Source organism: Cornus florida, unplaced genomic scaffold, assembly GCF_030987335.1.
Source record: "Cornus florida cultivar Cherokee Brave unplaced genomic scaffold, ASM3098733v1 CherokeeBrave_3.0.0_Hap2_Chr08, whole genome shotgun sequence".
Classification (NCBI taxonomy): domain Eukaryota; kingdom Viridiplantae; phylum Streptophyta; class Magnoliopsida; order Cornales; family Cornaceae; genus Cornus; species Cornus florida.
The window spans coordinates 7,900,455-7,961,402 of NW_026775578.1; the positions used below are offsets into that span (position 1 = coordinate 7,900,455).

The following is a 60,948-nucleotide window of genomic DNA, read 5'->3' on the forward strand; positions in this document are numbered from 1 at the left end:
GCACCCTTATCGCTTTCATAGCGTTGGGTATGCTTGCCTCCCTTCTCATCAATGTTCCTACTCCTACCCTAAACTAAAGAATAAAATTCTGAGTGGAATCAATAAATGGTTGCTCTTGCTCTGCTCTGTCTGCTCTTGTATGCCGGTGGTATTTATATCTAGTATTAAAGGTATGTGATGAGTTGGTTGCGAGACATAAACAAACAAAGGCGTTCAATTTTCCGATGCTTCTAATGTTGAAGATCTTATTTAATTTTTTTCCCTTTTTTCTTTTTCTTTTTTCTTTTTCTTTCTTTGATACGGAGTAATATTTGCTACCTACTAAATGGTTTGATTCTTGTTGAATAAGTCAAACTTTTAATTGACAGTACGAAGTTATCAATTTTCAAAGGCAATACTTACCAACTACTTTATGGTGTGTTCAAAGTTTTTAGGGTTAATTACATAACCCTTTTTATAGTTTGTCTTACTGATAATTAAATAAAATTTAATCTTTTTTGAACAACAACACTCTTACATGTTACTAAAATGAACAATAACACTAATTAGTGGTCTGACATAATATAAATTGACTTTAATACAATTTTAAATTAATTTAGTATTTAAATTATAAAATTATCGTTTTAACCTTCACTTATTTTAATGAACCAAAATATTATTTATACATGTGTGTGTACACACACGTGTATAGATCTAAAAAACAAACCCAAATTATTCCATGCTCTCTCTCCCCGCCGATCATGGAGACCCAGAAGACCCATATTGTCTTAGTTTAATAAAAACCTAAATCACAGACAGAAAGCCCCTCTCTCTCTGCACCCACCATCGCAGCCACAACCACCATCCCTCTCATATCCCTTCTTCCTCTCTCCTCTCCACCCAACATCGCTGCCACCCCACTGTCGCAGCCACCTCCACCATCTATCTCCTCTCCACCTCATCTTCTCCACTCACTGCTGCCATCGCCATCTAGCTCTTGTGTGGAGGAAGTGTTCATCGCCGCTGTGGATGACGGAGGAGGCGGTGAGTTTCTGGTGGCAGTCACGGTTGTTCTCGGGGTTTAAGATCGGGAAAGTGATTCAGAGTCAGGTGGGTTGGGGTAGAATTGGAGAAGAAGATAAGCCAGTTGGATTGAGTGAGAGCGAGTTGAGTGAGTCTGGGAGCGAGTTGGATTCGGTGGGAGCCAGTTGAGTGAGTCTAGGAACGAGTTGATTGGGTCGGTTGGCCCGTTTTGCTCAGCGCTCGGTGAAGCCATTCACGGCTGGGTGCCACTTAAAGTCGACAATTTTGAAAAGTTGGAGAAGGTATATACATAAAATATATATATGCGCTCGTCAACCTCATCACCGCCACCAGCCACCTGAGGCCGTAGTTGTCCATATTGTCACCCTCCACCACCGATCGCCTCCTCGTACTAGCCTTCTGCACCCCCACATGCTCCTCGCCCTTAGCGGCTTATTAGGCCTCCCACCTGAAAAAATAATTTTATCACGGGCCAATGAAAGATCAGAAAGGGGAATTTGCAGGGAGAATGGGTTGGAAGATGCAAGAGGGGGGGGGGGGGGTTGTTATGGGCATTTAAGTAATTTAATAAATATGATATTTTATATTAAAAATTAATTAAATAATAAGGGGGTAATTTAGACATTTCACAATCATTTTAAAATGTTAAAACTAACAAAGGTGTGATTATTCAAAAATCGATTAAGTTTTATCACCCTATCAATAAGACAAACTAGAGAGTGTCAGAGTAATAATTCAAGTTTTTATGTAAAAATAAAGTGACAAGTATTCTTATAATATAAATAAATTAAAATGCCCCATTTTTATGTATATTCCTGCTTTCATTTTTTTACACATGTAAACTAAAAATTACAAGATATATAGTTGCTTAGCGCAGAGCAAATATGCTCCTACCTTTAGTTATATTATAAAAATAATTCAAAAATATTTATTTAAGATATTTATAAGCAATTAGACAAATTTTTACAGTAGGACATTTTGAAAATTTAAGTTTTTATTTTTATTTTTTATCATTTTACAATTTCATATTTATATAATCATATTTTAAAATAAATATTTTATTTATTATTTTCATAAAAATAAAACAATAATATTATTTTCATTCCAAATCCCATCCTACATCCAAACTAATATATATATATATATATATATATATATATATATGCGTTCCTTTCAAATTCAATTGGTTCCAAATTCAAATCCAAAAAATTTTGTTTTCAATGTGTCTTCTTCTCTTGGATCCAACCCATTTCTTATTTGGGAACCTATAAAATGAGCTCAAACTAAAAGACCTACTATACCACTCTCTCATGGACATGGCGTCCCAAACCCTAAACCTCCGAATCCCCATTACCTGTCCTCCGATCCACCCCTCTCGAAAGCACCTCCTGTACCGAAACCCTAGCGCTCTCTCTCTTCCCTCACCCCCTGCTGCAAGATCAAAACCCTTTAATCTATCCCTCAAAAAGTCTAGGGCTAGCGTTTTTACCTCCTCATATTCCCCCTCCTCTAAGTTAATCCCCAAAACCCCATATTATTCTTCAAACAGCCCAACTCATGATCACGACTCGATGTTGACAAAGGCTGTACCAGTTTCAGGATCGTTCTTCACTAGTCACGCAGAGTCGGCCATGATTGGCAGCCTCCAGAAGAGATTAGTGTGGCGCTTGGAACCGCTGCTTCCCGCGCTTGCGGCGGGGGCGGCGAAATTTCTGAGCCTTTACAGTGAGATTTTGATGGTTAGGTGTTGGCTCGGTTGGTTCCCAAACATTCCCTGGGAACGCCAGCCGTTTTCGGCAATCCGGGACTTGTGCGACCCCTTTATGAGTCTTTTCAGGATTATGATTCCACCCATCTTTGGTTTGGATATCAGCACCCTTTTCGCTTTCATGGCGTTGGGTATGCTTGCCTCCCTTCTCAATGTTCCTACTCCTACCTTAAACTAAACAACAAAATTCCCAGTGGAATCAATAAATGGCTGCTCTTGCTCGTGTATGCCGGTGCTCTTGCTCTGCTCTTGTATGCCGGTATTTATATCAAGAATTATAGATTTGTTTGTTTGGTTTTTTTTTCCTAGGAGGAATTTAGATGGATGTGATAGTCTCGTAATAAAGTTTGTTTCAATCATATGAAATTGTAATTTTTTTTTTTTTTTTCCTAGAAGGAATTTAGATGGATGTGATAATCATATGAAGTTTGTTTCAATCACTTCTCAATTTTGAATTTTTCTTTTGAGAAAACTTCTGCTAGTACTTTATTTTAGTATTTTTTTTCGTTTGATGTGACATTTACACAACAATTGATTGCAGCACTTAACCTTAAAACATGTAGGAGGATACAAATGACCAAAGAGATGAAACAAACATTGTGCATTTTAAAATAGAACATAATTTGAACAGGAAACCATGTTTGGCAGTTCAAAGTTCAAAATTTACATGATATGGGTGAGTTATTTCATACAACAACAGCTGTTTTGTTTCATATTAATAACATGCAGGGAATGTGACTATCGTTTTCCGAAATAAGAAAATAGAGTTGGTTGTTTATCACCAGCACCCCCAAAGTTTCCCTTCTTTCTGACTGGACTTGTGCAAAGCTTCTTGGTGTCATCAATAGATGCCTTTGTATCAGCTGAAAGCTCCTCAAGGTCCCGCTTGATTTGGGGATTCCCAGCTGTCTTAGGTTCTGAATTATAATTGCATTCCCCGGTAGAAGATGGATAGTCTGTGTTGTGTTGAGTTTCAGGTTCCTTTTTCAAACTTATTAATGGGCTGGTGGAGGATGGTTTTCCTGCCATATCCCGAGTTTCAGGTTCCTCTTTCAAGCTTTTTAGTTGACTGGTTCTGTTGTGCTCTTCATTAGCACTTCCAACTTGTGGCTTCAACACCTTTTCATCATCAATTTCTTTCTTTGAGAAAAATTTTGAAATTGAATTCTTCTTCTCAATTTTCAGTTGTATCTGCAAAACATGGTGGTCATCAGCACACAAAAGTCATCTTCAAAAGGGAATGAATTAGAAATAAATTATGGCATCCGCTTCCATTGTGAGCAGCTTCTGGTTTTCAGACATGAAGTCAGTCAAGTGGCAAACACTAATTGTACAAATTAGATACCACAAACTTGATTGGTTGATAAAATATATTTTTCAAAAAATGTTACTGTTGATGCAATATCACAAAAATATTCATGTCTATACGTAATATTGCAACCAACACTGACCACCTGTTGTTGATTGCAGTCAAGACTTCTGTCCTGCCAAAGGGTATACTTCAAATTGTGAACATAAGAATAGAAAATTAGTTGCTCTCCGATTAGGAAAGACCCACCAGAGACAGTGCAGGGCATGGGATCCACAACCCCCACTGTCTGATGTTTGATGCCTCCGAATCAAAGAGCCTATAATCATTCTTTAAGGACTAAGGATTATTAGAAGAAGAAACCGCCAGTGTCCGGGGCTCGGTGTCTCCGAAACAGAGAGCCTATCATCACTCTTTAAGGACTAAAGATCATTAGAAGAAACCGAGGAACCAACTAGACACACCTCCTTTATGCACTCTGGTCCATCAAAAGAAGGCTTGCCCATTGCAGGTGTCACTGGGTACCATACCTGAAATCAAAGTTTCAACCAATGTAGTAGTAAATGTCATGTGAAAACATCTGTTGTTTCTTATTTTTAGAAAGCTCTTACCAAATCCGGCTCTTCATATGGTTTAAGTAAAGTATCAAATTTGGAAGACGAAGAACCAATTAGCCATGCATCAGAAGATTCCTTGCCACCCAGAATAACTGGCATCCTGTCTGTAATAGCAGATGAATGAAATGATGAGCAAAAAGAGTTTAAATATGGCAGATATAATGCAATAAAAAAAACCTTACAGAAATGAAACTGTAAAAATTACATTTTCCACTCTAAATGTCAAATGGGGAATAAAAGAAATTAGCAAATTCACGTGTTATACTTGTGAAAACAGCAAATTTGCATTTTCTAATGTAAAGGTCAAAGGTAGTTATGACTTAACAGCCAAAAACAAAAGTCAGTCATAGAAGACATTCATCATCCATCTTTATTGCTTAGCAGTGTGTTAAACTGTTAACCTGACCATCAACCAGCTGCATGAACACTTTTTGTAACATTTAAGTCCAGAATTCGAAAAATAAATAAAGAAAATATATAAATGACTTATTCTGTATAATATTAGATAACAAAATTATGAATAGTTTTGAACAAGTCATATGAATTATCAATCACATAAGAACAGTGATATGCAGACCGAAAATCTAAACAGAACAAGGCTGTGGGCCCCACCCGTCTTGTTCGATTTCGATTTTTCGAACTGAAAAGCATCCTCCATCACATAAATAAACAGTAGTAGTATTTTATTTTTCCCTAGTTAATCCTAGTTGCACAACTAAGCACTTTCTATCTTTCTACTTGTACGATATTATGCTGTGAAGAAAGTGATCATCTGCAGCATGTGATGATTAGGCTTTATACACTATTTTAGCACCTGAAACCTTTTTGGATTGTCCACATTTTTATAAGATGAGTAAGGATAAATCCAGTTTTGTTTCTCCGATACTGTTTAAGGAAACAAAGAACAAACTTCCTGGGTCGCATAACAATTTCCAGCTTAATTCTTAAAGAGTAATTCTCAGTGGTAGTTTGTTAGTTCATTTGTCAAAGAACGAATTATAGGTCTGGTAATAAAGGGCTGGGAAAGAGAAAAAGCAATAAAGGAAAAGAAAGATAATATACATAGATGGTTTACTTCAAGGGAAACCAGCCTCCAAGATACATAGATGGTTTACTTAGAGGGAAACCAGCCTCCAAGATGTATGATCAGATTACAAACAAACTTCCCCCCTCCTTTGCTGGAACCTGTTATTTAAAATACTTTGTAAACTAATAAAACTACCCCCAAATCTCCTACAAAATAGTGAAACTCACATAACTATCCATTCCACTTCTAAATAACTACCCCACTCCACCAACAAATTAGTAAAAGACATAACTACTACATAACTACCCACTAACGCCTTCAAATCTTCATTCTAGATGTAGCATAATTATATATATGTTTCATATCCTTGCCCATGTGAGCCAACATGCCATTCATTATTAATTTATAGATTGCTATAAAGATAAATTTTATCAGGCGATCTAAAGTTGTACGAGCTCTATTCAGAATCTTCCTGTAGCTATTGCTTGGTTTATTTCTTTCAAGCATCTCTCGTGTTATCTATATAAAACAGTATAATATTCATAACATCATGGGCCAACTACAAAACAGTAATCAATAGTTAACAAGAGAAGCAAAGTAATACTAAACCCCATGTTTGTGGGAAGTGTAAAGGCAAAGCATGTGGATTAAAGGCAAGAGAACAAGAAGAGGAGCGGCAAATAGTAAAGCATACAATCAAAATTCCATACTAAATTCTCAAATTTAGGAGTTAAATGGTGGATATTTCCAGAAATTACGCAATAGTAATAAGAAAATTTTCCTAATTACTGCTCATCTATATAAAAGTGGTAATTCTCATAATACAATGTAAATATTATTATTTAGAAATAAAAATATAAAAGCTATGGTACTATAGTAGTATAGTACCATAGGATAAATTTAATCAGAATAAATATAAGCGAGGCCAGAAAGCGCAGATTAGTTTGAAGGAAACACATTTAATACATTAAACTTCTCCAGAATATTTGCTATATCTGACACTCAACTACTGTCGCATAGAAATTACTTTCAAATTCGATTCAGTTCCAGCTGGCAATGGATTGTTTCTAGGATTGAAATCCTGCTGCATCTTTAAGTATAGATGTTCATTCGACGAGAGTAATACTGCATTGTAGCCCAGGATACAAGTATAAATAAAACATCCCAAATAATAGCTAGCTGCAGCAAATGCTATAATTTGGGATGCTTTACATTTTAATAAGTTGAATTTGCTTGACCTGTTAGTTTTGTTACTCTCTTATTGTCTTGCAGTTTTCTTTCTGTGTTGTTTGGCCTCTATTGGAAATGGAAAAACCCATTTCTGTAAGTATTTAAGGGGGTATGACACTTTTTTTTTTCTTGTATTTTATTGTTTAGTTTTATAAAAGCATCCCATTCAGAAAAATAAATAAATAAAGCATAAGTCATCTTTCATGTTGCTTTCGATGCCTCACATGTGATATTGTGGCTACTTGATATTTCAGGAACCAACAACAAACACAACCAAAAAAAGTTTCACAATATATGTTTTTCATTTTTGTGCCTTTCAACATTTGAATTGGTCTCCTGAGCAGTCTACTGGTGCCTTAAAGAGGTGCCACAATTCCTCTTTGCAACTTTCCCCTTCTGTTGCATAGTACAATCATTATACTACAAAATTGCACATGATCATTATACTACAAAATTGAACATGATCATGTAAGAGTGCCATCAAATTGATCTTCTAGCCATAAAATGATTATATACACCGTAGAACATCTTTAAATGCTGACTATAAAATTAAGATCTACAATGTGAATCAACAAAACAAACAATACTAACCATGAAGCCATCCTAAAGCTGATGATGAAGAAGTTGTCAAGATGGTGAAGGTATAAAGAATCTCTCCTGCAGGAAAGAATGAATTAGTTATATGGTAGTCCAAAATATATAAAATTATAAACCAAGTATTAGTCCTTCAAATAACAATACGAGTTAATAGGAAATTAGTAGAAATAATTGTCCAGATATTATACTACTAAGGCACAAATCAACAAACAGAGCAACCTAAAGAATGGAGATTAACAGCCGCAGGTACTATAATCTACTCAAAAGCATTTCAAGTCAAAATATTTTTAGGGTAAAATTACATGTCTAAATAAAAGTAACCAGACCAGCTACAAAATGAGACAGGAAAACAACGAAAACTGAGGAATTTTTTTTAGAGAAATAACCATACTTCATTACAAAATTGCAAGTTGCAAACATATCTGATAAACGAGAATCAAACAAAGGTGGTTCACCTTCAGAATTTTTCCAAGAATCATAAAGAGCAGCTAATAGAAGGGGTCGACCATCCTTGAAATTAATGTAGTAGGGTTGTTTTTTTGACCCATCTTTTTTCCATTCATAGAATCTGAACAGAGATCCAAGTCCCATTATAGCTAAAAACATTTGAAGGAATACAAAAATAACTGAACATAAAGATAATATACAGAAAGAAAAGTGGCATCTTTTGCAGCTAGGTGTTCACCCAAAACAGTAATAAGCAACAACTATAGACAAACTAATAGCCTTTGGTATACTCCATCTGGGGGAAAATAGAATATTCACCACCGACCCCTGCCATATATGAGTACAGATGTTCCATATTTAGAAAATTATACAGACATAAAGACTTCTACGGAATCGTGGAAAACTCAGAAGTTAATGTCAGTGATTTAAGGAAATATGTTGCTCCAACAGTGTGAAAGAGCACACAACTTCACATAAAAACCATTATACAACATGTACCCTTCGACAGCCACTAGGCACCGGTTGTTTGGAACAAGACGCCGAAAAGAAGCCTTCTCACATATTGACTCAGACCGAGCATTGAACTGCAATTTAGAACAGAGATTAGACAGCTGAAATTTTTTCAACAGCATAGATTGCACAGTTTTAGTGTCGCTGTAAGCTAACCCAACCATATCCATATGTACAAACAGTATATGAGTGCCATTTACATAAAGTAAATCTCTAGCCAGAAAAAAGTGAAATTGGGCAATATAAAATAAAAATAACATACAATAGTCAAACTCTTTAAACAATTAATTTTGACTTTCAAGGTCAATATTAAATGAAGCAAACCCCGTTTTAAGATAGTATTTTTCCTCGAAAAAAATAAATGGGGAAACAAGAAATAAATAACAGTAAAACTGTAAAATGATCCCAAATTGGGGCTTTTACTAAGATGACGGGCAAGGCTCAACCATAACTCCTCCTCTCTCCTTTCATAAATTTGAACAAATTCACTTCATTTAGAAATTAGATGAATTGCATAACTAACTGATGGCTTAGATGATGATGATGATGGTGGTAAAATAAAACCAATAAGAAGTAGCAATCATCATAATAGTGTGCTTCAAATCATGAATAGTTGTGGAAGCCTTTGAAATTAAATTTAGATTCGTTCATGTGACGTTATTGAGTGTGAATAGTCAATCATAGCCATTACCATCTTATAATGATCGGGTTTCTCATTTTTCTTGGTGAAAGTGGGAATAAGCCCCCATTTCATGCAGTGTAGAACGGCACCAGTACCACCTTGGCCATCAGAACCATCTTCTCTCCGAACAACCGGCAGATTTGATCCTGGTGAGACATTATAAGATGGCCGATACCTAATATTTCACCCAAATTAAGCGTTCAAAAGGAGCCATAATTGACACAGTTCAAACCCTTCTATTTTACAATAAACGGAAAGAAATGTTTGTATACACTGCACTGAGTCTATACTCTACCGTCAATTAATCAAAGCCCTAGTCGGTAGAATCAGTTGTTGCAAATGTGATGTGTATATAGATAGATATGTGTGTATAACGTATACATATAGAGAGAGACGAGGGAGGTTACCGGTCCATATTGACAGAACGGAGGGGGCGGCCGTTGAGGTGGCAAGCCCTAGGGATATCGTCGGCTCTGACAGTACAACGAGCCCTCCCACACATCTCTTCCTCTGCCTTCGCTGTCCTCTCTTGTTTTTTTTTCTCCTCTCTTCTAGTCCTATGCCCTCGTGACATATGAAGAAGCGCGGGAATTAAAAAATGACTTATATTAGGGCCTGTTTGTTAAGGGCAGTTTACTGACGCTTTCACTTTCTCATTTTTACTTTCAAAAGTAAAATCATAATTTTTATTCCTAAAGTTAAAATATAAAGTAAAATTATGTTTATTAATTTGTTATGCTTTTAATATTTTTAAAGTAAAAAATTAGGAAGCAAGTTTAATAATTATAATTTTAATTTTGCTTTTTTAAAGTAAAAAATTAGGAAGCAAGTTTAATAATTATAATTTTAATTTTGCTTTCTATTATATATATATATCATCATTGTTGTATTGATCAAGACCGACCCATTCTTGATTGGCAAGTTGAAGAGAAGGAAAAGCTGTAAATTCGCTTCCAAGAAAAGAAAGAAGAAAGTTCGATGGCAGCGTTGCCAAGAAATCGTTGTTCCCGCGAGACTTTCACTGCCGCCAGCTCCGGTGGAATAGGGACAAGGCGTATCGGATCTCAGGGAAGGGGGCAAGCTCTAACCGAGGTAGGGGATACATCATATCCATACGAACATTCTTTTTTCAATTCTCTATATTCCTCTCTGTTCTAGAAACTTGAAAGTTCATGAATAATTGTTTTCCAATCCTAGGGTTCCACAAATTAAGCGTCTTCATTCTGGACTGAACCAGCAACAACCCTTCCTCATAGCTGCAAATCACCCTTGCGGCGAATCCTCTCTGCACCTCCCACAGCGTTTCCAACATTATTAAGTTGGTGATTTTGGTATCCACCACCACAAAGTGGTCGTTCTCAGAAATTACGATATTCTGCGAATGGAGCTTTCTGTTCACCTCCGATCTGAGAAGCCTCTGGGCAAATTCTCCACGGCAGATCAGCGCACACCATCACTTTTATGATCTTCTTCTTCCTTTTCCTCAAGAGTGTGTTTCAATTAAGACTAAATCCAAAGAAATATGTGAACAAAGGGAGGAGGTGGGTGAAGGTAATGGCGGCAGCGATAGGCCGGTGGCCATGGTCGGGGGAGGCAACGTGGAGATTGGTGATAATAATTTTTAAGTTTTTTTTTTTTTTGGAAAATAAAGCTACAGTAGATAAATTACTTCTCATAAACAAAGTAACAAATCTTCACTTTCTCTTTCCTTCATTAAATCTGAAAGTACTTTCTAATAGGTAAAAAGTAAAAATGTATTACTAAACATAATTTTCACTTTTACTTCACAATTTTAGGAATTGACAGTAAAAATCAGAAAGTAAAAGTGTTACTAAATAGGCCCTAAGTGTTTTGTTTTGTTTTAAATTTGTTACAGTAGCCCCTTTCAAGCCCAAAACATGTTTAGCTGGGCTTGTTGTGTTTTAAACAGTTGCAAAATAATTTCAAAAATGGGCCCAAAATATGAAACACCATTTTGGTGTTTTTGGTTGTTTCTGTACTGTTTGGGCTATATTACACTGTGGCAGAGGAAATAAATTGTTCATTTAACTGTAGCTAAACACATATAGAAGGCAAAATTGGTCATTTTCTAGGGTTTTGGGTGCAGCTTCTCTTTGGGCAATTTTGGGCAACTCGCAAATCATCTTAGCCTCCCCAATCGCCTCCAACTCTATTATTGTTCTCAACTCTGAACTTGCCATCTCTCTGTCTCTGCAACTGCAAACTACTGTAGTCCACAAGAATCAGAAGTTCAAAACCCATTTACTTCAGTTCATCTATCTGTCTGTAAGAATCAAAAGTTCAAACCCATATCGGCATATCATTTCAGATTGTTCAAAAAATGAAAACCCATATCTTTTAGTTTCCATCGCCCGCTGTTCCAATTCGGGTTCGCCGTTCACAAGCTTCCGCCGCTGGCCCGCTGTCTCTCAACTCTCAAAACTCATATCGGCGTATCATTTCAGATTGTTTTAATTTTTTTTCTATTTGAAATCAAGGTCTGTAATTCTTGTTTAAATTTTTTTTTTTTTTTTGGCTAAATCAATTAATCTATCGAAATAAATTTTTTTTTTGGCTAAATCAATTTGAAATCAAGGTTTGTAATTCTTGTTTTAATTTTTTTTTGGCTAAATCAATTTGAAATCAACGTCTGTAATTCTTGTTTTAATTTTTTTTTTTGGCTAAATCAATTAGTGTATCGAAATAAATTTTTTTTTTTTTGCCTAAATCTATTTGAATTCAAGGTCTATAATTCTTTTTTAATATTTTTTTTGGCTAAATCTATTTGAAATCAAGGTCTGTAATTCTTATTTTATTTTTTTTTTTGGCTAAATCAATTAGTGTATCGAAATATATATATATATATATTTTTTAGCCAAATCTATTTGAATTCAAGGTCTATAATTCTTGTTTTAATATTTTTTTTTTGGCTAAATCAATTAATCTATCAAAATAAAAAAAAAATTGGCTAAATTTGTTTTAATTTATGATCTTTTTATATAATTTTTATTTTATTTTATGAGTTTTAGTTATAAATATTTGTGAAGAAAATGACTGAAACAGACCTCTTGCAGTATTTGCAAACAACTTGTAAAGAGGATAATAAAATTGAAAATAGGTTATTGCAAAAATTTAAGACTTTTACATGAAAAAATATTGACAATATTTGAATTATTAAAATATACTTTTTAGACATTTTTGTAAATAAATTATAAAATTTATAATATAAATTTATTATTTCATAAAATGTGACATTGTAACAGTTAAAGTGACCAAATATGTTTTACATGTTTTTGTTTCTGACATTTTCACAGCAAAACATAGTTCCCAAACGTGTTTCCGAATTTTTTCCAAAACACTCTTACAACAAAAACACTGTTTCTGCTTTAGCCAGAAACAAAGCACCAAAAACAAAGCGCATACCAAACGGGCCCTTAGAAGTAGGGTAATTGGTTTTGCTGCCTTGCACGTGCTAACTGCACCCGTATCCCAAACACACAATATGGTAACGAGGGGAAGGGGAAGGAGTTTATAACGAAGGAAAGGGAAAGGATAAGAAAGGTGTTCATTTTTAGATTTTTTTGGATTAAAAATTTAAATAAGTTTAAAAATATATATGGGGCCTATTTATGTGACTTATTCAAGTTGATTTCGGTACATTGTTGATTGGTTTTGATGTGTATGAGAGAGGAAGGAGATGGTTATAGCAGTAACAGTAGCTTTGGTAGTAGGTGGTGGCAATGGTGATGGCCATGGTGGGGGGAAACGGCCATGGTGGGGGAAGAGGTGGGTCGAGGCGATGGTGAAACTGATGCATGTTTTAATGATTTTTTAAATTATTTATATATATATATATATATATATATATATATATAGTTATGGGAATGAAATTCTTGGACAAAACTAGATTTATTTTTTTCTTGTCCAAAGAAAACATCCTATACAAATTAAACAAAATAGTCATTTTACATTACTTTATATTTATTAATTTATTCCATTAAAATGAGAGTATTGTCGTCATTTTAATTTTCCAGGGGTTATTTGCACCAAACCAATAATATAGAGATATTTTACACTACACATTAACTATTTTGCACTATATCAATAGTATATGGAAATTTTTGCACTTACCCCTTTTATTTATTTCATTATTCTCTCTGTAATTATCTTTTGTCGAAAGAAATGAATGTTACGTTAGTATTTCTAACAAGCTACAAATTGGATTTCAACCTCGTGGTTAGTATTTTACACAAAATAATAATAAGCAATTTTATGTTTTTACTTTCCAACTCACAAAATAAAATAAAATTTTCACCTAATTTCTTAATATATATTTTTTATTTTTTAAAAATACAATTTTTTTAATGAATTATATATAAATATGTTATCATTCCATTAGATGCGTTAACCAACAACTTTATAGTCTGGTGGTATATATTCTACTTTTCAAAGTAAATGATGAAGGTTCGAGTGTTTCTGTCAATAATTCATTCAGAAGGAATAAAGAAAAGAGGTTTTAATTTAAAATTCAAGACTTGCAAATGATTATTCTTCACTCTTTGTTCCAAACAACTCTCTCTCTCTCTACCATGATTATAGCTTTCTTTTCAACACATTTAGTTTATCAGGTAATTATAATTTTGAATTTGTTTGCTTTCAAACTCAAGATTTTTGTTATTCTGTGTGAATTTTTTGGTTTTTTTAGGGTTAATTACAATGACCCCCCTGAGATTTGCTATAATGATAGCTATATACAAGTTAGACCATTTTTGAACGATGACACCACTTTAAGTTTGATAAAGTTAACAAAGACACCCTCTGTTAGAATTTTTGATCCAAACAGACCCTTAAAAGGTGATAAAAGACTAAATTGACCTTCAATAAAATATTAATTTTTAATTTAAAATATCCAAATCTTCAAATGACAGAATTACCCTTATTAATTCCAATTTTATCTCTCTATCCTGTCTCACTGAAAACCCATAAATTTTGCCCCCAAAACCACTACCACCACTTCCACCATGGCCACCCGCCACTGTCACCTCCACCAAAAAACAAAACAGAGAAATTATAAATGGGTTTAGTGAGAATTATTGCATACTATTAAATTTTTTTTTTTTATGAGTAATAATCAATGTTTTCTCTGTGCCTATCTAATGTGTTTTTTCAATTTTGTGGCAAATATATATATATATATATATATATATATATATATATATATATATTTCTTGAAAGAATGAACAAGGGCGATAGTGGTAGAGATAGTGGAGGCAGTGCTGGGCTTCGTCAAAGCATCCACTGGTCGTTGAGACTCGGCGGTGAGCTTGCGAGCAAGATGGAGAGCTCGGCTATGGATGAACTGCGACAAAGCGGTGACGGACTAGCTATGACGGCTTGATGGAGTCGATAGAGACGAGCTGGTTAATTGCGGCGGTGAGTGAGGAGGGACTCTCGACTTTGATGATGTCCACCGGCGGGCAAGGAGAACTCAGTTATGGATATCTGCGACTGGTGATGAGAGCGATGACGAGCTCGACCAGTGGCTGTGGATCGATGAGACAGATTTGAATGTCCACCGACAGGGACTCTCGGCTTTGATGATGTCCACCGGCGGGCAAGGAGAACTTGACTGTGATCTGTAACCGGCGATGAGAGCGACGGCGAGCTCGGCCGGTGGCTGTGGACTGGTGAGACAAATCCGGCGAGGGAGGTGGAGCTCGGCTGTGGTTGGCGACGGTGCTGCGATGCTTTTTTGTTGGGCTTGGTTATATATATATATATATATATATATATATATATATATATATATATATATATGATGGTGCTGATATAATAGTGTATATATATAAGGGTAAAAATGACTTTTCATAAGTTCTAATATTTTACCACGAAAATGAATTAAACATTGAAGGGCAATTTCGTCTTTTCTAACATTTTAAGGGTTTGTTTGGATCAAAATTCTCACATGGGGTGTCATTGTTCAAAAAACGACCAAGTTATATATGGCTGTCAATATGTTAAACCTCAAGAGGTGTCGTTGTAATTAACCATTTTTTTTACTTATGAAAAATGCTATCAAGACCCGTCGTTTATTAGGTTGTGAAATGACAAAATTAGCCTTATGATTTAATATTGAATTTAAAACTGATATTTATTGTGAAATTACAAAAATACCCCTAACCCCTTGTCTTCTTCTTCCTCTTCACACACACTCTCTCTCACTCTGATAAGAAGCTTCTTTTACCGGATTACAGCCATATAGTCAATGATAATAAACCACAGGCCCGTCAGGCCTTCACTATGGTCATAATCATAAAACTAATGATTTTGATTGAAACCATACAAAAAATTTCACAAATACAGTCCTATTAACACCCCCAAATTCAGGGCTGTAAAAAAAAAAAAAAAACCGTTTTTTAGTAGCAATGGATTTCATAAACTTACTCAAATACAAGCATACAAGCCTCAAAGACTACTTGTTCAACAAATCATGCTCAAGCATTAGTTTTAAACTTCAATCTGTACCACAACCCTGCAAAAAAGAAAGGGTATCAATGAATAGATTAACAAATTATATAAAGCCTAAGAGTAGTAGTTGTAAGCACCAAAATTTTTTTTTTTTTGGGGTAAACGAATCACTAATTTGCTTTAGTAAAGCTAACTATATATAATATTATTTTAAAAAATTTGAAGTATTAGAAAGTCATAGAAAAGGAAAAACAATGTTACGACAAGCCCTTGAACTCAAACAAACAAGCTAAACTAATTAACAACTCAATTAAGTATCAACTACGAAAGTAAAGTAATGGTATACGGGAAAAGCTTTGAACTTGGGTCAAGATTTATTCAGATTCAATCAAGAAAACCTAACAACACAATATATACACGCGCGTATATTATATATTTTCCAAATATCCAATTAGAAAGATTCCTCAATTCAAATTCCAATAATGTGTTAGTCCATTAATAATAGCAAGAATCGCATAGAAAAAATCACAAAAAACGAAAAACAAAGAAGATTGCAACATAATCGCAGACGCATGAAAACTTTCCTGGGTATTACTGCGTTTGATCATAGCCGCGTCCTTTCCTTTCAGACCCTACAATGTGAAAAATTGATGGCCAACGTTGGAGAAGCTTCTTATAAGAAGAGAGAGAGAGTGAGAGTCGAGTTAGGTTGTGATTTTTTCCCCTTTTTTGACCCGTTTATCAGAGAGAGAGAGAGAATGAAGAAGTTTTTCAGCGAGAGAGAGAGAGAGAGAGGGTGAAGAGGAAGAAGATAAGGGGTTAGGGGTATTTTCATTAAAATATCAATTTTAAATTTTATATTAAATCATAAGATTAATTTTATCATTTCACAACTTAATAAACGGGCCATCATGGATATATGGTAACTTGATAGCATTTTTTTTTTTATTAGTTAAGGGAGTTTTTAATTTTAGCGAGGAGTGTTTTGTACAAAAATGAGAGTAGAGAGAGGGGTTATGTAATTTTTTTTCCTTATAAATTATCAAGCACGTTCTATTTTTCCTACCGGGTCCATTTGGCTAGATATAAATTTATGATAGAAAGTAAAAGTAAAAATCCATTTGTTGAGGAGGAAAAATTTTCAAAAAAATTATGACAAAATATTATTTTGTTCGTTTTGATAGTATAAAAAAAAAAAAAAATGATTTTATTATCAAAACTATCCTTAGGAATTTAAATATTTTAAAATAGAATAAATTTGTGTTTGATGAACCACTTTATACCTAATTGTTTATATCTATTTTTAACCAAAAAAATAAAATAAAATAAAAGGAAAGTAAATATTAAAAATAATAATATAATTGTTTCTATTAATATCTAAATTGTATACCCAAATCTAGAGATAGGAAGTTTCCAATCAAACTAAAAATCCCAATCGTCTACAACACCAACAATAAAAAAACATGTATATCACTCTATCTCAATCATTATTAATTATAGAATCCAAAATTATAATAATAAAAAATTAATTTTATATGCATATATAAAAATATAAATAATTAAATTAAGATTATATCAATTTACAGAAGGAAATCATCTACATACGCGTGAAGTTTGTGACAAACTGAAAGGTGGAGAGAATCATGGAGAAACCTAGAAAATGAGGAAGAGTGGGGGAGAAATAACTGACAAAGACACAAAAGGAAACTAAAATATAAAGTGGTTAAGTTTTGGGAGAAAGTAAATTTTCAGAGTGTTTTATACTGAAAAATTTTTTAGAGAAAATTCACAAGCGAGAATCCTACTTTCCTTTACTATCCATCTCACCAAATGCATAAAATTTTTAAATATATATATATATATATATATATATATATTTTTTTTTTTTTTTCTTTTTATTTCTATCAAGTTCTTGCTAACCAAACATTGGAGTAAAGCATCGATAGTAGTAGGGATTTAGCGTAAGCAGCTTCTCTAATACTTGAACTAAGATCTTAAATTGGCAAATATAAATACTGCAATAGGGTAAATATTATTTGCACCCATCCTTGTAATTACATTTTTTTTTTTTCCTCCCTTCATTTGAAGTTTTGCCATCATATTGTGTCTAATAGATTGTTAAAAATCAATTCTATTTGTCTTGAAACTTGATAAGGATGGCAATTTTTTTTTATTTTTTATTCTTCTTTCAAAAATCTCATTCGAAACTTTTCTAGAGAAGATTAGCGAGACAAAGTGTTGGAACAGGTTCTATGACATGAAAAAATGGTTAAAATTTGTGAAATGTTTAGAAATAGAAAAAAAGATCTTTTCCTTTTATGATAGTACCAAATCATCCTTATTTTCTTATCAACAGTGCTATCATGTGAACATCCACAAATTTATTTTGATTTAACGGGAGAATGCACATCATATGCATCCAATTAAATGAATATATGTCAACCTTGACTTGAAAGCATCCAATAATATAAATGGTATATTTTGAGGCGATTTTTTCTTTCCAACTTTTTTTTTTTCTTCTAATTTTTTTATTTATTACTTTTTATTTTCTCTAGGTTTGTGAAGTTAATATTTACTGAATTAATAGACAATATATTTTTGTAAATTAATTAATTTTTTTTTGGTAAATCACACCAAATTCAGTAAATATTAATTCACAAAGAATAAGCACAAAATAGTACAGTAAGACTTTTCCTTTTTAAATGTCAGATTTAAACAATTATAAAATTGTTAGAGTAAGTTCAATGGTGATACTTTCGGCGATTCTGAGCTGAATTTGAAGATTAGGCTGCTCTAATGGACTCTTCAAATTATGGGCCATTAAGACAATCTTGATCCAAGTCTCCAAAAACCAAGAGTGGTTTGGTGAATTGCAGGCCAGACATGCGGGCCCGCATCAGTTTTCTTTTTCTTTTTTAATTCTGGCTCGGTTGAAAAAAAAATGAAAAAAAATTAGTTTTTTGGTTGATTTTAGTCTTTTTTTTTTTGTTTTTTCTCAAAAAAATTAAACCAAAGAGCCATTAAGGTACTGTTTGGCTGACACAAATAGTGCCTTAAAGGATTTTTTGGGCAAAAAAAGTTTAAAAAAAATAGATAAAAGTGTTTTTTTTATAAAAAAATTTGCTTTTTAAAATATTCCTACTGTCATATAGTTGTTTTAGGCACTGTTTGGCTGACCCAAACAGTGCCTTAATGGCTATATTGACACAAAAACCTATTTTTTGAAATATATATTTTTTTAAAAATAATTATATACATATTTATTTTTTATTTTTAATTTTTTAAAAAAACCTTTCATTGTTTAGTTCAAATATGATTTTTTTATTTTAAAAAAATATGTCTTTATTTTTGCTATAAATTAATAAATCAAATGATATTAATCAAGATTTCATGCATATTGGCTAAATAAATATAGCCGTTAATTGTTAAAAAATAAATTTTATTTTAAATTTAAAAATATTAAAATAATAATATTTTTGGAGAGCGAAAATGCACCATTACAGTATATCGGATAGCTAAAATTTTGGAGATTCTAAAACGCTGACATGATTATGGAAATGCTGATGTAGCTGTGAAAAAATACTGATGTGACAAATTGAAAAGCCTGAATTTGGAAAATCTGAGATGCCCTTTCTACCCCTATTATTAAAGCAAATACTTGTTTCCCAAGATTCAAAACATTCATCACTCATCAATTGTAGGGTTCCCATAAAAAAAGACAAACACAGTTTTAACCGTACATTCAAAATTTATCATGACGATGATGTGGCGGTTATGCATTCGATGATGCATTATAAAAACACCTCATCTCTATGGTGCCACACACCTAATAAATCCTCACAGAATGGCCGGCGCCAAAAGCACCCATCTCACATTCTCTCTCTCTATCTTGAAATTCAAGAAAGATCAAGTATCGAAAATGTTTGTTTGTTCATTGTTGGAATGAAGAAGGTTTCGGTTTCAAGCTTCGAGACCAGGTTCGGATCTGTTCTGGTTCTCATACATTTTCAAATCTCTTCAAGATTGTAGAAGAAGAAGAAGCGAAGAGAAGAATGAGTGGAGCGAGACTCTGCGCTTTGTTGGGGGAATTGGGTTACGAAGGACACGGGTCATTGGACCCAGACAGTTTCGAATGGCCATTTCAGTATGACGACACTCGACCCATCCTGGATTGGCTCTGCTCCAGCCTCCGTCCATCCAACGTCCTCTCACCGTCCGAGGTTTCTCAGTTACGTCTCATCTCTCTTTCTCTTTCTATTTCTATTTCTTTGCATGTTTGATTTAATTTCTTCTGTCCTTTCTTTGGTTGTTTTCGAAATTTTACTATAGGAAAGAATGTCATATCGCTGCCCAATTACTGGGTTTAGGGTTTGTCTACAATTCGTAAACGCCATAGTTAAATTCCCAAATTTGGTAATCTTGATTTTGATTGGATTGAACCAATTTTGGTTATAATTTATATCTTGATAGGTTTCTTGTTAATAATTTGTATAATAATTATGAATTGGATTAGGGTTTCTTGATGGCTCTTTCAGTATATTCAATGTGAAAATAAGCGTGAGGTGCACTGGGTAAGACAATATGAACCAAAGTTACTTAGAGAGATGAAATAAAAAAAAAAAAGCAATGTGAAGCCGAGATTAAGGAACAAAAAAAGTGAGAATGAGGAGTGAGGCAGGGCATTAAAAAAAAAAAATGAAAAAGAGAAACAGGTAGTTGCTACCTGTAAAGAAATCTGGTAATTGCTACAGTGCTCAATTTTAATGGCATATACCCTTGTGAATCGGTATGATGGGTAGCCTGTTCAATCGTCCGTTCACATGGTTATTGAAAATTAGACAGAATATTTTGGAGTGCAGGTTCCGGGGGATTCAGATCCTGCAAAGGAACTGGTTCCTGGTGTGGCCGGTCTGGTCCGGATTATTAAACATTGAAGTTCTCCAGGAAATATACATTCTCGCGAGAAATGTTTTCATTGGAGATTAAGCTTGTCATTATCTTTTGTAATACAATCATTCTGTCATGCAATTTTGTGCTTAAATTTAGTGTTTCCCAAAAATATTATTATTTTCCTAGTATATGTTGTAACTCATGGTGACACGGTCCTTCATCCGATTGATTGCATGCCTTGGCAATAATATTTGTGTTGATAGTTGGGCTCACGTTGATGCTAAGTCTTTCGCTCATATTATTATTTAGGCATTTTAGTAACTTCACTTGATATGAATGGACATTTCTGTTTTTAATAATTGTCCTCCATTTGTTTTTCAGGTATGAGCAATTCCTACAAGAAGGGAAACTATTGGAGGTATTGTTGTAATGCATGCACTTAAAGTGCGACTTGTGAAATATGAATGCATGTGCATAATTCTTTGCAAGGTTCCATGTATGTGGTTGCATGAAAATGTCTGTCAGCAAGTTTATGAGGGTCCAGTAAGTGTGCTTTTTCATGATAGCTGTCTCTGTTCTTTGTGTTTGTGGATGAGAAAGAGTTAAACATTGCCTCGCATTTAGCAATGCCAAGCAGCTGGTGTTTGGTAGTGAGGCCTAAGTTGGTTCTTGGTTTGTTTTTTGGTTGGAAGATGTAGGGTGTGACATGCGGTTATTACTAGAATACTAGATGATTGCTGCAATTTGTCTTCTATGGTGGATTTGGAAAGCATGGAAGAAAGAAATTAAATTTGAAGCTCTTTAACTGCTTATATTGTTACTTCTACAGGGTTGTTGTAAGTGGCAGATGGATTTTTTTTTTTTTTTTGGGGGGGGGGTAGGGGGTGGGGATGAACTTATTGGTGTTTTGTCTTGTTAATTCACTTGTATGTGACTATTTTGCTTATTTGCCTTTCTCAGTTTGATAACTATATATATATATATTTTTAATTAAAATTATGCACCATATCATGTTGATGTGCATTTGCAGCATAAACAAATAAACTCATGGCTATATTTGGTGATGTGACATGGCAGGGGGAGGACTTGGATTTTGCTTATGATAGCATATCGGCCTTTTCAAGTAGGAGAGACAATCAGGAGGCAGTTTTTGGAACTGAAGAAGGATTGAAAGAAATACGGTAACATATTTTGTTGCAAATATATAATCTTTATTTATTTTTTAGTCTTTTTAGTTGTTGTTTCTTGACTTTCTGTTGTGGCCTTCTGGTATCAACTAGTAGATGGTTATTTATAAATTTTATTGTATGACTTAAGGTTGAGAATGCAAAGATTTATCACCTTTTGAAACTTCAAGGCTTTATTTTGTAATCGATGTTATTACAATTGTCTTGCAAAATGAAGTACAGTAACTGTTCATTGAACTAACAAGCCTTAGTCCTATCTACTCAAATCACCTAGGTGGCTCTTACTCTTTTCAATGTAATCTTAGCTTTCAAAGTAGAATCTGCACTGTTAGGAAATTATTCTCCTTGAATAGTATCTACAACTCAAGTTGTTCATGTTCATTTGCTAGAATGATTAAGAATAATTACATGGCATGTACATGTTAATGAGAAGTTAAAAAAGTCATTTAAGATTGAGAAGTACTAAATGTACAGGCTATTGCTTAGTGAAATCGTAATTGTTGAAGCTGTCACACGTAAAGACATGACTTTCGAATTCTAAGAATAACCACTTTGTGCAAATAATGCAAAATATTAGGACTATATTCAAGTTTCTCCCCCTCTCAGCAACCTTGATTAACAGGATGCATTGGATAATGAACCATTTTAAAGTACTTTATGGAATTAATTTAGGTCTCACTTCTTTGTTTCATTAGCAATTCCTCCCTAGTTCATTTTATGGTTGGATGGATCATAAATGGTTGGGGCTGACCAATTTAAACTAATATGTTATTGTTAGAGCTTAGTGGTCAAATTTCTTTCTAGGCAATGTTGTGTGCAAGACCGGAGAATTTTTTTTTGATAAGTAAAGTGTTCAAGACTGGAGATGGTTTCACATTGGGCAAAAATTTTCATTTACTTATTAGCGTTGCATTATTCTACCGTGGAAAAGTACAGTAAATGGCTTCAGTAAACTGTGAAGTTTGTGCTTTTGACTCAAAACTGATAAGCTGTGATCAGGTAACACTCTCTCTCCCCAAAATGAATGATGAAAAATTAAGGAGGTGATTTCTTTCAGTTTTGTTTTTTTGTAGGAATTGTTCTCTATAAAAATTTGCACAAAGAACCTTCTTGCATCTCTGGGTGTGTGCACACGCGCATGTGTTACTTTAATTATCATTATTTATATTATGATAAATATTTCTCCTCCAGCAATATCGAGGCACTCCTAATTTTATTTCCCTCATAGCACAACAAGCCTCAGTATAAGGCTTCCCTTCCTCGTACAGGGTGATTCCGAAACTTCTATGATCTTTGACATGGTTATATGGACTTCATTGTAAAGTTGTTAAGCAAAGTGGTTGCCTTCTTGGTGCATGAAGATCTCATCTTATAAGATGGTTTGCTGGGGAAGCTAGTTGCAGGGTCACATGCTCCAGCCATTTGGTTACTTCGGGATCTATGATATAATATTATAGTCGCCCTTGGAATTTATTATGTACTGTCTCGTCTATGTTAAGAGGGCAGGCCTTGGCGCATTGGTAAGGTTGCTCCATTGTGACCTAGAGGTCATGAGTTCGAAGGCTGCATACAACAAACCCTCCCCAAACCCCGCAATTGCGGGAGCCTTGTGCACTGGGCTAGCCTTTTCTTTTTTTTGTCTCATCTAGGTTATGTTTTGGTCCACCGTTTTAGCATTCCGTTGTTAGGATCATTATAGTATAGAGCTTTTTTAACTTGACAAATATGCTGCTTCGCATATATCTCCATTGTCTTGCAAGTTGCAAATTAAAAAAAATTGTTTGCTGCCTTGTAGTATTTATGACTATGATACTTTGTTTTAGTTTCAGTTTATGGAAAACAAAAGAGAATGTTATTTATGGAGTTGCCTCTGATGGATTACTTTTCATGTTTAGGGATGCTACTGTAGCTTATAAAGCTGAAGCTTCGGCATTGCAGAGACAACTTAAGCATCTGCAGTCTCAATTTGATATGCTTACTGGCCAGGCTTCAGCTTTGATGCAAGGAAGGCGGGCACGAGTTGCAGCAACATCTGCTGTCAATACTCAACTTACTAATGTAGATGATAGTTTATCGGCAAGAAATTTAGAGGTAAACCAGTATAAATTGAAGGTTTTATACCATTAGCGGCAACAGTTTCACACGCACTATATTTTTTATGCATATATATCAATTCTGGGTGGAGTTGTGTTGTCAGTTTTTTTAAGGTTGGAAAACAAACTGTTACGTGAATGGGGTCATTGTTTGTTAAGTTGTAACTATAGTTGTAATCTCATGTAGTGTGCTGCGGAAATATAACATGGCATCACATTAAAAACTATTACAAATATTATCATACAATCATACAGTTAAGAGATGTAACACAGGTTTGTAAGCCATCGGATTAATGTAAAGCAAAGATAAACAAAGAACATGACGGATTTAACGCACATTATACCATTTCAACCATTCAGAAGTTAAGAGGTTCACCCTTGAGGGTATCTATTAGTACATTTGAATGTTGTAAAAATATTAAGAACTATTTGTTTCATGGATATTTAAAAAGGATTTATTTATTTATTTATTTTGATTTGGGAAAAAAGAAGGAATTTTCCTAAACTTATGTATAACATGTCTAGGAACAGCTACAAGAACTGTTTACTAGCTTAAGCCATAGTCTAACATGTGTGGTGAGAAAGGAATATATATATATATGTGGCTATCGTAGTTTATGCCTATAAGTTGCTGCTTATGATACGTGGCATGTTTTTCTGGACCTTACAATATATCTTAGAAATCCCATCATTCTGTTCTGCAATTTTTATGCCTATTAAGCCAGAGTCGTATGAGTTATTGGTTGCTGCTGAAAGCTATCCAGTGCTTTTAATAAACTGTAGTTGGTTTATTTGACTTCTCTGCATTCATTTGTTTTGAAAAGAACACTTTAAAATCTATTTGTTCGGTGCTTGTAAGCTTGAGAAGTTCTCAATTTGTTTCAATGAAACTTAGATGAATGCAGTTCTTGGAAGGATTGCTTCTACTGCTCAAGAGTTGGCCCATTATCATTCAGGGGATGGTACGTATTCCTTTTTCACCAGATGACAGTATCATTCATGTACCTCTTTTGTTTTCTTTCTATGCAAATTTGTTAAGTTTTTTTGGTCTGTAAAATTTAGATTTTCATTTATTTCCTTTTCTTTTTTAAAATCCATTATTGAGATGCAAATCCAAGACCCCCCAATTCTTCTCAATGGAACTGGTTTGGGTTGACAGTTTTGTAAATAGGATGAAAGTGATTTACCCAAATTTAATTAATCATAGATTTTGTGGTTTAAGTTGGATCCTTGACCTTGTCTATCCGGAAACCAAGGCTATATTATATTTGACAAATACTATTATCTTTTTCTTTTTCTTTATTTTGTAATCTGGTTGGCTAGATGAGTTGGTTGTGGGTCGGCCACATTACTTTGGATCTGGTGAGATCTGTAACCTTATTGTGGCAGTTTTGGACATGAGCCAGCCCTGCTGCCCCTGCAAGATTTAAAACCTTATTGTATATTTGTTTGACCTTGTTAAGTGGTCGACATTTGTACAGGTAAGAGGTCTTGTAGGAGGTTGTCGTACCACTTTGAGCTTTAGGGGGAAAAATGGATAAGGAAAAAACATTGTGGAATACATTTTGCCTAGCTGCTATGTACTATTATCCTTATATCTGTTTAACGAGTTCTTGGCATTATTTTTAAATGCAGAAGAAGGCATTTACTTAGCATATGCTGATTTTCATCCCTATTTGCTTGAGGATGCATCTTGTATAAAGGAGCTGAATCAATGGTTTGCTAAGCAACTGGACACGGTATATGGACACTTAAATTCTAAAGCTACATCATTTATATACTTGGCTAGTTAACTGCTAATTTTATCATATTCTGATGGTGATAAGAAATGATTTAAAAAAATTAAATCTAGTAGAAGATATGGAATATAATAGAAAAGAGTGGAGAAAGAGAATCCTTGTGGCCAACCCCGTTTGTACGGGATAAAGGCAAGGATGATGATGGTGGTGGTGGTGTATGCCTTACTAATTTATTAGCAACAACAGTAGAAGCTTAATCCTGAACTCCTTATAGAATGTTGAAAATAATGTTTTTAAATCATTGATAGGCATATAACTTTTTGGATGCAGCAGATGCATTATTATGGCTTCTTAGTGGTTGAACTAAATGTAGTGCAAAAATTGTATAGGCTTATCTCTTTGCAAAGTATTTGGATTGTTGACAGCTGGTTAGGATCAGTCCGTCCTTGGTGGTGTTACAGATTTACAGTAAAAAAGAATAAGGAATATGCGTAGGAACACAAGAGGTAGTGCTAGTCCAATCAACTTTCTTTTCAGTTTGGTCATCTAGTAATGCATCTCCATTAGTTCCAATCCCTTATTACATTTTGCCACTGATTTATCGTATAATAAAGGACTTATCTTTACAATAAACATAGACTATCTAGATTCAACTACATGAAAGTTTGGAAAGAGAATGCTAAAGATGGATAAGATGGTTCAACAACTTCTCCTCTTGGAAATTTTGATGCTGCTTCACTTAATCAATCTAGTTGAAAATTTATAAATTTACGAAATATCTTTTTTCTGTTATTGATTTCATCGACAAAGCTGAGAAAATATCCTTAAAAATTGTTACCCATGTATTTTCACGCACTTTGTTTTTTATTCTTTATAAACTCATACTATTATTGTTTTGGCATATTATGATGATTCACACATGAGTTGCAGGCTTATAGTGTATTACTTCTCGTTTCGTTATCATTTATTCACTTATTGTGTATAGAAATATGTATCTATGTATGTATATCATTTATAAGCTATTAAGGGAAACAGTATGTATGTATATCATATGTATGCGTGTACAATGCTTACATATATGACATCAATGTGTAATCTTTGCAGTGGCTTATGAAATAAATGTTTGTGGTTTATCTTGACGAACTATTTTGAACCCGATTAACTAACTGTACACGGTCAAATTTATCTGGGTAGCTATGTTCTTTTGTTGTGGAATATATTAAATGCCTAGAGTACATGTTAGATTCTTCTCTTTCTCATGGATTTTGTGTTTTGTTATTTTTGGTGGTTTAATTTGTAACTTCAGGTTCCATATCGGTTAGTCGCTGAGGAGGGAAAAGCTAAATGTTCATGGGTGAGTCTTGATGACATTTCAAATATTCTAGTAAGAGGTACACTTCATACTTGTTTTACTACTTAAATTATGTCTTTCTTTTTAATTAATTTTTATGCATGTTATGATTCCTTTTTTATTGTATTGTTACCTGATTTTTCTTGTTTCAATGACCATCTGTTGCTTGCCTAGTGTTACAAATTATTTATTTGTTGGGGGGAGGGATATTGCATGCAATAATTACCATATGCTGCTTTCATATAATATTTTCTTTTCTTGATATTGGAATTATTCATTGGGGTTGAACTAGTGGGAAGCATTATGATGAAATTTGTGGTATCCTTATACATGATTAATTTATTGTGTTTGATGTTGAGCGATGTTTTGGCTTTAGGACCTTAGGTATAAAAAAGGCTTCAGTTATCCTCACCATGTAGTTGGAGCATCATGGCTTTGATTTCTGTTAATGTCTTACGGAGAATGAGGATGCATTTTTAGGTTGATGCTTCATTGCATTATCATGGGAGGTCCTTAGGACCTCATTTTCCTTTTTGCTTATTTACAAAGAAGATATGTGCTTTATTTAGGACTTCAAAAGGAACAATAGGTTGTTTTCCATTCATATTTTTCATTTGAAATTATTAGTTTTATTTATTTATTTTATTATTATTAGTGTTATTATTTTTTATGATGGTCAATTGAAGTCAATATAAGAGAGCAATAGTGAACCATGTAATTGGAAAGCTTTCACGTAGCGCCCCATAGGTATTTTTTTTATTTTCTGTTATGCTTTTTTTAAACTTGCAAATGCAAGCTTTTACAAACTCGTATTTCACTTTTGAATTACCTCATTGGATGATGTTTATTTATGATGTTATGTATTGACGTATTTACAGTACAAGCACTAAGAATAGGATTTAATAAATTATGCAGCGTATGCTTGTCTAAAATACATAACACCACCGATCAGTGTATTGGTTCAAAAATCTACTGAACAACTTGCCAAACCAGCAATATAGAAAGCTATGGGACAAGCTTTCCTCCATAACGCTACTATATATATGTAAATAAATAGATGGGTATTGATACATAACTTATAAGTCAGAATTTAGTCTGTATGCCTAAGATGAAATGCATTTCTAAACATAACTTATAAGTCAGAATTTACTCTGTATGCCTAAGATGAAATGCATTTCTAACTTTTTGTTTTCCTTTTCACTTTTAATGCTATTGTTGTTTCGAAGACTAAAATATTGGAAAACCTTAGCAGAAAATTGGAATTCTGATATGGGTTTGTAAGCCAGTAATAGTTATAGGCATCAAATATTTTACTTATTAAAGAAGAATTTTGAATTTTTTATTTTTTAAATACTTGTTACTCCGATGAAGCAGATTCAGAGAAACCATATTACATTCTTTGAATTTGAATGGTAGGCACATTCACAAACGTGCCAACATCCTAAGTGTGGATTTGCATTGTGTTAAGTTACTAACCTTCTATATACTAAAGAGTAGCAATATTTTGACATATGTATTTTTTATGATTCAGCAGATATGGAAAAATCCCATCATCAACGGGTATCTGAATTGCAACGGCTTCGCTCTATGTATGTACTTTTTGTATCCCTTTTAAGGTTTTTGCTTCTTTTACAAAGCATTACTCTACCTACCCCATGATGGTTTGGTTTCTGGTCATGGGATTTTCAAGGAGGTTATAATGCTGTCAAAGATAGGTTGTACAAGTTTAGTCAGGACAAGAAAAAGGTGGTGCTGCATGGCCTGATTATTTTTCTGTCACTCTAATACTAGCCTTTTTTCCTCTTAATGTATACATTCCTTTGTTGTTTTACCCTCCTCTCTCTCCCATTTAAGGTCTTACACGGACATGATATCAGGTCAATTTGAATTCCCTCCTACCCGCAACCCAAATTGATTGTTGAGAAGGTTAGATTTCCTGTGGCTTATGGACTGTTTAATACTGTGACAGATTTGGAACGAGTGAAAGACAGTGGGTGGAAGCCCAAGTTGAGAATTCTAAGCAGCAAGCAATTCTCATGGCACTTAAATCTCAAGTAACTTCAGATGAAGCCCATATTCATCTTGATCTTCATTCGCTACGGTAGTTCTTTATTCTATATCTGATTCTGGACTGTTAACTATAATTGATAATTGTGCTTGTTCCCATTATGTTTGCAAGATTTATTCTTTGAGGATCAATAAATTTTTAAAAACGTTTGCTGATTATAAATAAAGGAATTTCTCTTTCCACACCATATGTCATTTCACATCTTTTTCTTACTTTGTAAATCAGAGTCAATTCCTTTTTTCTAGTACACATCCCTTAATTATTACAATTGCAGTGGTGAAGGTGTCTTTTTCAAAACATAAGTGAGAGAGTTGCATGTAATATAAATCATATTTAGGCAACTAATTATGAATCTTATTTGTTGTTAGTTAAAAGAAAAGGAAAATGTAAAAGGAAAAACCATAAGAAACCATAGTCTCCAAGTGGATGGTAGGAACTTGTGATCCCAGGGGAGTACGGAATTAGCATATTTTCAAGCAAAATATGTAATATATATCATGATGTCATTATGCTCTTTTATTTGGAAGATTTTTATATTTGTTGGCTGATAGTTAATATTTTCTGGTTATTGAGCAGGAGAAAGCATGCTGAATTGGTGGGGGAACTTTCAAATCTTCATCACAAAGAAGAGAAATTGTTATCTGAGGTTTGTACCGGCAACCATTGCCAACTTACGCAATAATATGTGAAGTTTGTTTGATATGCTAAAGTGACTACTTTTAGCTGTCTTCTCTATGATGTTGATTAATATAAACAAAAATATTCTGCTCTCAAAATGCTCTATGATAATACCATACATGTTAATGCTTGTTTCTCTGTGTTATCATTGGAATTGGCTTCTATCAGTATCAACTCTCTCTCTTCAATTTGAAGCGTAAACTAAACAAGGTCAAGGTTTAGAAAGATTGAAAACTATATTGGGAATAAAATCACCACATTAAGATGCTTTGTATTAACATATGAATGGAATCTTGATAGTGACCTTGCCTGTGATACTGTAGCATATGTAAAAATCGGAAGGGATTATAACCTTGCCGGAGTTTCAAGCTGTCTTGAATCACTCCTAGTTGTCCATGGTTGCAATAGAATTAGACTGTTTATGCAGTTATAATGTTACTAGTTTTTTTTCCCCTAGTTGGTACTACTCCTTCCCTTTCTTTAAATGAATTGTCTGCACCCAAGAGGAGTCGAACCTTAGACCCAATGCTCCCTGAGGCACGAGAGCCAAGTGACTTACCCACTTGAGTCAACTCCTTTTTCTAATCTTGCTATTTGGTCATTCATCTATACCTTCTGATTCCATTTTCAAAATTAACGATATGTAATAATTATGATCTTTGATTATGTTTTTGTTGCAATATCGCATGACATATCTTGAATATCATGTAAATGTAATAATTATTTAGATACCGTAGCTGCTGCTGAAAATTCAGATTGACATACCCATTATGACTGTCATCACTTAATACATATTGGGTTATTTTATAGATTGATGAAAAAAGTCAAGTAATCACTTGATTTTTTTACTGTAACTGTAGTAATTCAAATATCAGATGAAGATACGTCAAGGTGCTTACTAAAGTTGGTAATTGGTTGATAACTCTACCTCAATCATTTTTATTATTATTATTATTTTCTGAGTATTGAAATGATTAGGAGCTACTTTTAGGAGGTTTTATCACTAATTTTGTATAAGCACATAAATAAAAACACTCTTAAGCGCCCTGTGCGGGTTTGGTTTTGGGGGGGGGGGGGGGGGGGGGGGGGGGGGGTGGGGTGTGAATTTACACTCTTAAGCATTTCCAGCATTATTTTGTTCTTGTCATGATGAAAAACTACCTGGTAGATGCGGTTGGAACACTTTCGGATTGTTGTGCTGCGACAATACAAAGAATGCAGATAAATATGTCTCTAGATTCCTGCCAATTAATTGTCGTTCTTCATTAATGTGCTTTTTTCTATTTTACACATTTTTTTGTTAGCTATGCATTGCTCAAATAATTTTAACATGAACTGGATGAGTTAACTTCTTCTCTGTAGTTGTAAAATTTCTATTACCATTATCATTTATTTGGATTTTGCATGAGGGTGACTTTTATGTGTGTACTAATTACGGAATCCTGTTCTTTTCAGACAATTCCAGTCCTTTGTTGGGAGCTGGCTCAACTTCAAGACACATACATTTTGCAAGGTATTGGTGGTTATGATTTTTACTTGTAAGGCTAGAAGGAGAATTACAGGACTAATTCCATCTTCAACTCCGTTTTTGTTTAAATAATATTTAACTTTGTTTGTTTGTTTTTTTGTTTTTGTTTTTTTTTTTTTCTCTCTCCCTTCTTGCATTAAATTATTTAATTTTTAATTTTGAACTTGTAGGTGACTATGATTTAAAGGTCATGCGCCAAGATTACTATATTAATCGGCAAAAAGCAGTATGTTCAGCTACGCTATGATGTGATATTTGGCACTGTTTATATCTTTTGTTGAGAGATGTTGATATAACCAAAAGCACATACATGTTTTTAGGTGTCTAAATTTTATTCTTTTCTGGCTTGACAATTTTAACCATTAGTTATTACTTGTTAGTGTACCAAATTACCCCTCCCACTACCTGACATTAGTGGAACCTACATTAGTTGGCCTTTTTAGTCATTAGTTTAATAAACCTGTTCAAGGCTAGTTTAGAAATTAGATCTTAGGCCTGTGAAATATTCTCATGTTTTGATTTACCATTAGCCATCTGTTGGATCAAGCAGTTAAACAAACCAGTCATGCTATAATCTATACTTGAGACATGGTGGTTCTCTGGCAGTAATGTCCTTATTCATTAGTGTCACTTCTTTCATATAATTGTTGCGACTTGATAATTACTTGTTCAGAAATTATATATATTCATAATCAAACTAATGTGGCTGGTTTGGCATCACCAAGGCTGCATTGTGGTCCTATTACGGTATTACCTAGCAGTAGCACCTTGCCACCTTCTGGTGCATTGATCTTAGTGTGGTGTTATGTGCTAATCAACATGGAATATTTAATTTACTTATACTACGGTGTTCACGTTCTTCTTATTTTAATGACAATTTTTTGGCAGTTCATAAATCATCTGATTAATCAGCTTGCAAGACATCAGTTTCTAAGAATAGCTTGTCAGCTTGAAAAAAAGACCATGCTTGGCGCATATTCACTGCTTAAAGTTATCGAATCAGAGCTTCAAAGTTACTTGTCAGCAACCAAAGGCCGAGTGGTATGTATGGCTAAAATAATGTTTTCATGTAATAGTTATTCGTATCAATGGCTTTAAAAAGAAACGTGAATGTTTATTTTAATGTCTTAAATAATTTTCATAACGACTGTTATACTTACTTTCTGTTGTTTATAAATGTTATAATTGTTATAGAGTCATTGTTTAGCGTTAAATCAAGCTGCGAGTGATGTACATGAACAAGGAGCGGTGGACGATCGGGATACTTTTCTCCATGGTGTTAGAGACCTCTTAAGTATTTATTCAAGTAATGACTCTATGTGTTCTTTAAATAATCAAATGTATACTACACACACAAATATTATATATGATTCAAAATTGTGCCCTAAAAATATACAGATAATATGCACATATTTTCGAAGTTATATCTTACTGCCACTGCTTTGTTAGATGCTCAAGCTGGTTCATCAACATATGTATCGGCGCCGGGTATTGTTCAGCAGATATCTACCCTTCATTCAGATTTGATGACCCTGCAGTCTGACCTAGAAAATGCCCTTCCAGAGGACAGAAACAGATGCATTAATGAGCTGTTAGTCATTCTTCCTTCGCTGAAGCAAATTATTTATTTTGCCCTAATACCATTCTTGCATTTGTCTTACATAGTGGCATCTTATATGTGTTTTGTACCTTTATGATGCGATATCAATGTGAATTTACCTTCTGCATATGTCCACATCTATTTATTGTATATTTCAACGTACCACATGTTGTGGGTTGATGATCTAGTTATCATTCAGTCCAACAAAACTGTGTATCCATAGTTCTGATAAACTTATGTTATGAGTGAGGAAACATGAGTGTCATGCATTCATAGTCTCCTTTCTGGTGGTTCCATCGTGCTGGTTAATACTTCAGCTATCCTTTAGCCCACAAAAAACGAGCTGTGTATAAATGGTCTTTATAAATTTTTAAGAAGATAGCAGAAATCTAAGAATCAAGCATTGACTATTCAAGAATGACTAGCATAAGCCTTAAAATTCTTGACAGCAGGAGATGTGAATAAATTTTTTTTAAGTAGATTGCCCTTTTTTTTTGTTTGGGGGGGGGGGGGGGGTGGGGGCGCGGGGGGTGTGGAGGGGGGCAATGACTTCCATTATTTATATCACATATTGTCGAGATTTATTTTATTTATAACTTATGTTATTTATTTCTTATATTATTGAGATGCATTGTTTCACTAAATCTGTGAAACCTAAGAAGCTATGACTATTTCGACCATTTCCCTTACCTCTACTTCAATAATTCTTTGAACAATGGTGTCCGTGGTTGCTTTTATGTTATTTATTTATTATATTATTGAGATGCATTGTTTCACTAAATCTCTGAAACCTAAGAAGCTATGACTATTTAGACCATTTCCCTTACCTCTACTTCAATAATTCTTTGAACAATGGTGTCCGTGGTTGCTTTTATAGAAGGTAACTGTTAAATAGTCTCAGATTTGAAGTTGTTACTTATTGGAGTTTCAGAAATCATGTGGCTGGAATTTCTGTACAGCAACTAAGTGAAGGTTTAAAAGGCCAGGATGAAAGCTTGAAGCTACGTAACCTAAACTTGATACGTGTATCGGGTGCGGTTATGTGTTTTGAGTGTCGGATGTATAAAATTCCAAAGGAGAAGACGACCAAAGGCATTGCTAAATATTCATTTTATTTAATATTTTTCTTCTATTTTCTAGAGTAAAATGGCGTTTTAATGTAACATATCCTATACCTTGTCCAAGTGTCATGTGTCCAACATGGGTTCTTGAAGAGGCAATGTTACATAGGCTTGAAGGGTTCAAAAGGAGTTGGGTTTTCTGGAAGTGGGTATCTAGGTTGTAAAACGTAACGAAAATTAGAGATTAATCAAGCAAGATAACAACAATAAACTCTGTGTTGTAGAAATTGCTTCCAAGTGATTTAGTATTGAGCTGAAAAGTGCATATGTATAGGCTGGGCATTGTTTTCTGATTTTACTTGGCCCTGGACTTGAAAATTATGAACTTCATTCTTTTGAATCTAAGACAACCTAAAGTTCCTTCCAGTCACACATTAAGGTTCAGTAATACAACTGCACCAAACAACTGGCTAAGAGAACTCTTGGGAGACTGTCATAGCCCAAACCTAAAAAAAAATGGAATTCCCCTAATAACTTGGACTTAGTAAAATATAAAATAACATAAATAAAACTAACAGCAGCTGATATCTCATATTTATATCTCACTTAGTTGCTGTACAGAAATTACAGCCACATGATTTATATCTCATAAATAAAACTAACAGCAGCTGATAAATAACTTACATTATTTATACCTCATATTGTCGAGATTTATTTTATTTAGAACTTATGTTATTTATTTCTTATATTATTGAGATGCATTGTTTCACTAAATCTCTGAAACCTAAGAAGCTATGACTATTACGACCATTTCCCTTACCTCTACTTCAATAATTCTTTGAACAATGGTGTCCGTGGTTTCTTTGGGAGACTGTCATATAGCCCAAACCTAAAAAAAAGTGGAATTCCCCGAATAACTTGGACTTAGTTAAAGTATACTAACAGCAGCCGAGTGACCTAAATGAACATGTATCACGACTTGACTCACCAATAGAGACATTGTTTCAAGCAAAAAGGCTTCTTGATTTTCAAGGGCCAACAAACAACCTGTATTTGGGCTTCCAGAGCCTATCATATATGTGAAGTCAGCTAATTGATTTCATTGGCTAAACATAGTGAGCTTATAATTTAAACATACCCTTAATTTATGTGACTTAGATGTTCTATTGCCAATGCATGCCAAAATTGTCTCAACTATTGAGTTGTAGATTCATAATAACTGATTAGGGTTTGGAAACAGATCAATAATCTATCTTGAATTGGATCAGCTATACATCAAATGCACAATCTTTTAAGAGTAAATCACTTGTACAATAAATGTGGCAATATGATTTCAAATTCTAATGCCATGGTCCTCATATGATATGGACATCTAATTGGGAAAGAAATAGAGACAGATCAGCAAATCTTGTGTTTATCATTATTTTGTGGGTTGTTTTCTGAATAAATTTTGTTACTGATTATTATTATTTTTAAAATTTTAAAGAATTATTTTCTGAATAAATTCTGTTACTAATGCTTTTTTTTTTTTTATTATTATTTTTAAAGATTTAGTTCTCTACAAAATGCTTGCTGCGGTAATTACCCTTTTTTTTTTTATAGTCATTAAAAGTATTCAGGCTGTCCAGAACTCACAAACTTATAGCTAGCGTCTCATTTTTCTCTGTTTGATTGTGTTAGGTGCACTCTAATTCAAAGTTTGCAGCAACTACTATTTGCGTCATCAACAACTGCACAACCAATACTGACACCTCGGGTATACTGTCACCATTATGCCATTGCATTGTAGTTGTTTGGTTACACACTGTGAATGTGCTTTTCCCATATTCATATTGCCCTTTTTTTTTTTTTATTATTATTATTTCATCTTGTTAATATGACGATGTCATTACTCAGAGTCAATTTGGAACTGTAGCAGCAGAAATTATGTGAAACCCTTGAAAAACACTTCCTATTAAAATCTTTATAAGTGTGCATATGAAACAATTCAACTAACCTGTTGCGGTATGAATTGGTTAAATATATTTCTTCATTTCCTGAAAATGCTTACCTACCATCTTATCCTATTTGAGCGACCTTTTAGTTGACCAGTCAACTTTGGAAATGGGAAATTGTACAATCATAAAAATCTTTTCACATTTAAATAGATGCAGTGTGAGAGAAATGAGTCCCGAAATCAAAGTTATTTCAAACTCAATTCAACTCAACTCAACATAGCAATAATGTGATGGACCTTTTGCTTGAAATTTCATATTTTAAGGAGCAGCATAATCATCTGATATTTGTTCGTTTTTCTCTACTAGCAAAATATTGCTGTAAAACAACCACCAAAGCCCCAACTTAAGTGGTACGTTCTCCACCTCTCTAGAGAGGAGGTTGAGGCCTCAAGTTCCAGTAGGGGCATGTGTGCGTGAGTATATTTATTTACCTATTGAAAACAAAAAAATTGCTATAAAACAATTGAATTGTATTTATCATGAGCATGCACGCGCACGCACATTTCTAGTGATAGTTTTGATCACGAAATGTTCCATTCTTTGATCAGCCATTAATGAAAGAGCTTGACGAAATGGAAAAGATCAACGCGAAGCTCTCAGCTGCGGTTGAAGAAGTCACGCTTGAGCATTGTAAGAAGAATGAGGTAATGTCAGTTATATTTTTGTATTTTATCATTTGGATGAATTTATTATTAAACTTGGAATATGACTTGTGCAGTGCACATTTGAAAAAAAAAAAAAAAAAAAAAATTTGTGATGCATTTGGAATAGTTTACCATGGTGAAATCACTTGTAATACTATGTTTGTGCGTTTTTGGGTTACTTTAATTTTCAAGATATAGGTCCATTACCGATGTAGATTGTTAGATTGAATAAGTGGATGCAGTTTTGAATAAACAACCCCAGTGATCCTTAAGATCAGAATGTGGTAACATCTAAGTGGAGCGTACATGAATTTTCTCTTGAAGGATAAAAATGGTGGTTTGGGTTGGGAAGTTGATATATTTTGATGCCTTTCAGTTGTTGCTAAACCTTTTTTTTTTTTTTTTTGGTATACGCTGTATCTGCATAATCTTAATCATCCTCATCCCTTTGGATCACAGATTGTAAAACATCACTCTCAAGAGTTGGGGCTTCAGAGGCGGGTTTTTGTTGATTTTTTCTGCAATCCTGAGCTTTTGAGGAGTAAAGTTAGAGAGTTGACTGCTAGAGTGAGGGCTTTGCAAGCTTCATGATTTAGTTATATACAATCAATATGTGTAATTGTATTTCTCCCGTTTAATGAAGCGGTGTGAGAGAGATTATGTTCAATACTGCAAAGTGTTAATTGATGCATTGCCGGTGTTCAGGTGGCACTCTGTACATGCTATAGTTGTATAAAGCTTCAAAGTTTGGTCAGATATCATTTTCAACATACACAAGTGGTCAGGTGGCACACTCTACTCTACATGCTATAGTTGTATAAAGAGCTCCAAAGTCTTAAAATGCCAGAGAAACAATTGCAAAGATGTGTGGGCTATAAATTATGAGCAGCAAAGTTGTAATTATCGTCATATCAAATATTCGAAGGCACCAACTCTGTTGCCATGAACAGCATTTCTCATTAAATCTCTTGAATTATTCTGCAAATAACCACTTTGAACTTCAAAAAACCCTCCTAAACTATAATTTTTTTCGCAAATAACCCTTTTCTTTGCTATTTATCCTACTATGATTTTAAAGTAAAAAAATTATCCAAATTTAGGTTATGAGCCCTTTTTGTACTTGCATATATATATATATATATATATATATATTGGATCTACTATTTTTAAATAACTAAATTTTGATTTATTTTATTTTATATTTCGGAAGGTTATGTTAATGATTTAGTTCTTAAAAGAAAGCACATTGGTCAAAATATAACTTGTTTGTTCATCCATGTATGAAGAATATTCCTTGCAAGAACTGAAAACTTGTATACCATATTAAAAGAAAGCAGACGGGAGATTCGAGACCGTTGTGTCAACTTCATCAGGAGGAAGTAGATCTTTAACAAATCAAAGTAGATAGGTTTACTGTAGAACGTAAACAGTTGATTTGGATGGTTCACGCCTAGAATTGATACAACTACCATATAAATATGCATACGCAACATGTGTAGGTATCATTATTATGATATTTTCTGACAAGAAACTCACGCTTAAATCACTCCAGTTCTACACGTTTGTATTAGTCTGATAATATTGTACTCATTATTTTGGGAAAAGAATGTAGAATTCGTTATAAATTACTATTATAATTGAGCTGCTATTTATTTCAATTGTTTGTCTCGGCATTATTAGCATCACACTTTTTTTTTTTTTCGTCTCCTTTCACAAATTTTCAAGTCTCGTTTTGACATTTCGTGGGCACTACTACCTCTTTTTGCTCCCTATATGACTAATCTTCCATAGAAAAGAAAAAGAAAAAGGAAAAGGAATAAAAAGAAGCTTTTTGCACCCAAACAAAAAACGGAGCGTGGTCCATTGAGCAACCAAGTTAGGGGTGCTGCACACTACAACTACAATTTAATAGTTGCACTTTTTAAGTTGAGACCCCCATAATAGGTGCACCTTTGTTGCATGTTCATTTTCTTTTATGGTGCTAGCCTTTTTAAATTTGGCCATATAACTGATATATATACCTTTTAGTTGCTTCTACATTAATTCAATAAAATGCAAGGATTATTCGCTATTTTGTCAGCAATTTTTTTGCAGGGGCTAAACTATTTTAGTGCCTATTTCAATCCGCACACTTAGTAAACTAATTCAAAGAAAGCCCGTTGATTATGAAACTTTGTAATATATTAATACACTTTCTGTATTTAATTGATCCATTAAGTATTAATGATTTAGGATCATTTAATAATTTTTTTTAAAAAAAATTTATCTACCGAAAAAAATGGTTAAGTCACGATGGATGAATTCTGTGATTAAAGTAAGGCATATTTAAGTAAAGAATATAATCACCCAGGACAAAGAATCACTAATGATACTTAAGTGTACAACTAGTCCCTCTCAATACACTCTCAGTTAAGAAAATTATGGCTCTAATTCATAGAACAAAAGTGGATTGACAAGGACATATAATACTATATAAAGATAGTTCAAAAATTTAATATACCAACTCTTTCGCTTTACACAGCCTTTCTTGCATATAGCCCAAATTCCAACACTAGTGTTATAGCTCTCTCTACTTTGAAGTTCAGCTTTAACAATAGATAGGCAGATACAGAAAACAGTAAGTCCCAAAAGTTCACTTAAAAGAGGAAATATCAAACCATTAACAAGAAGAGTTGTTATCATTTTTCATTATCACATGATAATAATGATGAATTTATCCTCTTGGCCTTTCATGTGGAAAACAAAGTACATCAACTTAACAACACACACACATATATATATATGTGTGTGTGTAATTATATATTCTTCTCATTATCCATATATTTACGTAGGAATGTAAGCTTCACTAGTAACAGATTGGCAGCAAGCAGCTTGAAAACAAGCACCATGTTCTGTTCTGCAACATTTTTAGAAAATAAAACAAAAAACAAAAAACAAAATTAATAATAATTATAAAAAAAAAAAAAAAAAAAAAATTGACATAAAAACATCTATGTAACTGTTAACTTGGACTCACCCTTTTGGATTTTTGATGGAGAAGCCCCGGTGAGATCTTGTACAAATCTTCATCAACAACTTGTCTTGGTGGAGGAGATGGTTGTTTCATATCATCATCAGTATCACACACCACCCACTCATGATTTTCTTTCTTGGCTTCTTTCACATGTGGATCGCGTGCTTTTGCCTGCAAAATTATGTATTATGGACACCATTCATATGGAAAGAAAATTGTTAAAGTGGAATAAAAATAGTTTTTGCTTTGAAAACAATGTTTTGAACATACCCTCCTCCTGCGAGGAACAACAATCATGGCCGGAGTGAGCACATGGTTGTCATATAAGTCGCCGGCAACGTAGAGATCGCGATCTTCAGAGTAACTGTGCCGAAGCAATCCCGCTTGCCTTGCCGATTCGAAACACTGAGTGAAAGGGAGGTCGCCGGTGTAATCCCAGCTACCGAATGCCGGGACATGACTCCTCCTGTAGTCCTGTATATGGAAGCACCATTAAAAAAGAAAAGTACACAGTTCACACACACGTATATGTATTGCAATAAAGAAAGAAATATATCAGTATGGAGAAGTGGAGCACAGTAAATAATTCTTACATCCATTTGCGCTTCAAGAAACAAGTGTTAGAATGTTGGAGAATGGAGATTCAAGTGTGAGTCTGAGAGGGAGTTGTTAAAATGACTTATCTTTCTTTGTTCCTTTCTTTCTGATGTATGGAATAATGGGAGTGAGTGAGTTTTAAAGGAAGAATAAGCGAGAGATACATAGAGTGAGTATGTAATATAACAAGGACAATGCTTTTAAAACAGAGGACTTGTCCCATTCACATTTTCCATGTAACAATTATAAACATTTCATAAATTAACAATAAACTGTATTACAAATATTGACTAAATATAAATATATATATATTTGATATATATAAAGAAGATTACACGTAGAGAGAAGTAAAAAAGATATATTTGACGAAAGGTTGTGATTTAGAAGTTGAGTTCAATTTACAGAAGTATACTAATTAAAATGGTTAAATATATCTTCTTACAAAATGATTTTTTTTCCCCTTTTTTTTTTTCCAAGAAAGACACCTCAAAATGTTTGAAATTTGGGGTTTAAAAGTTTAGGGGAGAAAAATAAAAGTAGGTATGTGCATCCAACAAATTAAATACTTTTAGTAGAGAGAGAGAGAAAAAAGAAAAAGAAAGCAGCCCAGATACTCATGTTTCACAGTAACAGACAGAATTGCAGATGGGCAAGTGTATAGGGATAGAAGGGTTGCTTTACTTTTGCTTTATTTAGGGGTAAATTACACTTCTTTTTAACAAGGAAGGAGGGTAATTGCTTTGTGTTGTTTTTAGGTGATTGATCTGTCAGTGCATATTCTAATGAAAACTGATAAAGTTTGTTTCTAAAGCAATGCTTGAAATTGGCTTTTTAGCCCCACACGCGTACCAGACTACAAACTTTGTGCTCTGTGCATTTTCACCAATAATAATAAATCAATTGGTGAAGAAGAAGAAGACGTCCACAAGTCAACAGTCAACACTGTATTGGCTGCACCACACCAGTCTGAATCTTTACTCCCTGACCTTGCAGTCGATAAGGTCTGACGGTATTGGATAATGACTTTGGACTATGTTTATGTTTGGTGGTATAGTATTCGAGTTTTGCAATTTAAATTTATAGAATTAAAAAAAATATTAATTTAATTTTTTGAGTGGCTTTTTTCCAATTTCATGGCTACCAACTCTACGAAAAGTAAGAAATTCGGCATATTTTGAACAATTCAAGGTAAAAAACGGGGTTGCTCTCTTGGTAAAATTGGGATAAAGTTGAGCCAAAAGATCCCGTTTCAAGTTAAATTCATGAACTACACTAAGTGTTTAGAAGATCTACTCCTAATAAATTTCTAATTGGTAAAGACGTGAATGTTGTGCGAGTCATATATGTGCTCTTCTTTTTCTTAGTCTTTGTTGCTTCGGATTCCGTTGTACGGACAGTGGTAGATAATTTTAAGGAGGCTAAAAGAAACTTACCATAGTTCATTTATTTTCAGAATACACTTGAATTTCTAGGTAACGTAAAGTTAAGATCAATAGATCATTTTATTATTATTATTATTATTTTTTTTTTTTTCCTTTTCATGTCTGTATACTTGGCTGTTGTAATATGCTTTAAAAAAATTGACTCTACTTAAGTTGAAATGCGTATTAACGGTATTGAAAATACTTAAGTTGTGATTTAATATAGAGTAAAGTGCAATAAATCTCCCTCAATTATATCCTAATGGGCAAAAAATCCCCCTAGATTTCTAAAATAGCATAAAACCCCCTTAAAATATGTTATTTGGTTGCACTTCACCCAATCCGGCAACCGGTTGATGAATTTCTAACATATGGCTGGCACGTGATAGCCCACGTTTATCTAAATGACCATAGAGCCCTTATGGAATGTAAAAGACCATAATACCCTTTAAATACATTTGGACCCAACTAGCATCGAAACAAGCCCTAACATTTTGTCCTCCTTCCTCATCGATGTGTGGAGTAGATCTCTATCTACCTATATATGTATACATCTATCTATATATATATATATATATATATATTTTGTTTAATGGAACCTCTTTCTCTCTCTCTCTCTCTATATATATATATATAGGTCGTGTGCACATGCCCGTCCATATTCATGGCAAGTTTTCATCTGGAAGATGAGAAATTCGATTTCAACAATAACAGAACTGATTCTCAACCCCAATCACAAGCAAACCCAATCGCAAAGAACTGATTTGCAAAACCCAACCACCGCCGCATTTCTTCCTCAAGGCTGAGCCCTCGCCGGTCCATTACCGCCGCTGCACCACCCGCCATCCACACAGCCGACATCATCTAAAGCCGAAACCGCCGAGGCTGTCTTCATCCTCTCCACCGTCCAAAGCCTCCTTGCTCGCCGTGAGTTCGGCCGTCGTTCAATCCCGCCAAGCTCGCCACCGCGAGTCGTTCATGGCTGAGTCAGCCGAGCCCTTCACCTGCCTCGCCGTCACAGCCAGGCCGTCTCCACCTCACCGTCACAGCCAGGCCGTCTCCACCTCGCCGTCATAGCCAGCCTGTCTCCATCAAGCCGCCACAGCCAAGCTCGTCACCGCCTTGCCCGCCGTTCTGTCAATTGCCCGTTTCGTCGTCGCCTTTTCAATTTGGGGGTTCATCGCGTTTCAATTTGGCGGTTGGGATAGGGACAGGGACGAGTTAGAGAGAGAAAGGGTATTAAGAAGTGACCCAGTTGAGGATAAAGAAAAGGAAAAATAATAATAAACTCATCAGCCAATAGGCTGCTGACACGTGTCCTCCATGTATTCTAATTGTCCTCACTGCGATGTGGCACTGTTTTATGGATGGGTAAATTAGACTTTTTAAATTTTCGGTAGCTAGAAATGACTTGAAGAACACTCTCTATCCTAAGACTACATCAAGACCATAGTTGAGGAAGGTTTTTTGTAGTTGAGGGGGGTTAGTTGCACTTAGGGTATAGCTGAAGGGGGTTTATTGCACTTTACCCTTTAATATATTTGTTTTATGTGTTGAAATTTAAACAAATGAGAATGCCATAGAAGAGGCTCCGGACTCCATATACTTCTGTAGTGATTCTTCCAAATGATTTTGAGAGTTTAAACTAGCAAATAGTGCTTTTGATGAAGATTTCTAAAAACATTATCAAATTAGATGTGCATCAATTACTTTGGAGAAGGTGTTTAGAACAGGTTTAAGGCTTTAATTAGCTAATGCAAAGCAAGGCAAATAGCTATTTGAAATTTTGTGAAATAGGCAGTTTTTTAGGCTAATTTGAAATGTTAACATTTGTGTTTGTACCCTCTCTTATGTAACATTTCATTTTTTTCAAGTTATTTAATCCAAGAAGGATTGAGCCTTTATGTCACTCTTTGATATGAAAAATGAAATAAATCGGTAAAAGACTATGAGTAAATTAGGGGGCTGTTTGGATCATCTGTGCCACTAGGCCCACTGCTACCAGAGATTCTCTAACTGGTGGAGAATGGGTTGGGCTACAGAGTGGGTCAGCTTATACTTTCCGAGCCAAATGGGCTTAAATTGGGCTCCACTGTCCAAAAATGATCTACCTACGTTTTTTTTTTGCGCTCCTTTCCGACAAAAGCCCACCAGTTCAATCTTTGAAATAGAATGTAAATAAATTTCACTTGCCCGAGATTAACACTGAATTATTGAAGATGACAAAATAAAAATAATAATAAGATTTCTCTTCGTTTTTTTTTTTTTTTTTTTCTTTTTCTTCCTATAGACATAAAATATTACATTCATAGCAATAACAAATAAAAGACTTAAATATAGTTGACTGCAGCCTGAACTAATCACGTCAAAGTAACTATAGGTGTCAATACCAGAAAGCCATTGAGCTGCCGCTAACGAGTGTGACTAGCAGTGGCCGCATGAGTTTTTTTGTCATCCTAAAAAATGAGCATTTTGCGATTCCTAAGCAAGAGGGCTTAAAGTAGAAAGTCATAAGCTGTGAAACGATTTATTTGTATTAATAAAGTTTAAGGGTTATTAGAATGATTAAAATTCAAATTATGAAATGTTGAAATATGTGTTTGACTTGCAATATCTATATAGAAGTTTAAGTTTGTACAGTTTCTTTAAGAATGGTAACGTGTACAACAACATCAATTTTATTATTATTATTATTTTATTTTATCAAATCATCCTAATACCTCCTCACGTAAGCAGAAGAACCATTAAACAGAGACGTTTCATCTATATTGATAAATTTTCTACCATCAAAAGTCTAAAAATTTGCTATAGTAGTCCAACGATTAAGAGTTTTTCAGACAGCAAAGTTAGGAAAGTTCCTATGAATGTATATAGTTTCTTTGCAACTACGTACCCCTCTTTTTCGTTCTTGTTTCTCTCTATAGGATCATTCACTCTATCTATATTGAGTCTCCAAGACAGGCAAACTCACCGATTTCCAACTACGTTTTGTCGGTCAGAAATGCCGTCGACGATGTCGAACCTGTAATCGGCCTGCGCTTCGCTGGCTGGTGCGATGATGCTGATTTGTACCATGGCCAAAGAAATCCCCGACCCTGTTTGGTCCTACCTCGAATCAGGCATCCGTTACCTCTTCACACCACGCTCCAATGAACGTACTCACCATAGTCATCGACAATGAATGCGGATTCCCCAGCAATGAAATCTACAACGCCGCCGAGATCTACCTCCCCACCATGATCAGCCCCTCCACCAAACGATTCAAAGTCACCCAGTCACCCAAACAGAAGAATCTCAGCGTTGCAATCGAAGAGGACGAAGAATTGATCGACTAGTTCGGAGACATCAATCTCAGATGGAGAATGGTCTCGATCGAGTCCGGACACGTTGAAAAGCGATTCTTGGATCTCTGCTTCCACAACAAATTCAAAGACGAAGTACTCGAGAAATACTTGCCTTTCGTTTTGAAGAAAGCCAAAGAAATCAAGGACACTGACAAGGTAATAAAGTTTTAGACCAAAAATTGTGGTATACCTGACGAAGGTGGTGATGGGGGAGTTTGTGATTGATCATTCTGGACCATCCGGCGACGTTTGAGAAGTTGGCAATGGAGCCAGAAATGAAGAAGATGATAATAGATGATTTGGACAGGTTTGTGAGGAGGAAAGAGTATTATAAGAAGGTAGGTAAGCCATGGAAGATGGTGAAGTGCCAATTGTAGTACAAATTTAAGAATGAATCAATTAATACAACTTTTTTTTACTCAAACAACAAAAAAAGCTGGGAGAGCATGGATTAGTTGATAAATTATATTAGAAAAACCATAGCAATAAGCAGCACATACATACCTTCATCATCATATTTAAAAGCTAGCTAGCTATTCAGCACAGTAGCCTGGCTTATAGCGCGCAAAATAAGCAATCACTTCAAAACACATAGAATTACTTCCCAAGCTTGCTAATTAGAAGAAACATCATTCATGCAAATTAACACTACTAGCTTCTACGTTTAGCCTTATTATTATTCCTCTTCATCCTCATCGAACTCAGTCACCCCAGTAACTGGTGCACCTTCATCATCATGATCAACGATCGGTTCGTCTTCATCATCGTCTGGTTTCTCTTCTTTGTCTTCATGATCGGCCGGTTCTTCAAGCTCTGTGTCCGGTTCCACAATGCCCAATTCACTATCTGGTGTTTCTTCAACACTTGGAGATTTCTTCTGCGTTATTTCTTCTGCCTCTTTGGTCACCACTTCCTCATGATCATGCTCGTCATCAAGATCATGCTCATGAGCAGCATCAACCTATACAGCACATATATATGTTACAAACTTATTATTACATATTTCATCGACTACATACAAACATTATAATTTATACATGCTAACCATTCAGAAAATTTTTATATTGTAAATTTCAGTATATATATGCATGCTCACCTATATGCTATATATCGATCATATATAGTATTGTAATATATAATTTTTTTCTGAACTGTAGCATGACAGGACAGATAGTTCAATAAATTCTTGATGATGCATGAATAGTATCATCAATAGCAAAATGCTTTTACATAAAGCTTATTGTAATAATAAAAGCATAACAGTTACTTTAAAACACAAAATTAAAAGCATAAGAGCTATTTATGCACCAAGATTAAGAACAATATGTTTGTGTGTGTGTGTGTGTGAGAGAGAGAGAGAGAGAGGAACCTGAAGGGAGGCCATGAAGGAATTAGGTTGGGAGTTAGAATATGGGGAAAGGTGAAGCTGAGGTTTGAAGGAGGTACACACAAGTACACAATTAAGTAGTAAGACATGAAGTGAAGAGAGGAATAGCCTATTTATATGCAAAGCCACTGTTGTTTGATCAGTGGGCATCCTCGATCTCATGTATTCATGTCAATTATTTGAATACTTAGTGCAATTATGTAGATTCTGCTCATGCTTTAGGTTCTTCTTTTCTTTTCTTTTTTTATTCAGATTTTTTTTTAATTATTATTTTTTTAGAATAATTTTTATTTTCAAAGGAAAAAAAACACAAAAATCACTTCAGAAATTCATTTAATTGATAGTTCTATGAAATTTTTTCTCTAAAAATAGACTTCAATAATCAAATTACAAGTGATATTTTATTTTACGAAAATTGATTTCTGCCTTAAAAATTTTCTTCAAAAATTATATTCAGAAAACTAAATCAAACAAATCATAGTATTAATTTGGACTCTAACAAGCTACAACCTTCACAATTTTGTTTAAGCACACATAAAAAATCACTTAAAATTATAAAAATAAGGAGAATACATGAAAAGTAATGAAGTATAGTGGGAGTGGTCTTTGTATTCTTTTCATATAAAAAAATTAAATAATTAATTCCCACATTATAGGATGAGTTCAGAATTCAGATGAATAATTAGAAGATGTTATAGAGAATGTTATTTGGTTATTACATTTTTTATTTAAGAATTAAGTAAGTTGATGCAAAAGGAAGAGAACAAATCCAACGAATAAAGAGAGAGAGAGGGAGAGAGAGAGAGAGGGTGAGGGAAAGCAAAGGTAATCTTTGGAAACCTTGATCATTGATAGCTTTAAAACTCCACAGAATCAATGCCATTCCACGTGTCAATCAGGTAGTGGTCAGATTGACGAATTTTGCGGGTCCAAAGATGGGCCGAGAAGGAATGGTGGGTTCTTTGATGGGATTTATACTAAAGTAGCGTGTGATGCATCGCTTTGGAAAGCTTTGCCTGCCATTCACATTTGACTCCATTGGGGGCACATGTTGTGGGTCCATATGCTGGCAAATAAAGCAAAGACGTCCTATTGCTTATGAGATGATGCCATTAATTCAAAATATTTCCCTAACATCAATTAAGTTTTATTTATTTAATTGGTGTCGCTTTTATATTTCATACACATTCTTAATTTTATGTATTTGAATTCGTTCTCACTTTTTCTTCTTATGACTTAGCATAAAACAACTATTAATTAAAAATTAATCTCATTTTAGAAAGTAAAATTTTATTCATCAATTAATTTTAATGATCATTTAAATTTTTTGAGGCCATATTTGCATTTCACATTTTAATACATGCACTACATTCTAAAAAGAAATAATACTTTTATTCTTAATTTTATAAATAAATAAATATTTTTTTTTTCCCTCAAATATCACAACTACCATATCAGATATGGAAATATATCACTGTTTCTCTCTCTCCCCAATTAGAATGTTGGGTCCATTTGCCGACTCTAAATGTTGCCACGTAAAACTCTTCTCCGGCTCTCTGTTCTATATATATATATATTTTTTTTTCTTCATACGTCAATATTCTTTATTAATATGTTTGTGAATATTTTTTTATGTGACATCAAAAATAGCAAACTCAATTCAAAGAATATTCGTATAGGAAGTGTCATTCAAATGGGTAATTATGGGTGAAAATTATTAAAAAAAATGCACCAAAAAAAAAAAAAAAATGAAAGTGAGGAAATATTTAAAAATAAAACCCTAATTGTATTCTGGGTTTGCATTTGAGAGCCAAAAAAAAATTACTTTAGGCCATATATATATATACAAGGAAAGCAAGCATATTATATCCTTCAAAAATTCAATTAAAAAGAATAAGGGGTGAGATCAAAATCACAAGTGTGGGAACAAAAGGAAGGAAAAAGAAGGAAGAAAGGAGAAGGTTGTGAAGAGCAGTTCTCATAGATTATACACATACATAGAAAGAAGAATTTAGAGAAAGAACATGCTTGTGTCATCTGCATATAGGGTAGAGAGGGTTGTGATGGTTTACTGTTTGTTGTTTTTTTTTTCTTCTTCTAATTGAAATAAAATTATATTCATTTTAAAATGTTTTAGCCAGCTGTTATTGAGTTATTGAGTACTTTAGTACCATATAATGGAGAGTATAAATTGATCAAAGTTGAATCCAACCAGCAAGAGTCTTTCGATGCATAGAAACGGGCCTGACTTTGACCTAACCCAATTCTTTTATTAGTTATTTTGATGCTATGCCAGGCCTTGTGAAGTTTACCAAGCTTCACCCCTCACACTCTAGGCATGTGGGCTTGATATGACCACGATATCAAAATGGAAGTTCTTCAAACATCAGTTCAGTCCGTGACTTCCTTTTTTTTTTTTTTGGGGGCAAATTAGGGGAGAGGATTAGAATATAGGCACACCCATCTCGGAAAGCTGGGTGTTCTACCTACTACGCTATTGCCCGGTTCAATCCATAACATTGAGTCCTTATATTTTCAAGTGATATTATAATTTCATACTACACTAACAATTCATTTGGATAAGGAAAAAAACGAAATAAAAGAACAATTAGTAATACATCTTCTCTATTTTAAGTGACTAAATAAGAAAAAAGAAAGGAAACAATAGTAATATCTCTTGATATTTAAAAATATATATATTTAAAGAGGAAAAAAAAAAAAAAAAAAATTCTATTGTGGGTGATGACAAATATGAAAAGAATTTACTTGTTATAAAAATACATAATCACCAAGTCTTTCATCCTTTCTTTCCCAGTTTCCTACAATTTTCTGAAAGGTAGCAAAAACACCACTTGAAGGGAACCTATAACCGGAAATGTTTTCTGTTGTCAATTCTTAAAAAGCAGAAACATAAACAGAAATCATGTTTTTATCCTTTCTTCTCCTTCGATTTCATTTTTCTTTCCTCCTCATTTTTAAACCAAACACCATTTAAACTATGTCTCATTTTCCTGTCCTTCAGGTTCCTTATTTGTTTAGAACCAAACTTAATCTTGCAACAAAAACAAACTACCAAATTTAGTTTATTGCATCTTGTCTGACCAGTTGTTGTTCATGTCACACCAAAAGTAAAATTCTCCTTTGATACATAATGTGATCAAACAACTTACAAGTATCATTATTCACAGAAAACAATGGATCACAAGTCGAAAAGAATCAATGTCAACAGCTTATGTTGGAATTGAGACACTCTTAAAAAGCACAAACAAAAGCTCTTCAAAGAATTAATGGAAAAAGCTATTCTTATGTAACTAACTCTACATCACCATCTATTTAATTTAATGATTCTGTTCCTTCACTTGTCTGATGAAGTATAATATCTTCTATTCTTCTCAACACTTCACTCATCTTTGGCCTCCTCTCTGGTGCCATGTCCGTACACTCCAGAGCTATCTCTGTGAGTTTCAACATCTCATCATGCCCTTCTTTTGCTCCCAATATCTCCATATCCAATATATCTGTTGACCAATCGTTGTTAACAACAGTTCTCACCCAATCCGAAAGATCATCAATCACCAACTTATTTTCAATTCCACCTGAGATTTGACCTGGGATTTTCCCAGTAATGACCTCTAGAACAATAATGCCGAAACAGTACACATCGGCTTTGTGTGTCAACTTCTTCCCTTGAGAGAATTCGGGTACTTTCCCAACAGCCAGCTTTTGGGAGGATCTTCGCGATGGCAGGAGGGGCAAGAAGCCAAAGTCTGTGAGCTTCGACTGGTAGTTTTGGTTGTCGCGCTTCATTATAAGTACATTTGAAGATTTAAGGTTGGCATGAGGCACCTTGTGTGAAGGCAAGGATTGGTGTAGAAAATTGAGACCCTTGGCTATGTCTTTGATTATAGATAGCCTTGTTACCCAATTCAATGGTACTCTTCCAACTCCTCTGTTCTCTATCAATAGGTACCCAAAATATTGGGAAGTCAAATAATTATCAAATTAATCTATTACTATCTTGTATATGTCAATCAAGCTATGCATTTCCTTGAGGAGAAAAAAAAAAGAAGGAAGCTAGAACTAACCATGTAAGAGCTCAAACAAATCTCCATCGGGAACAAACTCGAATATAACTAGCTTCTCCTCCTTGGAGTAGTAGAAAGAAATAATCTCGACAAGATTTTCATGCTTGCTCATTTTTCCTATCAATTGCATTTGCTGGATAAATTCCTTCTTGCTCAGTCCATTCATGTCTTTAACTCTCTTCACAGCGACAGCAGGACCCAATTCCAGCAATGCTTTGTATGTAGTCCCTATTTTCCCCTTCCCCATCACTTCTGCTGATGCCCTTAGCAAGTCGTCCAAGTCAAACACCGGTCTATCCTTGTCCAAAAACTCTAATTCTACAGTCCTTTCAGGATCCTCAGTGCTTTCCGACCAATGCCTTTTCTTTCTTCCACCCTCTGCCAAAACTTCTCCTATCAAGAACACAAATTAAGAAAATTAATTTTTGGATGAAATTTAACTCAAACAATATCTACAAACATATAAGCAATTGATTTTGTACTAAATTTAATTTCTGTGCACAAACTCATTTAATTTTAACTACATACTTAATATATAATAATACCTGCAGGCTGATCCCTTTTTGCTTCCTTTCCATGTTGTTTCCTACGACGGCACAAGAAAACAGCAAGCATGACGAAGAGAGGAACCAGAACTGCTGCAGCTACAATTAGGACAATACTCCACAGTTGGAGAGGCCCCTTGTTCTTGTGGTTTGATGGAGTCGGCAAAGGAGAAGGTGCAGGAGCTGGATTAGGAGGAGGAGCTGGACACTGAATTCCCAAAGGTCTGCCACACAAATCAGAATTATTATCATAAGAACTTTTTGGGAATCTTTGAAGCACATCAGTGTCTGGGATTGGGCCTTCAAGACGATTGTAGGAGACATTGAAAACCGTCAAAGTTTGTTGATCAAAAGCTGGGATTCCACCACCAAGATCATTCTCTTGCAGCTCTAGCTGGCTTAACTTGGGCAATCGAGTGTACTCTGATGGGATTGAACCCGAGAACCGGTTGTGTGAAAGGAACAAGAATTCAATGTTCAAGAGATTGGTGAGATTGGGAAGAGGGCCATAGATTGAATTATTTCTAAAGCTGAGTTTACTTAGATGAGTCAAGTTTTGCAGGAATGCTTGAGGTGGGAGGGAACCTGTGATCTGTATTCCTTCTAAGACGAGGCTTGTCACGTGCCAATTCGAACAAGCAATGCCTACATATCTGCTCAGATTGTTGATACAAGGAGGACCTGTCCAATTTCCATGCAAATCGGAGGTAGAATTCACAAAATCTCTCAGTTGCATCAAAGCATCTCTTTCGTCTGGATAGTAGTCTTCAATCTCATTCGATAAAACGAGTACAGCAGTGATTGACAATTGGGCCATGAAAACAACATAATAAGTAACACACAGTTTTAGAGCTAGGTTCATGCCGGCCGGTGATTAATGGTGGCCGGAAAATTCCCAGTTCCTTTGAAGTCAGTCCGTGGTGTGATTAATCGGCATATGATTGATACTGAATTAATACTCCCCAAATACATTAAAGAAAAGGCTTTGTTCTTTCTAAATCGTCAACTGTAACAGCCTTGCCTTACAGCTTTGACGAAGAGCGCAAGGCAAGCTAGCTAAGATTCGAGAGTTTTTAAGATGCAAAAGCGGTAACAACAACGTACTTCTGCAAACTTAACCCCAACAAATAAAACAAAGTATTACTGCATATGTACTTATTATTTCTATGAACATGTTTTTCATTTATATATATAAAAAGAGCGACGAAAAACGTACGCGATTAATTGCTGTCAACAGCTTACAATTTTTTGGCGATTCTTCTAGATGTTGAGAGAATACTTGAATTTAAAAGCTATTACACATACAACAAACACACGAAAATATATATATATATATATATATGTTTGTCCATATTTATGTTTATAATTTCATTATTTCATATGCGTGTTGTTGATGGATGATAGATATCCTTGTTGTATTTGGTATTAAAAATATTATAAACTACAAATAATTAATAATTAAAGGAACAATAATAATTAGGCAGACATATGCATCCATAGTCTCAACCTTTAACCCATTCGATTAAAAGTAGGGAAGATACAAAAAGTCGACTCAAGTTTTTAAATGGCAACAAACAATCTGTCTACCAAAAAAAATAAATTATCTTCGAAGTCCAAGCTCTAAAAAAGTCACGAAATTAATACATTCGCACCAACACGAATATAAAAGACATCTGAAACTGTAACACCTTTTCATACTTGGTTAGAATTGAACTAATTAATAGATGCAACAAAGCTTCACCAACTCGTTAACCAGCACTAACGAGAAAGCCCATTAACCCCAACCAGGCCAGATACCCAACATTTGGACCACATATCTTGCACAGTTCAAATCCAATTGCCCACGCGCATACTTGCATGCAGATACATACGCGACGCACATTTCTACCTATTCTGTGCAGTCAGTAGAGAAAATAATATCAGAGCATGAAAGCAAGATATTATCGTCTAACGAGGTCAAGCAATGAACACCTAGTACACACACAACCATCGCATACATGCATAAAAGTCGAAAATACCCTTGATCGTGGCTGGATTATATGCCTATAATGATAGAATTTCAAACAATGCTGTTAACAGCTGCCAGCTGTCAAATAGAAGATAAGAGTAGTTAATCCAGGTCTCATTTTTCAAAAGCATCAACCAAACACCTTGTTCATGGCGTATCAAATAGTCAATTCCGAGCCATACCTATAGAGCAGCCTAGAAGCTATTAATTCGAAACAAAAACATACTACTAAGCAAAACAGTGTAAGTAGATCGGACGATGTTTAGGACTCCACGTCAGCAGACTTCTTAGCGGGAGAGCAAATCAGCCAAACGAAGCCATAGGGGTCCTTCAGCTTGTTCACGCGCTCACCGCAGCACGCGCCATCACCCTCAGCGACTTCTTCGCCCTCTGAGACAGCACCGGCTTTCACAGCCTTGGCGACTGCAGCTTCCACGTCCTCAGTCTCCAGGCAGATCACGCATCCATTCTTCACCCTGCCCAAATGCAACCCACCCACCCATAGTTATGCCATCAACACCCTTTTCAAACCCTTACAAAACATTTGAATACAAAAGCTGTGTTTGGAACCAACCACGGGATTATATATATTTACTCTATTTATTACTGTCATTAAATGTTGATGATAATCTAAAATTTTGCTGGACACAGGGTTTTTCTGATGAAAATATATTAATCAACCAAGCAAATCTCACGCCTCGAAAATCGTGATGATTTAAACGAATAAAAGAGGCGAAACAAGCAATCGGAATGCAAGTATTAAAGATACAAGGGAAAAGGAAACAAACAAGCAAAAATCGGAGAGCAAATATGGAGAGATTAAAACTATCACGTGATAAGAACATATAGATACATATATAACAGTCGATCGAACCAGAGAAAAACACTCAAAAAGTAGATTTCATATATACAAACAAACAAAAAGAAAATCAAGCCAACAATATACATATATATATATGTGTGTGTGCTCGAAAAAGAGAAGGTTCCACAGAAATCGAGAACACTGAATTCATTATATCAGATGTAAACGAAAGACAAAGATTCAGAAGAGTAACAACCGGAAGAAACTTGAAACGATGAGTGAACAAGCATTATCTCAAGCCTAAATAGACTCAAAATTTGAAAAGGACCTAACAGTGGCTTGTCTGAAGTAAATAAAATGACCCGAAACAACGCAAAGCATGTAATTATATCCAGATCTGAAACATTTAAAAGACAAAAAAGTATGAACGTAAAAGTTAGAGAAAGGTCAGAGACTCACGGAGGAGAAGACTCATCGGCAATGTCAGAGACGATAATAGAGGAGGGACCGAGCTTGAGTTCGGCAGCGAGAACGAGAGGGAGCTCTTGATCGGCCTTGCGCTTGGGATGCATGGCACGGCTCACCTCCTCCGCACCGAAAGCCGCCTTGTAGAACTGTACGGCGTCGTTGGCTTTTGGTGCTTCAACGGACAGCTGAGGCTTCAACGCCAAGAACTTCACCACCTTCGAGCATCCGTTCTGAGCTCCACCGTTTTGAGCTTCCACCGCCATGGCTCACTGTTTGTTGAGAGAGAGAGTAGAGAGAAAACGAGGAGAGAGAGAGAGAGCAGTAGAGAGAGACTGAAGCGTATAGTTCTGTTGCAGGAGCGGAAGAGGAAGCGGAACGGTTTGCGCTTTATTGGGGAAAAAATGTTACTGTACTCAATTAAATGCCCCTTTATTTGTCTTTATTTAAGATGGTACCATTTTTCTGTCGCTTGAAAGAATTCAAGTACTATTGTAAAATAATATTGTACAACATTGCCTTTGCCTTTTCTTTTATTTACAACAAAGCCACCCCCTACTTAAACGGCTATGTTTTGACTGGTTCGTACTTCGTTCCAACTTCTGAATCCTCTTTAATTCAAGGATGGAAGTTTTTGGACAAGTCTACCACACTGGTTCAAATGTACAAGTAGTGACATTTGTATAAATAAAATGGTAGTATATGTCAGAATTTATATTTCCAATCTTTTCGGACCCACAATAAAAGTGAAGGGTTCAACTTATTATACCAATATAGTGAATTTACGAGTTTATTTGTTAAGAAAATATATATATACATATATTATAACTCCATTAATATTATATGATGGTAAGAGTTGTGATGCAATCACAAGATTAGTCTATTGTAATTTGGAAGTCTTTATAATGTTCACGTATACATAATTTGACACATATATACAGAGTTAATTGTACTTCATAACAAATTGGTTCCTAAAAATAAATATAAAGGACATCATATGATCCAAAATATCTTCCTTCGCTTATGTATTTCAATGGTGACAGTGGGCAAGAGTGGTGGCAAATGCATGTGGACGTGGAGCGTTAAATGGGTCATGGGTGTGATAATGCTCTGATTGGAGAAAACTTGTGATTGTGAGATCAATTTTGGTTGAACGTGGCATGCATGGTAATAAAAATTGATCCATTATGATTGTAAATATAACTTAATTAGAGTATATCTTAAAGTCAACCTTCTTACCACCATTACTATTTCCTCAAACATTCAGGGTAAAATTATTTTTTTAAAATTTTAATATTTAGCACAACTAAATATCAGAAAAATAAAAAAAATATCTTTTGCAAGATATTTTATGCCCAAACAAATAGAGCTTAAATTCTAATAATTTTTTTTTTAAAAAAAATAACCATAAGTACTCCAAAAGTGTACACCAAAAAATAAAATAAAAAGTAAAAAATTCTAAAATATTTTACATCCAAACAAACCTTAAATCCCAACAAATTTTTTTTTTGAAACAATCATAAGTACTTCAAAAGTGTCATGCCTAATTCGATTAGCATAGTTGTAGAGAAAGGGGTGCATGGTGATGGTGCTGTTGGGCATTTGCATATTTATTTTGGTTAAATCATTCTGCCTATGAAGTTTCTTTTTTTTTTTTTTTTTTTGGAATTTTAAGCAAGTATTATAAATGTAAAAGTAATTACAGTGTGGGCCTTTTGGCAAAACAGCCGGTAAGGGATTAAAAGCCCACTTTAGAGCAAAACATAAGGACTTATGTGAATTCCTTGATCGCATATGTGAATTCCTTGAAAATTCAGTCAATGTATCATTCTTTTACAAATTATTTAATGCAAGTGTGTCCATATATAAACATAGGACAACAAATATGAATATCGAAACAACTTAATGCGATTTTTATGTAACATGTATATACTTAATTTGGTCAATCGATCTCTTATGACACAGGTTTTTCGAAAGTGTTCACCATTGATTCCTGAGATGCCAAGGTCGATTATGAAGCTAAGAGCAGAAGGAAAACTAAAGACGACGGAGGAGGAATGGTTTAAGATTCAGTCATCTCTTATGTTGCAGGATTCTATGCCTAGCCCCACCATTCTAAACCATGATAGCTTTTTTTTTATTAGAGGGATCTCTTCTGCTTTAGCCCTTGTCATATTTTTGATTGGGCGTGTCCAAGACTATTTTAGAAAGTTGTTTATGAAAAAATGGGTTTTCATGTTAAAGTACCTCTTTGCTGAAAATACTATCATGCATCCAAGAAACCAATGTTGCAAGACAATTATTTTGAAGTTCTTCACCTATTGATCCTTTGTGATAATATAAAGATTTTGTGTATCTTATTATAACCGTTATATTCTAATTCTTGCGGTGATTCTTACCGTGACTATATCTTATGTTAATCAAAAATAATAAATAATGTATCATATACTATAGTATAATTTATTTAAATATTATTTGTAAATATAATATTTATTATAATAATCTATATAATATCAAGAAAATAAAACTATAAAAGAACCTGATAAAGTCGAGGCTAGAATTTAATTCTATAGCCTTAAGACAGATACGCCCCGCTACGGTGCTAACGGACTCTTCGGCGTCTATCTCCCAGGATACAACGACTTTTCTTCCTTTGGTAGTAGCACTTCAAACCAATGGAAAAGGCGAACCGGCTCGGTGTAGTACTCTCTGATGAACTCAGACTCGGAGACCAGGATTGAATCCTAACTCGGAGACCAAGATTGAACCTAAACTTGGAAACCAAGGTTCGAACCCAATCCAAACCAGTTTAGGTTGAACCCAAACCAGTGGCTGAACCGAACAAAGAAGAATTAGAAGAAGAAATTCAGAAGAAGAGAAGAAGATTTCTGAATTTGGTGTGAATTGAAATGAACCCAATGATGGGTATTTATAGGCTTCCCAAGTATGATTTTGCATGATGGATTCAATTTCACTATTTATGGCTTCTTTCCATAAATTAGCTTCAGGAGAAGACATAGCTTCCTTGTAGCTTTGTGGCTCATTCTCCAATATATATGTCAGAAAGTCAGGACCGAATGACTTAGACGTTCTAGCTCTTTTGCTACGTCTAGGTTCTTCCTCATTTTCATCATCTATAGACTCTTGGTCTATATTCTCTTGTATATTGCTATTAGCAGTATCATAATTTCTTTTAAGAGGATTTTTGCAAGGAAATATATCCTCAAAGAAATAAGCATTCCTTGACTCAATAATTGTATTGACATGGATATCAGGAATGTCTGATTTATGCACAAGAAAACGATATGCACTACTATTCTGTGCATAGCCTATGAAAATACCATCAAAGTTTTTGGTCCTATCTTAACTTTCTTAGGAGTAGGAACCGCAACCTTAGCTAAACACCCCCATACTTTTAAGAATTTATAGGAAGGTTTTTGACCTTTCCATAATTCATAAGGTGTCACCTTTGATTTCTTTTGAGGTACCTTGTTGAGAACATAATTAGCAGAGAGCAAAGCTTCCCCCCACAAATTCTGGGTTAAACCAGAACTTATCAACATAGCATTCATCATTTCTTTTAAGGTACGATTTTTGCGTTCAGCAACACCGTTCTGTTGAGGTGAATAAGGAGCGGTAGTTTGGTGAATAATACCATGTTCTGAACAAATGTCAGCGAATGGTATTTCGTATTCACCACCTCTATCACTTCTAAACATCTTTATCTTTTTTCCAAGTTGATTCTCAACCTCATTCTTGTAATGTTTAAACATTTCCAAGGCTTCATCTTTACTTCTTAACAAGTATACATAACAATATCTTGTGCAGTCATCAATAAAAGTAACGAAATACTTTTTCCCACCTCTAGTTGGCACAGATTTAAAGTCACAGATATCACTGTGAATTAATGCTAGAGGTTCAGTACTTCGTTCTATGGAGTGAAATGAGGTTCTAGTCAATTTTGCTTCTACACATGTTTGGCATTTTTGATTTAAATCAATATTAAATTTAGGTATAGATTCCATGTTAATCAATCTACGAATAGTATCATAATTAACATGTCCTAACCTACCATGCCATACATCAGATGAGTCAATAATATAAGCAGAAGAAGCACTAGCTTTATTATTATCATTAATAGCTTTGGGTACAACAGTCATTACATTGAACTTAAATAGTCCATTACTTAGATACCCTTTGCCCACATACACCCCATTCTTAGTCAGCACAAACTTATCAGATACAAAGACCAGCTTGAACCCATTCTTGCTTAGTAGTGACCCAGAGACCAAGTTCTTCCTGATGTCTGGTACATGCAGCACATTATTAAGAGTGAGCTCTTTTCCTGAGGTCATTAGTAGCTTGATCTTTCCTTGTCCTTCAACCTTTGCAGTAGAAGAATTCCCCATGTAGAGTTGTTCTTCATTATTTATAGTTTCATAGGTAGTGAACATCCTCTTTTCAGAGCAAACATGACGAGTAGCTCCTGTGTCCACCCACCATTCTCTGTTGTTGCTTACCAGGTTGATTTCAGAAACCACAGCTGAAAGATTTAACTCTGATACATCAGCTGTCAACTTATCTTCTTCAGCTATGTGCACCTCAGTGGTCTTCTTCTTGGGGTTATGATGTGTTTTGCGGCTACGACAATCTTTAGCTCGGTGTCCTAGCTTGCCGCATATGAAACACTTCCCGGTGAACTTCTTGTAGTTTCCTTGGCTAGGACCTTCTCCAGAGTGCTTCCTCTTCTTATTTTTCTGTCCTGCTTCCACTACATTTGCCTTTGACACTATTGAAGAATTTCCGGCTCTCTTTTCAGATGTACGGTTATCTTCTTCAATTCTCAGCCTGACAATTAAGTCTTCGAGCCCCATTTCCTTGCGCTTATGCTTCAAGTAATTTTTGAAATCTTTCCAAGTAGGTGGCAGCTTTTCAATGATTGAAGCTACTTGAAAGGATTCACTCAATGTCATCTTCTCAGCATGTATCTCATGTAGGATTAGCTGGAGCTCCTGCACTTGGCTCACGACTGTCTTGGAGTCTATCATTTTGAAGTCCAGAAATCGTCCAACCACGAATTTCTTCAATCCAGCATCCTCTGTTTTATACTTTTTGTCTAACGACTCCCAAAGCTCTTTAGCAGTATTTATTGGACTGTACACATTATATAAGGTGTTGTCCAATCCATTGAGGATGTAGTTCTTGCATAGGAAGTCTCCATGCTTCCATGTATCAACAGCTCCAAGCTTGGTAATGTCTGTATCACCCTCATCTAACACTGGAGCAGTCTCAGTCAGATACTTGCTTAGATTCAGAGTTGTAAGGTAGAACATCATTTTCTGTTGCCACCTTTTAAACTCTGTCCCGTTGAATTTTTCGGGCTTCTCTCCATGACTGACGGGAACATTAGGCACGGTAATACTCGTACTTGCCATTTGTCTGTTATATATTGATATACAGACCACGAGTCAAATTATAATTAATTATATATTGTTGGAAACGGCATTAGAAAACGCAAACTTTGGAAGGATTTTTAAAAAGATTCCGCTAAGAATTTTTTGCGAATCTATTGATGAGCGCGTTCCTCTCTGCGAGGAGATGAACATGGTATATTTATTTTCTCAAATCCGTTTCCGGGTGAATGAGAAATTGGCTCCAAAGTAAGTGATTTATAAAGCCTAAATGGGTGTGAATAAAGTGGGAAATGCTTGTCCCACATCGGAAAAGTAGCAAAGCAACCTTGAGTATATATATGTCTAGTATGGGATTTGGGTTTGGGCCCAAGGGCACCCAAGTTTTTAAGAGGGGGAGGACCTAGGCTAGCCTGGATCCGAACCAACTACCACACGCGCGCGCCGCCCGCCCGACCCGGTCCGGGCTAGGGCGGGGCGGGGCTTGATTGTGAAATGGGTTTAACTTTTTACCCAAAGTTAGGATGGGCCTGTGTGGTAATTTTATTTTGTTGCTGGGCTGGGCTGGATCAGAATTAAAAGGATTAGTTTTAAATTTTGAAAACCAAAAGTTGCACCCTTTACAAATTAAAAACCACCAACAGATTTTTAATTCTGATTGGTCAACAATGGTTGCACCCATTCGGACTATGGGTGCACCCATTCAGAATAGGCACCAACAAGCCTATAAATACCCATCATTGGGTTCATTTCAATTCACACCAAATTCAGAAATCTTCTTCTCTTCTTCTGAATTTCTTCTTCTAATTCTTCTTTGTTCGGTTCAGCCACTGGTTTGGGTTCAACCTAAACTGGTTTGGATTGGGTTCGAACCTTGGTTTCCAAGTTTAGGTTCAATCTTGGTCTCCGAGTTAGGATTCAATCCTGGTCTCCGAGTCTGAGTTCATCAGAGAGTACTACACCGAGCCGGTTCGCCTTTTCCATTGGTTTGAAGTGCTACTACCAAAGGAAGAAAAGTCGTTGTATCCTGGGAGATAGACGCCGAAGAGTCCGTTAGCACCGTAGCGGGGCGTATCTGTCTTAAGGCTATAGAATTAAATTCTAGCCTCGACTTTATCAGGTTCTTTTATAGTTTTATTTTCTTGATATTATATAGATTATTATAATAAATATTATATTTACAAATAATATTTAAATAAATTATACTATAGTATATGATACATTATTTATTATTTTTGATTAACAATCTTAAGACAGATACCTTTATACTATAGTAATAATTATTTAATTATTATTTTTGATTAACATCTTAATCATAATTGTATAGCCGTTTCACAGTAACCTATAAATAGGCTC

General features: G+C 34.6%; 7 protein-coding genes across 9 annotated transcripts; 2 read left to right on the forward strand and 5 right to left on the reverse strand.

Annotated features, from left to right (window-relative positions):
- The first annotated feature begins 2,339 nt into the window (after positions 1–2,339).
- On the forward strand, positions 2,340–2,969 carry LOC132269656 (ylmG homolog protein 1-2, chloroplastic-like). Its single transcript, XM_059770907.1, has one exon. The coding sequence runs from the start codon at positions 2,340–2,342 to the stop codon at positions 2,967–2,969; it is 630 nt and encodes a 209-aa protein (XP_059626890.1).
- A 408-nt stretch (positions 2,970–3,377) lies between these two features.
- On the reverse strand, positions 3,378–9,772 carry LOC132269191 (uncharacterized). Of its 2 annotated transcripts, XM_059770282.1 has the most exons (9): positions 9,618–9,772; positions 9,220–9,385; positions 8,517–8,602; positions 8,027–8,139; positions 7,566–7,631; positions 4,712–4,821; positions 4,565–4,630; positions 4,243–4,275; positions 3,378–3,982 (listed from the first exon to the last, which is right to left on the reverse strand). In XM_059770282.1, exons 1-9 carry the CDS (start codon positions 9,710–9,712, stop codon positions 3,530–3,532), a joined length of 1,188 nt encoding a protein of 395 aa, XP_059626265.1. In that variant the 5' UTR covers positions 9,713–9,772; the 3' UTR covers positions 3,378–3,529. The 2 variants fall into 2 exon arrangements, with proteins under 2 accessions (XP_059626265.1, XP_059626266.1); XM_059770283.1 differs by lacking the exon at positions 4,243–4,275.
- Positions 9,773–19,503: 9,731 nt separating this feature from the next.
- LOC132269192 (AUGMIN subunit 3) lies at positions 19,504–37,268 on the forward strand. 2 transcript variants are annotated; one of them, XM_059770284.1, is made up of 18 exons: positions 19,504–19,906; positions 20,950–20,986; positions 21,646–21,749; positions 23,651–23,846; positions 24,744–24,810; positions 25,484–25,587; positions 26,894–26,978; positions 28,470–28,527; positions 28,908–29,039; positions 29,583–29,652; positions 31,140–31,197; positions 31,383–31,438; positions 32,101–32,253; positions 32,407–32,518; positions 32,662–32,803; positions 35,554–35,629; positions 36,419–36,514; positions 36,974–37,268. In XM_059770284.1, the coding sequence occupies exons 1-18, from the start codon at positions 19,731–19,733 to the stop codon at positions 37,103–37,105; spliced, it is 1,854 nt and encodes a 617-aa protein (XP_059626267.1). In that variant the 5' UTR covers positions 19,504–19,730; the 3' UTR covers positions 37,106–37,268. The 2 variants fall into 2 exon arrangements, with proteins under 2 accessions (XP_059626267.1, XP_059626268.1); XM_059770285.1 differs by having other exon boundaries at positions 28,473–28,527.
- A 1,727-nt stretch (positions 37,269–38,995) lies between these two features.
- On the reverse strand, positions 38,996–46,509 carry LOC132269194 (uncharacterized). Its single transcript, XM_059770286.1, has 5 exons — positions 46,259–46,509; positions 40,121–45,850; positions 39,798–40,001; positions 39,531–39,698; positions 38,996–39,410 (listed from the first exon to the last, which is right to left on the reverse strand). The coding sequence occupies exons 2-5, from the start codon at positions 40,124–40,126 to the stop codon at positions 39,360–39,362; spliced, it is 429 nt and encodes a 142-aa protein (XP_059626269.1). The 5' UTR covers positions 40,127–45,850; positions 46,259–46,509; the 3' UTR covers positions 38,996–39,359.
- Positions 45,566–46,273, reverse strand: LOC132269657 (uncharacterized). The gene is made up of 2 exons (XM_059770909.1): positions 46,259–46,273; positions 45,566–45,850 (listed from the first exon to the last, which is right to left on the reverse strand). Exons 1-2 carry the CDS (start codon positions 46,271–46,273, stop codon positions 45,566–45,568), a joined length of 300 nt encoding a protein of 99 aa, XP_059626892.1.
- Positions 46,510–49,393: 2,884 nt separating the features above from the next.
- LOC132269195 (probable leucine-rich repeat receptor-like protein kinase At1g68400) lies at positions 49,394–52,231 on the reverse strand. Its single transcript, XM_059770287.1, has 3 exons — positions 50,907–52,231; positions 50,362–50,754; positions 49,394–50,232 (listed from the first exon to the last, which is right to left on the reverse strand). The coding sequence occupies exons 1-3, from the start codon at positions 51,766–51,768 to the stop codon at positions 49,610–49,612; spliced, it is 1,878 nt and encodes a 625-aa protein (XP_059626270.1). The 5' UTR covers positions 51,769–52,231; the 3' UTR covers positions 49,394–49,609.
- Positions 52,232–52,486: 255 nt separating this feature from the next.
- On the reverse strand, positions 52,487–54,570 carry LOC132269196 (uncharacterized protein At5g48480-like). Its single transcript, XM_059770288.1, has 2 exons — positions 54,176–54,570; positions 52,487–53,390 (listed from the first exon to the last, which is right to left on the reverse strand). Exons 1-2 carry the CDS (start codon positions 54,445–54,447, stop codon positions 53,177–53,179), a joined length of 486 nt encoding a protein of 161 aa, XP_059626271.1. The 5' UTR covers positions 54,448–54,570; the 3' UTR covers positions 52,487–53,176.
- Positions 54,571–60,948: the final 6,378 nt, after the last annotated feature.

What these genes read in the sequence shown, in the direction of transcription:
- LOC132269191 (XM_059770282.1), bottom strand. Translation starts at nt 9,712, where the DNA reads ATGTGTGGGAGGGCTCGTTGTACTGTCAGAGCCGACGATATCCCTAGG. An exon ending in TTCTTGGAAAAATTCTGAAG is followed by an intron (nt 7,632 to 8,026) that starts GTGAACCACCTT and finishes TCTTTCCTGCAG; the next exon opens with GAGAGATTCTTTATACCTTC. An exon ending in CATATGAAGAGCCGGATTTG is followed by an intron (nt 4,631 to 4,711) that starts GTAAGAGCTTTC and finishes CTTTGATTTCAG; the next exon opens with GTATGGTACCCAGTGACACC.
- LOC132269195 (XM_059770287.1), bottom strand. Translation starts at nt 51,768, where the DNA reads ATGAACCTAGCTCTAAAACTGTGTGTTACTTATTATGTTGTTTTCATG. An exon ending in AAAAAGGGATCAGCCTGCAG is followed by an intron (nt 50,755 to 50,906) that starts GTATTATTATAT and finishes TGTTCTTGATAG; the next exon opens with GAGAAGTTTTGGCAGAGGGT. An exon ending in TTTGTTTGAGCTCTTACATG is followed by an intron (nt 50,233 to 50,361) that starts GTTAGTTCTAGC and finishes ACCTATTGATAG; the next exon opens with AGAACAGAGGAGTTGGAAGA.
- LOC132269192 (XM_059770284.1), top strand. Translation starts at nt 19,731, where the DNA reads ATGAGTGGAGCGAGACTCTGCGCTTTGTTGGGGGAATTGGGTTACGAA. An exon ending in CAGCAACCAAAGGCCGAGTG is followed by an intron (nt 32,254 to 32,406) that starts GTATGTATGGCT and finishes TAATTGTTATAG; the next exon opens with AGTCATTGTTTAGCGTTAAA. An exon ending in AGCATTGTAAGAAGAATGAG is followed by an intron (nt 36,515 to 36,973) that starts GTAATGTCAGTT and finishes TTTGGATCACAG; the next exon opens with ATTGTAAAACATCACTCTCA.
- LOC132269196 (XM_059770288.1), bottom strand. Translation starts at nt 54,447, where the DNA reads ATGGCGGTGGAAGCTCAAAACGGTGGAGCTCAGAACGGATGCTCGAAG. An exon ending in GCCGATGAGTCTTCTCCTCC is followed by an intron (nt 53,391 to 54,175) that starts GTGAGTCTCTGA and finishes GCATTTGGGCAG; the next exon opens with GGTGAAGAATGGATGCGTGA.
- LOC132269194 (XM_059770286.1), bottom strand. An exon ending in TTGTTCCTCGCAGGAGGAGG is followed by an intron (nt 39,699 to 39,797) that starts GTATGTTCAAAA and finishes ATAATTTTGCAG; the next exon opens with GCAAAAGCACGCGATCCACA. An exon ending in TCCATCAAAAATCCAAAAGG is followed by an intron (nt 39,411 to 39,530) that starts GTGAGTCCAAGT and finishes AAAATGTTGCAG; the next exon opens with AACAGAACATGGTGCTTGTT.
- LOC132269656 (XM_059770907.1), top strand. Translation starts at nt 2,340, where the DNA reads ATGGCGTCCCAAACCCTAAACCTCCGAATCCCCATTACCTGTCCTCCG.